General features: G+C 36.6%; 2 protein-coding genes across 4 annotated transcripts; one reads left to right on the top strand and one right to left on the bottom strand.

Annotated features, from left to right (window-relative positions):
* Positions 1 to 8,059: 8,059 nt before the first annotated feature.
* On the top strand, positions 8,060 to 23,972 carry nmur3 (neuromedin U receptor 3). The gene is made up of 3 exons (XM_006642017.3): positions 8,060 to 8,149; positions 19,688 to 20,779; positions 21,429 to 23,972. Exons 2-3 carry the CDS (start codon positions 19,900 to 19,902, stop codon positions 21,818 to 21,820), a joined length of 1,272 nt encoding a protein of 423 aa, XP_006642080.2. The 5' UTR covers positions 8,060 to 8,149; positions 19,688 to 19,899; the 3' UTR covers positions 21,821 to 23,972.
* Positions 23,972 to 56,545, bottom strand: lactbl1b (lactamase, beta-like 1b). Of its 3 annotated transcripts, none has more exons than XM_069183880.1 (8): positions 56,476 to 56,545; positions 48,466 to 48,545; positions 41,546 to 41,693; positions 40,143 to 40,249; positions 37,810 to 37,967; positions 33,346 to 33,593; positions 30,754 to 30,859; positions 23,972 to 29,375 (listed from the first exon to the last, which is right to left on the bottom strand). In XM_069183880.1, exons 2-8 carry the CDS (start codon positions 48,523 to 48,525, stop codon positions 28,397 to 28,399), a joined length of 1,806 nt encoding a protein of 601 aa, XP_069039981.1. In that variant the 5' UTR covers positions 48,526 to 48,545; positions 56,476 to 56,545; the 3' UTR covers positions 23,972 to 28,396. The 3 variants fall into 3 exon arrangements, with proteins under 3 accessions (XP_069039981.1, XP_069039980.1, XP_069039982.1); XM_069183879.1 differs by lacking the exons at positions 48,466 to 48,545; positions 56,476 to 56,545 and adding exons at positions 42,536 to 42,785; positions 44,819 to 45,364; XM_069183881.1 differs by lacking the exons at positions 48,466 to 48,545; positions 56,476 to 56,545 and adding an exon at positions 44,819 to 45,363.
* Positions 56,546 to 72,089: the final 15,544 nt, after the last annotated feature.

Genomic DNA, 72,089 nt, shown 5'->3' on the forward strand with positions numbered 1-72,089 from the left:
CAGCTTCCAGGAAATTAAGGTTTATATTGAGCTGAAAGCTTTTATATGATGTCTTACTTTTACGAAAAAAAAGAAAATACTGTAGATCTTTGGTTCAGTGCCAGTATGATGTGTGAAGCATTTTAGTAGCGCTGATTTATGTCAGACCTAATATTAGATTGTCTCATGAGGGATGCCCTGTTTATCTTTTACAGTATGTCAACTGTTATTCAGTATGTTTTAGTTATTTTAAATTGTAATATTCTGTCAGGCGATTCTGTTTTGCTTCATTGTATTCTGTAAATGTAGCTCAAAAATTTTCAAATTATCACCACACTTTTTAATTTAAAGTTTTTGTGGAATGTATGGGATGAATAAAGATTCATTATAATATCTCAAATTATATCTCAAATAGGTTATTATAGAACCTATAACCTATAGAACATATGACCATGAATGAGATTGACCAATTTTAAGGGTCTCTCTTGATTTTCCATTATTCTCAGTGCATTCACTTTACAAAAGCTTCATATTTAGCTTCATGTGTTCTCACAACTTATTGTACCTGAGATGTGCAAATACTGCCCCTTTGGCTAAAGGAAGAACACCAGACATCAACTTGTGGCATACTGTACATGGTTATGCCAATCTAACTATGGAGTTATTACCATAAACGTTTTTTTAGCTAACACAAAAAACATTTTCTACTGTTAAAGCTTTTATTCAATTTAAATTTTTTAGAACTGTTGCATGTGTATTTAAGTTTGTGCAGTGCTCTAAATTGCTTGACTATGGAGGGCATTATACAAAAATAAACTCAAATCATTTCGTAGAATAATCTGTTCTTGAAGAAGTTATTTGGGCTGATTGGTAATTGAAGAGTACAGTACAATCACATTTCTAATTAGTTGTGCTTGTAACCTGACTTGGTAACTGTCCATAATGTTGTGACAGGAGCATTCTAATTTTAATGTACTGTTTCTATGGTTACTCCACATAGTTAATAATCTCTTCATGTCCACTGAGTTTTATAAAAAAAAAACGAGGTCTAAAGAACCTCAATTCTCATGGCATATACAGTACAGTATATACTGCAAGTTCACAAATATTTCATTCTTTTTGTCAACATTAAAAAATCACAAACCTTTTCTCATGAAATCCAGTATTGAAATGCAAATTGCACTTAAATTCAAAGAGCATGTTAAGATTTTGCAGCATATCTAGCTGACTTTGCACATTGCTGTCCTTATTGAGCTCAATTAAACTAAATCTGCACAAGACTGTGTCCTGCTTCTCTGATGAAGAATTTCCCACAACAATGATAAAAATAAAGTATAGCTATGTGTGAGAAATCCAAAATAAAAGGATTATATTTTTTTTCAATTTGATTGTTCCAAATAAACGTTTACATATGTTACTTCCCATATTTTGGAGTTGAATCCAAATGGTGTCAGAAATAGCCAGGAACTGTATCTTAAATCTAACCTGAATACCTGTTTAAATTTTGCCGTTCATATATAAATTGTGTTTACTGTAAAAAGCACTTGGCACCAAACTACGATGTGTGCTACATTAGAAAAAACTGCACTTAAAATGTATTTGTCCTTCTTCAGTTAATTCCGTTAAAGAAACTAGTCCTGCAATCCTATCCCTTCGATTATCACAAGTAATAGTGGCTGAGACAGCATAAAATACAATGTTTGTTTAACAGCTTTAGTAATAGCTATGTGTTTTCATTGGCATTACATAAAATACCTATTGTTTCAGTATATTTACTATGGATGTGTGCACACTTAATGGGTGATTATGCTTCATTAGATACATTAAAACTGTTGTCGTACCCTGAATCCTACAATAAATCTTTTGTTGCACACCGGATCCTGTTTTTAAAAGACTTTTCGGAAAAGTATCTGATAAACAAATCAGATGTGAAATTTAAGCAATATACAGTATGGTTATACTGCCAGCCTATGACAAGGGTACTCAGAACTAGATATAAAGTCTGTAATTATACTGTACATCAACTCATTTTCAATTACAGTACCTTGTGTAATTAGATACAGCTGAACAAGTCTGATGATAGTGCAGTGATTGATTTTCCCATTATTACAACAAAAAACCTGCCAAGTTTTCTCAATGCCATTATCTTATCGCTTTGTGTGTGATATTACTGTATATAAGAAACAGTCAAAAGTTTCAGAAAATTGGTGAGGACAGACTCACCCTCTGTGATTCTGGGGTAGGATCTGGGTTGCCAAGACCCATAAACAGGAATAAGTAGCTTTTTAATAATGGGCAGATGGAGGTTTGTAGTTAAGTTTTTATGACATATGTCTACACTAAAGAGAATAATATACAGTAGGTTTCAACAGATGAGATATTTATGTGGTATGTTAATGCCACATAAATGATTGTACCTTGGACAGTCTTTGGCTGATGACAGTCATCCAGGACAGGACATCATAAACAGACCTCAAAACTGGATATAGGTGAAGACTAAAATAGTTGGTAGCAAATAACTCAAAAAGGAGTGAGTCATTTAAAAATGAGGCCTTAATTTAGGGGTCTGTGGCTAATAATTCTAACATATTTAACAGCAGTATAATTAAAACTTGTCATGTTACTAATTTATGTAACAGGAGCATTAATGGCTTCTTACAACTAACAATTGAGATCAGTTCTTTGCTGCCATGCCCTTCAAAACATTAAAAGATGACATTTGCCGATATACAGTATCTTCTCATTTTGCAGTTAATATTTAATAGTAACAAGGTGGATTTTAATGGGTATCCTTTAAATATGTTTTTGGAACTAGAAGAAGGTTCAGCAGCCTTCTTCTGCTTTTCAGCATGAAATTAACTTCCACTTATTTCTTAAATAGACCTCCTTATAAATCTTAGTTAATAAATGAGTTTTAGACAAGGGCAGCAGTCTTTGTTTAATCTCACTTAGTCCCTGAAAATGTGTGGCAGAAAGTCAAACAGAATGCCTTTATTTTTATACCACAAACTCTATTTGGCCAATGTTTGAAAGAAATCCTAAAGTTTTTGGCCACGTCATTTTAGCCCCATAGGGGCCCATTCAACAAAGGCTTTTTCACACTTTATGTGTATTCAAAACTGGTTTACATTAACCCCAAAAGGAGATGAAAGTTGGTCAATGCCTTCTAGTTTAAAGCTTTTCAAGCAAGGCCACAATGCTATATAGTAGACAGTGTGGCTGTGTTTTGAAACTGGTAAAGCACATGACATTTATATACTGTAGTAGTTGTTGCAGTTAATAAATGGTCTTGTAAATTCTTAGAATAGATCTGTTTACAGTCACAGTGATAACACATATTATATATATCTGTATATATCTATGATGAACCCAAGGACAGACACTGGTACACTTTCTGTTTGGACAGGATATTTCTTAATAATGAAATGTTCCAGCTTTCGTGTCAAGTGGTGTTTGTACATACACACTCAATTCTATATGCACATAGGTCACTCCTACTCAATATCTTACTGCCAGATCCCTGCTCAATAAATTGATCTTTACTCATTCAATTGCAAGACTATATTGCTGAGCGGAGTTGATACAGATGAAGAATGAAATGTTCATTAATGAGTCTTTATAGACAGTGTAGGGATAAGAATTGGCTGTTTGGGCATTTCTAATTATTATCCAGGGCCATGGTGCTGTCAAAAATATAAGGAATTACTCTTTGGTCATGTCTGATGTTCAGTGCAATCAAGCTAAACAAAGTAAAGAAAGGATTCTTTTAGAATGTCTTATTAGGATGCAGGTAGCAGTGGTGAACACATACACCTCAATAAAAAGACTTTATTGAACCTTGACTCCTATTGTTGCTTGCATTGACATCCCATCCTTTTTCCCCTTATTGTAGTGAATAGAGTCTTACAGGTGCTTGTTCTTACATTTCATGATGTGGAACGTCTCCTATGTATGTATTTACTGTTTATATTATTCTACAGTATATTTCCTAGATACAGTATAGACCAGTACATCCTTTTACAGACTAAATTCCTTCCTAGAAACCGTTTTGTATAACAAAAAATAGTAAAAAGAAAAACCTATTTCCATTATTTCTTATGGGGAAAAATTATAATCCATTCTAGACTTCAAAAATGTAACCCCTACTTTTACCCTTTTCATGAATAAAAGACAAAAGAAACAATAATAACTAGCATTCATACAGAAACACTGCTTACCTATGATTAATCACACCAAAGCACCTTACTGTACAGTAACCACTTCATTTATTTTTTTGTGTAAGCACTCACACATTCACCGTTTTCATTTTCTTAACACCTTTGGGGTACATTATAAAGTCTAAACCACAAATATTCTTACGAAAATTATGAGTGCACATATAGCGAACAGTCAGGACAAGCTGTAACATTTACTGTAGATGCTATACATTTTATGGGACTCTAGAATGATTTAACTAGGTTGATTTCCATAGTACAGATGTGCCTAGATTGATCCTGGACTTAATATTAATCAGCTCATCTGCAGCCAGAAATCCCCAAGTGGCAGTGTACAATTGTCTGAGCTCTACCAATTTCTCTTTGGATTGATCAGGATTATCCTGGCTTGTTGGTGCTCTTGAGATCTGCCAGGTGTCTGTAAGATTTCAGTGAGACACAAGTGAGAGATCACTAGATAATGCTTACTCTCCTATAAGATCAATATGTAAGTGTGTCAAAGGACAAATATCTAGTGGATGTGGGTATGTCAGAGGACTGCAGACCTCCAAATGATCTGTGTGCACTACAAAAGGTTTGTAGCAGCAACCCAGTGATTAGCAATGGCCAATTCCTGATGTTTAAATGTGAGGAAAATCTGCCAAGCTTTGTTGTCATTCTAAGCAAAAATATCAAGAAAGAACCTACTGTAACAATTGAAACAAAAACAAAATGCAACTGAACTACATGTAACTTACTGAAGGATGGGTTCTGCCTGATGGTTTTACCATACGTCCAAATTCTAATTTTACTAAAGCACCTGAAACACAAGAGAGCTAATAAGAGTGGCTAGTGAAATGCTGTAGTTATTAACATAACTACATAACAGTATAATGATGTGACTGAGGACATTGTAAAATACCTATTGCCAATGAATAACATTTGGCTGCTTGGATTCCTTCTTTTTAATTGAGAGTAGCAGCATTAAAGAAGATAAAATAGGTAAACTGTAAATTGTTGAAGTTGATCAAGTATGGTTGCTTCTTGAAGTGGATGTAATATGTAGTACTGTATCAGATCCCCCTGGATGGTAGCCAAGCATGGAGGAAATCTGACAGATTCTCCTCCATTTTAACCTAATTTAGGTAGCATCCGGACTGTATTTGTTGTTTTTAAACCATGTTTTGACCTTACCTCAGTCTTCAACTGCATGCCTACTTAACTATACTTTCATATAGAGTAGCAGTGGAAATAACCTCAACCTGGTCAATTCCGTTTGCTTGGACTTGTACCTTACCCATTTTTGTACTAACTGGCAAGCAGACATGACAGCGACCAAGACTGCAATTACTGTGTGAGCCTCCCCCTCTCCCAGTAACCTTAAACGTCTATATCTAGGAGCCCCCTCCTCCCAGCTGTTTTCTATCTTGGGAGCAGTTAACCTTCCACTACTATGAGTGTCTTACCAGGAGACTGAGCTTCCCCTCAAGCTCCTGACATGTCTTGCTCAACTGGAGTGGACATCACCTCACCTCAAGCCGCCTTTCTTTCACTCAGACATCCCTGTTACATTGATCAATCCATCCAGGACTTTGCTCTATCCTCCCCCTTCTGGTGTTACGATGTTTCTCATGCCTCATCTCCTTCTCACTGTCCCTCTGGCTGTGAGGATCTAATCTGGTCAGCCCTCACTGACATACCTGCTAGTGAGGACCCACTCATTGTGCATCTCACTGCTAGACTCAGTCTCTCATTGTCCCCACGACAGTGCAGGTCTAGCTTCCCACAGAGTCTTCCCGTGTCTTCCCTGAGTCATCCAGCTTCTGACCATGAGACTCGGTCTCTGATTGTCCCCGTGACAGTGAGGTCTAGCTCCCTGTAAGCCGACTTCAAGAGCCTCCCCCTGAGATTCTATTACTTGCTGCCACATTTAACCTTATATAGGGAGTCTGGCTTCACATTAGTGAAGCTAGTTCTCTATGAACCTCTAAACAACTTATGTAAATTAAACAACTTGCCGCCCCCCCCCCCCAGGGATAATAAAGACTCTCTCTCGTATGCAATCTTAACTTATTCCTGCGTGTATCTGGGGTGTCTCACCAACACGGTCTGGTGGCTTAACCCCTTAACTGATACTTCAGATCTACTTGCCCTCTTATACTGTACAGCAGGTACCAAGGATTAGTTCACTTCTGTTTATTTGTCATATGCATAAATGCAAAGAAATGCTTAATTGCATATACTGTATGCACCGAAAAAATACATTAAGGGTAAACCAAAAGATAACCATCTTTTTTTAATGTGTGTGTAATGCTCTTAGACTTGGGACCTAATCTTTGTGTGCATTGTGGGATTATTCTTGCACATATTGTGAACCTGAATGCTCTTGAAGGCAAATTTAATTTCAATGAAGGGCAATTTTAATAATTTCAATTATTTGCTTTATAGTGCCCTCTGGACCATGTTTCTAAAACCACACCAATCCTAGGTAAATACCTGAAACAGGTGGTAGGCCTTCTCACTTCATTCTCAATGGCATAATATCTATAATCTTCATTAGTCTGTTATTTAATTTTACATCTGATACATATCACACTATATGGGCTTTTATTTTGTTGATATTTCTGCTTTATCCGTATCTAACTCTGTTTGTCTTTGAGTGTAAAAAGAGCATCTGACTTTCTTTTGCTTTCATTCTGACAGCTTTAGCCTCTTTCAGAACCAATTAAGTACTTAAAGATTTTGGCAAAGCTACTATATGAACAGAACTACTACATATTAAAAACAAATAAAATACTCAAACTGTTGTGTAGCATGGTGTGCTCTTTCATTACAAAGTTAAGTTTCATTAGAAACACCTATTGTAAATGACAATTTTGTTCTATTTTAATTTGTTTTCGTAATCTCACATCTGCATATTCCCATCTGTTTGCAGATTCTCACATCTAGGATAACTAACTGTACAATACATATGAAATTCATGTTAGAGAAGTACTGCATAGTACCTATTGTGTACATAAATAGTTAATAAAATGACAATGTGTCTAGCACAAGTTGGAAGTGCTATCCAAGTGCTAAATTAGGCAAAATAAAATAGTAAGATTTAGAACAGTACAGTGAAGATACTAAGCAGTAAGAAAGGCATCCTGATGGGAAGTATCAATTGTTTACCAGTGAATAAGAGCAATAATTCAATCTCATTCTCAGTCAAAACATTCTTTAGTATGTTCATCTTTATTTTGAACTGAAATTAAGAATATATTGTGTCGCCATGGTTAACTTGCATAAGGGATGTTGTTCTATCGCTGAATAAGAACTGTGTTTGCACAAAATACCCTGGAGTAATAAAAAACTAAAAATGAAACAGCACTTGCCATGCCTGAGTGGCATGTTTTGAAAGCATTTTCATATTTATCTATGGAATAATTCCAGAGTTCGTACTTTGCTTTTCTCATTTGCTTTCTCACCCTGTTTTGTGAAGGCTGGAACTAAGGAAGAGCAATCTCCCGCAATCACAGATGTCGTGAAGTGACACACTTTACACATCCCTTTGTGAGCAGAACCCCGTTCAGAGTTCAGAGCAAGAGAGGGAAAGAGTGTCCTCTTCTGACACTGCTGGGGATGTATTCAAAGGAGTGAAACTGAGCTCAAACAAAGGTATTGTTTGGCGTTTTAGCATCTTGCCTGCCCTCTCTAACTTCACTTGAGTTGGAGCTTTCTGAGGGAAATTACTAGAGTAACAGTGCGCTCTGTATGCTTGTAAGTGTTTTTTTTTTTCCTACTCTTCTCTGCCTTCACAAAGAAAGCTGCCTGCTCTGTCAGTCATGCTGTTTGCTGTGAATGTGGAAGCTGTTTGCTGGCTGGATGGGATGAGCTAATGTTGCGATGGCATTTCCACAAGAATGGGACTCGAAGGTCCCACAGACCTGTTTTTGGAGAATACCTGACCCGAAATCCATCTAGTGTGGGGGACACAAGTAAGAGCAGAAATGTTTTCTTTGTTTTTTTCTTTATTTTATACATTTTTACTAAATTGTAGAAATGCAGACAACTGCAGTAAGACCTATACAACTAAATATAGATAAATGGATAATGTGGACAGTAGATACTGTATTGTATGTGGTCAAAGAGGTACTATAATGAGTGATGGTGGACTTTAGTGAATTCTAAAGTTCTTTTGAATAATTTTGTTTTATCCATAATTTAGAAATCTTTAATCTTAATCTCTCTTGCTTTGCTTGTATAATTATGGAAAATATACTCTAAGTACATTTTATTAATTTTTATATGCTGTATGATACTTGGTATTTGCAGAGTAGATGGAGAAAAAAAGGGATATTATACTATAAAAACACTAAATATGCTTTTGGATGCTTTGTTCTCTCATTTTAAAAGTCAATCTGGAAAATCAAAAAGAAAACTCAAGGATTTTTCTGTAACTCTTAACTCTCAAAAGTTGCCACTGAGTGACATTTATTTTATTAGTGAATTGCTCTTTCACTTCAGTGCATGGGTACCTGTAGTATTTCACTCAAGAGGGTATGAGTACGTTTTCACATGAAAAGACTATGTGGTAGATCCGAGAGTTGAACAGCAACAAACTAAAAGTATTTTAATTGCATTTAATGTAAAAAATGATCCCTGTGCTTTACAGTTTGAATCACTATAAGATAAATCAAAAAGATTGTATCATTGTACTGTTTGAAACACTCTCAAATTTAGATTTGTGGAAAGTTATGAGAGTTAACTATGGCTAAAATGATTAAGATAAAAGGTTTGTATGAAATCTAGTAATCTTAAGAGCACATCAACAGAATCTTACATTTTTCTTGTCAATCACATTGTGAAGAAGAAAAGCATTAAACATTTTCTCCATTTAATGAAGTATGGCTGTTACTCTGTACAGTACATTAAACAACATTTGTCAATATACTGTATGACAAATTTAGTTTGCCTCACGAAAACAAATGCTTTGTTTTCAGCTAATGTATTTCAAATAGAAATAAAATAAAACTGTTGTAGACTTTTTTTAGCTTTCTAGAAAAATCCCTGTAAATTTAATCCTGTAAATTAGTGGAGTTCACACACAGATTACAGTTTATCCACTGATCTGTCGTCAGGCACTAACCTTCAAAAACAAACCTCAATAAAGGCATTTTAAAAATACTATTTAAAAATGGTGTAACAGCATTGATAATAGACTAAAATGATGCAGTCTCTGAATGTTAATTTTTTTTGTGCAGGTCATTTAAAAATAACATTTCATTTTCACCAGAGACAGCTCTAATTAAAATAACATGTTAATTTACAAATGCTCACTGCTCCAATTAGCATAGCTGTGTGCTATTGGACATGCTGTGAATTGAGTGCCTAAATTAATCACACTTTTCAACACTTCACAGTGAATCGCCTTCCTGTCTCCATCTCAAGCTTAAGAATACATGTGTTTTGGGCTTTTCTGCAGTTTTCTTTCCATGGTTATTTGCATTATGCACAGCAACAGAAACCCTACTGCTCTAATTAGATAGGACAAGAAACTACAGCTATACACCTCTTGAGCCTCAGCAAGACTTTGCTGGAGATTATTACCAGCTTGCCACACACAGTGTCACAAAGCTTGGCTTTTCTGTATCAACTTCACTAGGTGTCTTTTTGCAGGAGGCAGAGACCTACTAGACTGGGTGCTTCCAAAATCACCACATTTCCTTTGCCACGCTACATTAATGATCACCTTAAGCTGGGTATTCACAAGCTGTTAGCACTACTGCTAGCAATATTTGCCAATTGAAAAACGCAACTGAAATTCTTAAGCACAGTAAAATTACTTGAAATGCAAAGTTGCAGAGAGAATGTTTAAAGACTGCAACATTGAGTTATTGAATACAGTCTGTATTACAAACCTTATTAAATATCTATCCCAGTTTGAGTTAGATCAATGAAGACTAAATGGAAAATTCTTCAGATTGGCTTCTTTTCTCAGTTAAGAAGTATCTTGAATTTGCAATTAATCCTGACAGACAATTCATTTACTTTAATTGCAGATGCTGACTATTAGCACAGATCGCCACTTTCTATGACCCTAAATATAAAAAGCAGATTGTATGTCTTATCCACCCACACGATCTTTAGTATATTAAGCACGCAATGTGGAATCTAAGATATACGGCATAGTTGGGAGCACATTAGATGAACTATTCCTTTAAGACAATTGGATTTCCTTGATGAGGAACAGCAAAAAAGGTGCCAAATTGTAGTCAAAGTTTTCCCAGTCTCAGAGGGGCACTGTTGCTTGCCAGAGGGAATAATGACTGCATGATAATTTCAATGCAATTATCATCAAGGCTGTGCAAAACAATAATTAATGGGCAGAGCTTTCAGCTTGCATTCAAGAGCAGATGTCACAGTTTTTATTTGATTGCCTTGTGTAAGTGTATTACGCGTAATAATGTAAGGTGATTATTTGCATTTGATTTCAATATCACATTCTGTTCTTAAGTTCCTTTATGCTACTTCCAGGTGACTCAGATGCTTTAACACAGTTACACCTTTCAAGCCATCCATGTCCTCCAGTTAGATCTGTGAGAGAGCTGCAATTCATGTCTGTCAATTCACAAACTGTCATCACCACTGCTACGACCCTAAGTGTCTAGGGGTAAAGGGGTGTAACATTTACGATGGTTTTGGATGCAGGTGGGTTTCTGGTGAGGGACTAAGGAAGCATGACAACAAGTTGTGGTGCAAAAGGGATTTATTTTAAAGTGAATTAGTGACTGGTACAGTACGTACATACTGTAGGACACAATAACAAACAGTGGGGAAGTAGGGGGGTAGTACGAGAAGGTAGCAGACCTGTGGGTGTCAAAGACACAAAGTTGTTTTAAATGAGCCAGACGAAGAGAGAGGTGGGAAAGAAGAGTTGAGAAGGGACAATGCAGAGATGAGGAGGATTGTGGGTAAGAAGAAGATTGGATGATAGATTGAAATGAGGAATTTCTGGAAGAGCAAAGTTGTTTTATGCAGCTCTGTCTAATGTCAGCTGAAGAGAAGCTGTCTTTTAGTTATTACACTTTGTATTCAGTAGAAGTACAGAGTGAGTGATCTGATGCATAATCTGTTTCAAAACTAATGTGTCACAGCTAAAAGGGGCAGAAGCAAGTTAAACAAAGACCACCAGCTGGGAACGTTCCTCAGTTTCTTTGAACCCAAGAGAGCAGTTTAATGGGACTGAATCATTATTTAAAGGTTTTAAGGAGGACTTGTTGCTTACAATTACAGACACCTGGCAGATCTGCATAGACAGACCTAATTTCTCTAAACAACCCTACATAAAGGATGACCTTTAGAGACTGTGGAAACTGCATTTCAGTTTTGATTAAAACAAAATCTGTAACACTGCTTACTGTTTGTGTAATTTATATAAGACAGGAGCCCAAATATTTTTAGAGATTTCCATCCTTTTCCATGTGATTCCTATATGAAATGACATTTACAGTAATTTACAGAAGGATATTTTAACTGTTTTACCTTGGGATTCCCATAAATAAATTATAATTCAAATTTTCAATGAAATTCTAAGGAGCTCAAGTTTTATTAGTTAATAATTTCTTAGAGAATAACAAAACAATGTCCCCTCCACCTCCAAAATCGTCTTAGCAAAGTCATTTTTGAATTGAAGAAAAATGATTTAATAAAATAATACAATAAAAGAAGTACTTAACTAGTGCCTACTAACAGAAAACTTAAACTGTTTACTGTTGGATTGTACTGTACTGTTTGTCACTTACTGTACAAGGTACACGGTTAAAACATGCAATCTTAATTGTAAAAGTGAGTGAAAAGGAAACAATTTCTCTGGTAGATGTTTTTGTATAGGTTGTTCAAACAACAAGGTCCATAAAGATCAAATTTTGGAAAATGATTTACAGGAAAGGTAATATTGGAAAATTAATGTTTTTGGTCTGTTTTCATCAGTAGATGACAAACTGAGAAACTGTCACAGAGATTTCATTAAAAGTTCAAAGTCGCATATTTGAGAACAAAATGTCTTATGAAAATATTTATATTATGTGAATGAACTGAACACACTTGAAGTAAACAAAGAAATGTGGTATTCTGTATCATATTTTCCTCATTTCCACATTTTAAGTCTATTGCATGCTACTTTTTTCACCTGCACATTTACCATAAACACAACTAAGAGTGCTCCTGTGGTTTTAATAAGGTCACATTATTAGCCACTGACCACCACTGAGCTGAAGATTGTTGAATCTTAAGAAAATACAATATTCCTGGTGTTCAGCAGTTTGGTGATAGAGCTGGGAGAGGTTTAGGGCACTCATTGATGCTATCTTTGCAGGAAAACAGATCTGTTTATTCAAAAGGGTGAGGCAAAGGATAGGGAGAGGACAATTTGACAGGTTTATCATAAAATTCCAAATTGAGACTGAGGAAATGAAAGGATAAAAAGAATGTAATATCCACTATTAACATGGAATTAAAGCATTCAGGAGTAACATATTGTTCCTTTCAGCTCTTTTATTGACAGGAAGAGTTTACTTTTGAATTATAGTGAATTTAGACCATTCATACATCAAGGAACCAGAATTGTTACACATAAATTATTTTATGTGTGTCCAGCCCAAAAATCTACAATCTTATTTCAAATATAGTTCTGTATGTTAAACAATAAATTGATCATGTGCAAGGAAACCTAAAAATGAAGAGTATTTGGAAAACTGGATTGGTCTTACAAGTGTTAAGCTGTGCTGTTTGCATATATGTCTGTTCGCTTAATGATAGTGATGAAAGCCTTTATGAAACTTTTCAACAAAAATATCTCCGAGCTGTATTCTTTATGATGTCTGTCAATGCACCTTTGTTGAAAGGAGGTACATTTGACCTTTGAGAGTGTCTAGGAGGCAAAAAGGTTAAAAAAGAAAGTGTGTGTACACAGAGTTGAAGGTATTGTTTTTTTAGCTTGTATTTCTTTACAAGGACATACTGTAATTCTTTATTTATTTCAATCGTAAATTACAATCTTAAGGAGTTTCATTTACATTTCCCCTCCATGTAAAGACTTTACAATTTAAAATAAATATGATTAAATTTATATAATATAAAATTTCATATTTCTTTCAAAGTCAGACTTCCAAAACATAAATATAATCTTATAACAACAATCAGAAATGTAAATGGTTGATAAGTGAGGGTAATGTTGTTCCAATTTTATAAATTTCTAGAACACTTTATTTTCTTATCTTACACAGCATATCTCAACAGAAAAGTTTAAAAATATAAATACAATTATATAGCAGGTGCTGAATGGCTGCATCTGTATTTTAAAACATGGATTATACACTTGAATAACAGGATCTATGAAAGTAAGTGTTAAACAGATACTTACAGTACAACTGCCCACCTGAACTACAACTGTATATACAGTATACAGTATATTATTCTATACTAATGTAACATTTTAAACATGAACTGAAAGATTGGAATTAGAGTTTTCAATACATACAGGTGTACATTATGGTTCCAGAGGATTACATTAAGATACTCTGTACAGGTAATTGAATTACCTGCATTCCCTCAAGAGATTTGGGAATTATTGAAGAAGTCATATGAAAATGTTGTAATCATTTTGAAGTTTAAATTACTAGATCAGAATATGAAATTGAAGCACCATCAGAATTTAATTCTTTAATCTAACTTGATTACAAAATGTATACATTAATACATGTAGAGAGACTGCTACTGTATATACAGTTTAGAAGGTGCCCTGTATTCATGACTAAAGATGGCATTATCATCATATTTATTGTATATGGTATCCTACACCTCAAAAGCACCCCACAAGAATAAAACTGATAATTTAACACACATTAAATAATTAAATAATCATATCTTATATTATAATGTTACTGTGGATTGTCAACAATACATAACCTCTATGCAATAAGAAACAGTAAAAAGAAATCGAACAGTAAAAGACAAAGTACAAAAGTGAGCTTTCAATGGATATTTAACATGACTAGCCTTTAACATTCCCTAGCCTGGCTGCAAAACTGGAGACTGCACCCAGGTCACCAAAATACCACATTTTGGTTTTCACTGGACATAACAGGCTAGTCTCTGGGGATCGAAAACTGTTTCATTAAATGTGTGGTGAAAGGAGAGCACAATGTCATTAGGCGACAGGGCCTTACACCAGAATTTAAACCAGGTGTTAAAACTGGTGTAATAAGGTCACAGGATTTGATCATTTTCAGTAATTATGAACATACTGTACTGGACAGTATATCAATATATTACAACTTGTTTATTGTTGAAATATTTATTGATTACGTGTTTATAGCAGAGAATATAATACAAAAGCTGATATGGAGAACCAATCAGCATTACTTTAGTCTTATCATCACAGTGCAGTATATGATGCAGGACATGAACAAAATCATCTCATAATACATCTTATAAAAAGTGACCTTTCTGTGTAAAGAAGTTCAACATGTACTGTATGTCTGAACAGCGAAGGACAGGGGCTCTAGGACATGATCAATAGGAGTAGCTGAATCCATGTTGAAAAAGTTTCCATGTTTTAATAAAATAATAAAATCTGTTGAGTGGGTCCTTTAAACAAGTGCCCTGAAAGATGTTTAACAAGAACATTGCATAGTGAAGTGCTCCTGGCACACTAACTCCAAATAGAAATCTATTAATATTAAACTAGAAGCACCTTTATTACAGCTTCTTTGTTTTGCATTTTCTGAGTAGAACATGAAAGTTGAATGGAAGAGCTGTATATTCAGAAGTGGTTTATATCAAATAAATGGAAATGCAATAAATGTTTTTGCAATGGAAAAATATATCACTCAGAAAATCAACATAAGAAATGAGGTTTTGTTTTCACGTCTGAATTCAGGAGCCTCTTTTCTATTCAGGTTTATGTTCAAATATGAATGGATCGTATGTGAGCATGTTAGTTTGAGCCTTTGATCCTCAAGAAAATTAACGTTCCTCACAAAAGTATTTGAATTGTCTTGCTAGACAGACCCATACCTATTAATTATAGGTAATTTTCAGTGAGAATATCTAGATAAAAATATTCAATGAGCTTTGTCTCACTATATACAGGATTACCATCTTTTATGGAAATCTACAGAATCATAAAATTGGAAGATACCTATTCTCAGGTCTGTGAATTGAAAACATATAGTACACCCTGAACACATAATTAATGGATGTTAGGTTTACTCTACAGTGCTTTTTAAATCAGAGGTTTGGGACATTTCAACAGTGATCTTTTTTCAGACTCTCTCAAGTGTATCAGACTATCCGCAACCATTCAGTTGAGGCAAAAACCAGACTTCTACTGTGAGCTCCTTCGAGGATCATCGCTTGGGCCGTTAGTTTTTTGGGGATTCCACCTGGAACTTGTACTCATTCATTCAGTTGTCGCAAATGGACCACATGGGACAGGATGTTTACATTCAGACTTTTATGGATTTAAAGCCACATTATGGGAATAATCCTACAAGACTTTTATTTGTATTGCTTACTTCGCTTTTCTCCATCAGCCACTCAACCATCTGTAATGATTACTCTCTACCAGGTGATGTACCATGTCCTCGTCACATTACCAGGCTGACCTCAGCGTTCCAACTCCTTCCTGGTCTGTGCAGTCTATTCATACTATTAAAGTCTTTTCCATCAGACCCTAGATCTGTGTTCCTTTGAGGACTTGCACACTGTATATTCAAACCTTGTGCTTCACAAGCTCCGTCATTGAAGAATTCTGTCTCTGTTTTAGGGGGTTCCTTTAACCTCTTTTGGGGTCCTGTTAGCCTTATCCTCATGGGCTTGCTGCCATTCTTTTAGTCAGGTTGCATCATATGCAACTCTCAGTGGCTTGTCTGGAGCATTATGTGTGAGCAATTTATTATTTGAGAGCCACTGTTTGCATGTAGTTCAGCAGGGGAGAAATCGGCTTGGTTGTTATCTTTCCTGAATTTAAGAACTTCCAGTAGGTAACTTTAGTCACACACGCCGAAATGTGTGCGAATGTCAGACACAGACCCCACATTGATGTGCAAGATCCCACACACATTTGAGGCCTTGTCCTTGGTGTAGAACAATGTCACCTCCTCTTCTTTCTGTTCATGGACACATCTGAACAATGCAGCAGAAAGACGGCGGACTAGGAAGTGTTCAGTATATGCACTTAACAGCTCAGTTGTGTGCCCTGTCTGTAATTGGGAATACATGTGAAAAAACTATTAATTCAAAGTGCTATAACAGGCTTTATCTAGATTTATTCCAGCCTCACTGAGCAACAGCAGCCCTTGTGATTTGACTGCTAAGATTTGTTTTAATTTGTTCCTTATAATTTGCTCTTCATTTCTGAGGAAAGCATAATTGTCATCCATGTTCGCAAAAAGTATTCATCCATGCTGGTTAAAGACTTATACCGCTATACTGCACAACAGTGAAATAAAAGCCAGTAGTAAGAATTGGTGTTTCCAGATTGGTAGGGTTGGGGACATGAAAAAGGATAATTATAGATGATTCCAATTTTCAGGAAAAGCTGGCAATTGAAAAAAATTAATGTGCTTCACCAATATCGGTATCCAAAACTTGCTCTAAAACATAAAATTGTTAAGATAATTGTTTGGACACATGATGTAAATGAATTTAAAAAAAATTAAAATGAGCTTGGTTTTTGATAACTAATCGCTGGATTCAAGATGCCTTTTTCTTTACATCTTTGTGGATCGATTTTAATATTTAGTAAATTTTGTAATTCTGTCCAAATAAACTTTGTAGATAGTGTACATTTCAGGACACCTTATAATTTAACAAGCATTCCTCCTAAACTGCAATTGTAATTCCCTCCTTGTAAAATCAGCATGTGAACCAAAGGACAACTTAGCAACATTTCTGGTTCAGAAGGGCTGTTGGTGCCACGCGTAGATAAGGGCAGTTTTCTTTTGTAGTTGTATTTGAAGTGCGTATTTTTCATTCCGGGTTGTCATACTGTGACCTTTAGTCCCCTGTCATTTTTGCCAAGTGCAAAGATAAGTTCATTTTGACGATAAGCTCTTCGGGCCTTGGTGTGTAATCATCATCATTTGTGTTTTTTTTAATGCTCTGGTATTTCGTTTACTTTCATCATCGTCTCCAGGAAAACGTGTTCTGAATCAATAAGTATTTTTCTGCCCAGGCTTAAGTTCATTCTGTGCCTCACAAAAAAGGGAACTTTGTGATTTGCATTCCTCTGAAGAATAACAGCTGATTAGAACAAAACTACATCTTCAAGTTCATGCTATAAACATGGTATTCACAAACACAAAAGTAGGGCTTCATCTGTCTGTTATTTTTAGATTGCGGAGAGAATATAATGAACCGTAAAGTGCTGTCATCATCTTATTTTAATTAATTTGGGACACCCAGAACACTTCTGTTACTTGATTACCAAATGGAAAATCCAACTGTAGTTTTGTGGGACATGTTTGTTTCATTCCTTTTTTTCCATGGCCATATACCAGTACCATCAGTGACTCAAACTAACTTGAAAAAGGGTTATACGTAGAGTTATAGGTTTCCTATTGTGATGATATTTGTATATTTAAGAACTGAAAGAACAGCCTTGATAAAATTATTTATTGAAGATGTTCACAGTGCTATCGAGATGTAATCAATTCCAAGGGGGGGGGGGGGGGGCAGGGTATTTTCAAAGGGTCAAGAATGTTAGAAGACCAAGGGAACAGAAGTGCCACGCCCATGCTGGGAAAATGCAGTGTGACATGGACACCAGTGGATCAGAAGTGTGCGCACAAATGACAGGCAGCCACCTCACTGAACCCAAAAAGGATTACGAGCAAGGCAAGAGCCAGGGAAAATCCAGGCAGACAGGGGAGCAGAATCAGACGGGCTACAGGAAGGACTCAGGCAGACAGGAAACAGGAAGAAAGCAGGGAGGACTCCACTGCGAATGGTTGACTGGTGGATCATTAGTGACACAATTCTGGAATACCCAGAAGAAGCTAATCAGGACTTAAATAACACAGACCACCTGATGCAATGTGACTTCTCCTTGCGTTTAGGTGCTGCTCATATCCTGCTGTCTCCTTGGCATTTGGTGCAAAGCTGGTAGGAAGATGGAGGCATGGCTCATGGCCACTACAAGTGCAACACGCCCCACCACGTTTCTGCAAGACAGATAACAAAACTGCTCATGTGCAATACAGCATCTTGCAGCACTTGTTTCCATTAAGAGTCATCTCGATGGTGACTGCTACTGTAGCTGTAAAGTAAGAGTTTTGTGGAAACGTAAGCATAAAAAGTTAGCATACAAAACTGTACTGACATTTAATTTGACAGATGAAAATCATTTGAGGAAGATCAAGTAATTAATATCCTTAAACTTAACTTCCTATTGGCAGCTAATCCATGTATTTTCTATGAGGGGGATTGAGTCTCCATCACAGATTGCTCTAAATATCTGCCACAAATTGTTGATGTTTCTGTCAAAAAGTATGTCATTTGCCACCTTGTAAAAGTCAACCTACAACTACCATCTTTCTTAAGTGTCTAATTTTATCAAAACATCTGTTTTTGGAGTTTGGGTATGACATACTGTACACGATGTGAGCATATCATCATAAGCTGACAGAAACTGTAGAACTGACCTACTTTTTACATCAGGAACCACATCTGGCTAATTCTCTGTTTTTATATGAAATGATTTTCTAGGGCATCTGAAAAGTAATTACAGCTATTGAAGAGTTCGTCCATTCAACAATTCATTTGCAAATTTTGAAAATGTCTGTCTGGTAAATGTGCAAAAATGGAAACTCTTTTCAATTAAAAGTGTTTAGCATAATAAAGGTTTTTTTCCCTGCAGAAACAGGAGAAGAATATTATGAAATGATCAGGTCTTCATTTATTCAGAAGCACCGTTGGCAGTGCTACCCACTGTATGTTGAAACAGTGATTTACAGCAAAGGTCTGAAGAATTTTTTATATGAAAATATTACAATAAGAAATCTGATTAGAATATTTCCAATTTGAAGGAAGAAACCAATCAAGATGTCATATAGACTGAATCTTTGTAGTATTTAATGGTCAACAAATTTAGAGTATGAGATTCTTCTTCTCTAAGGAGAATAAATGTATGGAATATGTTGGTGCTACTGTAGCTCTTTGTTTTTGGAATCTTTCCAGGTTCTTAGCAAATGGATGTTAACAGCAAAGTGTGTGGTCACAGTGTTTACTGTTTTTGTGCTTGTCGTCTTTCAGGTTATACATTGTAATTCTTGGATTTGTAATTGTTTGCATTATTGTGGAGAGCCAAGCTTTAAAAAGCAAGACTGTTCCTGAATTGCCACAGTGTAAAATATTGGGAATCATTGTCAGAAAGAATAATTTCCAAATGGGGGTTCGAAATGTAGAAGGCAAAATTTGAGAGTTGGTTATTTCTTATTCAAAAATAATAATTGTATTTCTCCTTTTTACAGATTACGTTGAAGGTGATTATTTTTGAAGGCTGCAAATTTTTACAAGAATGATATTGTTGAAGCTCACTTTGGATCAGATGCTACTGATGCATCAATATAGCTTTGAAAACATAACATAATAAATTGCATCAACTGGTGAAAAAAGAAAGCCGCCCCTTCCTGAAATAAAAGAAACTTCTGTTCTCCAATAACAGCACCTTGCACTTGTCACAATGTCACACTATAGATTAGAGGACTTGTTCCAGAACTACTCAGAACTCAGAAGTGGTATTTCCGGTAACACCACCATTCTCAATTCAACTCTGAATGACACTGGGCCTCACCAGCACTTTGCAATTGAAGAAATTCTCCTGAATGTTCTTGGTCCTAAAAGATCTTCCTTCTTCCTCCCTGTTTCCCTCACCTACCTCCTAATCTTCATAACAGGAGTGGCAGGCAACCTTCTTACCTGCACAGTGATAGCCAAGCACCAGAAAATGAGAACTCCCACCAATCTCTATCTGTTCAGCTTGGCTATATCTGATCTCCTGGTTCTGCTCTTTGGAATGCCTCTGGAGATATACGACATGTGGCAGAATTATCCTTTCCCTTTAGGTGAAGGAGGGTGTTACTTCAAAACTTTCCTTTTTGAGACGGTCTGCTTTGCCTCAGTGCTCAATGTGACCGCTCTCAGTGTGGAGAGATATATTGCAGTCGTTCACCCACTCAAGACCAAGTACGTCATGACAAACACCCATGCCAGGAGAGTCATCACTACTGTTTGGGTGGTTTCCTTAATCTGTGCTATCCCCAATACCTCTCTCCATGGGATTTACTACCTCTACCTCCCTAACAAGGAGAAGATACCAGAGTCAGCCATGTGCAGCCTGCTGAAACCCACATGGATCTACAATCTTGTGATTCAGATCACCACTGTTTTCTTCTACTTCATCCCCATGACCATAATTAGTGTTCTCTACTTGATCATAGGCTGCCATCTTAACCGTGAGAAAAAGTTCCCAATTGGCAAGTTGGGGAAGAATTGTAGCACTAAAACCAGCTGGAAGATTCACTTAGAGAGTGGGAGACGAAGGCAGATCACCAAAATGTTGGGTAAGTAGGTTCTGCGCTACTATGTCTTGCCACTGAATGCATCAAATGCTTTTTGCTGAAATGTATTCTTGACAGTATTAACCTGTTCAGTTGTTCTGATCCTTTAAAAAAACAGCTTTCACATACACGTGTTCATTACAAAACATGCTCCATAATCTCTTTCCTTAAGTGTAATTATAGTATATCTTTGGCACATATTATCTAGTGTTGTGTCATGGTGTCTGAAACCAAGTTATGAAAACCTGTTGTAATCAATTAAAGAGACCAGTAGTATACCTTGCAAATAAAGGTGATCTTCATTACTGCATAATCAAATTATTATAAGATTCAATTTTATTTCACAATGACACATGATCCATGCACAATATTGTATTTATTGTCCATGATTTCTGTTTACAGTATGTCGGAAAATCTCACTTTAGGTTCTACTTTAATGGCTAGAAATTAATATCATGTTTGACTTTTTGGCTGATCAAATACATTCAAATCAGCTCATCAAATGAGCTCCTTCAGGTAGGCTTATTCTATTCTAGATATTTTGAGCAACTATCTTTCATATCTAGAATAACCATTTAAGATATGCCAGGGATTTACGAGGTAATGGTTGACCTCCTGGTAATTTATTATTGTGTGTGTCTTTCTTGCACAGCTGTAGTGGTAGTGGTGTTTGCTATCTGCTGGGCTCCCTTTCACACGGACCGTCTGCTCTGGAGTTTCATCACGCAGTGGACAGATGTCATGCACACTGTCTTCCAGTATGTGCATGTCATTTCAGGGGTCTTCTTCTACTTGAGTGCCGCTGTCAACCCTATTATCTACAACCTGCTCTCCACCCGCTTCAGGGAACGCTTCAGGGAACTAGTGTGCAGCAACCAAGGCAGCACAGCCTCTCACAACAACTCCCCAGCCTTTTCCAAGATCCTCAAGAGCACGTCTCTTATTTACCATGTCCCAGTGAAGCAAGAGGTGCCCAAGTACCTGCAGCCTTCCATGATTTCCCACCTGAGCTGGGAACATGAGGATGAAACCACATATATGTAAAGCTGCAGAAAAATGCTCTCGGTGTTTTTTTTTTATGTTTCAAGCCCACCGCTGGGTAAAGAAAAATAAAACTGCTTACTGTTTCTTTACAGAGGATCCAAAAATGGACCTGAAGACTCTAGTGGAATCTCACAAAAAGTGTAGATCTCTGGGCCAAAAGAGAAATTTCAGGGACCCTCCCCACTAAGATTATATAATAATATTTGTCATGCTATGTCATGCTTGTGATTCTTCAAAAGAAGACTTGCATGGTGCACGTGGAACATTCAGTAAGGTAAAAAAATATATTTTTGCTCTCCAAAACCACAGCAAAGGTTTTTCCTGTGTTCCAGTATTGGAACAAGTTAGGTCAACATAAGAAATTTTCATGCGCCAAAAAAGTCTTTCCCTAGTCCTTGTAACTATGGCATGTGAACCTTTAGCTCAAGGTACTTTTGAAAATTAATTCCACTGGAATATTCCCCATGGGAAATGCCTGTCAAAATATATGTTTTTGATTATTAGTGACACTGCTATGTCAATTATCTTCTGAGCACTAGTTACAATCTGTTCTAGACTGCTGCATTCAGAAGAAAACAACACGAGTGTTATAAAAGCGAAGAAAAAACTAGAAGAAAAGGATATACATACGAAATATAAAAAAATCCTTGCACATTATTTAGACTACTTAACCATTCTTTAAATAGTTTCATCTCACAAGACTCAAAAGCGGCACTGGACTCTTTCTATAATGCCTACTGCCTGCTAGATCCACCCAATTTATATTTGTTTCTGTATGATGCTTATCAGTCATCTCAGAGATGGAATCAATCACTACTCTTTTGCAAAACCTGATTATTAAAGCATTTGTGGCACATGGCTTTTCACTCTTAAAGACTGTCCTGTCACTGTCCCTCTGGAGTCGCCACTACTGTATGTCATTGGCGAAAGTACTAAAAGCGTTCTACTGTAGTTTGTTTTTAAATGTTCTGAGGTCTGACCCTTTATTTTTTCGTTTCTGTTAGTTTCAATACTATTGCAATTTTTCTGATGGGCTGCTAGTTCCAACAAAGGATACAAATACAAGCTCTTAGGAAAATTTGCTTTGTTGACAGTGAATGTTACATGTTACTGTATATTTGGGTACATGTTTTTTATTTGTGTGTTTAGAAATGTTTTATTTGAAAATCTAATGATTTTTGCTGAATCAATGTATGCCACTGTGATGATGAGTTTCTGAGATAGCTTTTTAGCTTTCACTTGCCAGGAGTTTATATTTTATTCTTTATCTGGAGTATTTGTAATTTGCTTTCTTTTTACAAAACACCTTGGGAATGCTAATCTTATGTCCACTGATATGAACAAACAAAAAACACACAGTGCATATCTGCTTATTGCTGTTATAATGTTGAGAATGTATGCATTTTAGGATAACTTCTTGTAAAATATTCTGCATAACCAGACCTCCTACATGGAGAACAGACACAATTGCTGCTTTATTTATCGAGTTGAAATCTGTATGTTGAAAACACTCTCACTGCCTTCTTCTGGTTCCCTAGAACTGGAAAGGTTCACCTAAACTGAGGCCCATATTAAACTACAACTTCAGCCCACCAGACAGTGATAAATATTAAATCTAATGCCTGATGGAAGCCTTTAATACAAACAAAAGTTGCTGCTTTTACAATTTTATGAATTGTGGGTGAGTCCAGATGTTGATTTCAAACTCAGCCTTATTTGTTTACAGATAAACATTACTGTGACTTTAGTTTTGCAGTATTACAGTGTAGATGTTTATTACATGGTGGCTGAGTGCCATTGTGATATACAGTAGTTCTATATTTTTCAAACCTGTTTCTGGAATATACTGTATGTCTGCTAAATAGTCCCTTAGAAACATAGCTACTGTATGTGGGGCTATTACTTTTGTGATCATTGTAACTCAGTCCAATGGTCTGGTTAGAACTGAATGCACAATGAACTTTTAAACGAGTCCAAAGTTATTTAGAAGGAGTGCAGTTAATATATATCTGACCATAGTTCTCAGAATCTGAATGTACCCTTTATTGATGACAGCTCATTTATTGGTGTTATCAAGTGTTGTGATTGTACTATATGTACACATCTGTAAGAAGTTATAAATAAATTACATTCTTTACAAAGTCTGATGATTGAACAGGAAAATGCAAATGCAGTACACATTCTTGATTTGGATATCTTTGCACAGTGCAAACTATGTAATGCAAGCCACTCAGCAAAGCCTTACAGGTTACAGGTTTTAGTGGAATTTATCATACAACTGTTACTAGAAGCATAACAATAACAAATATACTTGAAATTAGAAGACAGCCTTACTATATTTTAGAAATCTTTTTAATATATACAGTAGTTGTTATTCTCATTAACTTATTACATTATTTTTGTTTTCTGAAAATTGTAAAAAAAAACAAGTGTTTTATACTTTCATGAATTAAAGAAATGAATACATTTAGAAGAAATATATTTATCGCTTATTCATACAGCTTTAGTTTTCTGGAATATTGTACAGGTTTTCAAATAAATCACTATGTATCCTTGGATTTTCATCATATCTGTAAATGACTTTTATTTTTCATATTGAACTTTGAAAAACTATAGTTTCTTTAGATGGATACCATGCAACGGACATCAGACAACACATATTGTATATATTGCATTGATTTTTGTAATAATATTATACTATAACAATTGAACTGCAAAGGTAACACTTAAACCAAAAAAATAAAGTATTTCTATGGATCTGAAGTAATTTTAGACCACATATGTTTATCCAGTAGGTTGTGTAATATCTTTTAATCAGGTTAGAAAACTTTTTTTAGATTTTTATTTTAGAACTTTGATTCACATTTGCCCTAGACAATAAAAAACAGAAATATTACTTGAGAAAAAAATGGAATAAACATTTACATTATTTTTCATGTTTTTTTTTCATCTGGGATCAAGGTTAAAATAATAATAGTTTATAAAAACAGAATGTAAGATTACTATCTTCCTAAATCCACAAGTCACCAGTAAAAATTATCTGTTTATGCATTTACAATTCACTGCAATTTGTATTTTTAATAAGAAACAAAATAGTCTGTGTTACAACCATGACTCTCCTATAATCTTGCCACAACCCACTGAGGCAGTTCCAGTAAAAACCCCCATGGCTGACAGAAATAATTTACAGAAACAGCATGGTGCATGATTAGTATGATTTTCCAGGGAGTTTTAAGGTCTGAGCTTTAAAAAGACATTTCCTTCAGGCTGGAGGTTTCCCCTAATGGAACTGTGGTCCTGAAACAATTCTTCATTTGTGTGCAGTTCCATAGCCTCCTTCATGCTGTGCATGTTCAATTCCTGGCTTCCGAATCCACCAGTGCTTTGCTTCTGAATCTGAATGACTCCTAACTTCTCCAGTTCTTTCAGCACCTTCCATATATTTCCAAATCGGAATTTCAGGGCAAATGTAAACAGGTCATTTGCAACATCAACAGGAAAGCATTAACCAGTTATCAAAATGGTACATATGGATAGTACGGTATCTTTAACGTTAAGCAGGATTAAAATAAAAAATGGTCCAAATTCAATGTTCCTCCCCAAATAGTGTCGATCGTACTTAGGACTGAGGTCTCTGTTCCAGACAGACCTGTACCTACAATTGAATCTCATTTTACTTATGGCCAGAAAACCTTCCTATAGCATATTTCAACAATGAAGGGAAATGTACAGGAAACAGAACAGAAGTGCCCCATTAAAATTTATTTCACAACTCAATTGTCAAATGTGGTATAAAAGCATTAATGGAAATTTGCAGAATGGAAAATGATGTGCTGATCACTCCACTTTCAAATAAATGGAAATGCTTGCCATAAAAGGTCGAATGTTTCCAAGGGTAATGCTAACACAGAGGAAGTATTTACATGCACACTGATTTTTTTATTTACTTCCCAGGGATGTGATAGCATAAAGCTTGCTGACCTTCCTTAGTTTTGTGCATATACTACTAGATCACCATGGCTAAAGGGTTACTTCAACAGCTAATGCTAATCATGCTGTTTGATATAAAATGTGGACAGTTTGTTAAATGAATGAATAATTCCAGTGCCATCTTATCTAAATTACCAGGCAGATAGGAGGACAGATGTTGGCACTCAGACAAGAAGCTTATTTACATAGGCGTGTAGGTGATTTGAATGCAAATCCTTTCTTGCATCAGAAATGGAGAGTGTCCCTTGTAGACTACAGACAGGTGCTTTTAGGTTAAGCCTTTGTCACACTACAGGATTCGACACGACTTCTAGTCAGAGAGCTTATCAAATTTAACAACTGCAATTGCTGAATCTTCCTGCCTTTTCTGTTCTAGAGGGTGTCAAATTATACAACTAGGAATCGCAGGGGGTGACTAATTACACAATTCCTTCACGACTTTTCATCACGGTTCCAAATCTCGTGTTATGACACGAAAGTACCGTGAGGTCACCTCATTTTGGCAGCCAGTCAATGTGGAGCTCACCGGAATAAGAGGAGGAGCACTGCACGAAAGTACAACAAATATGAAATGACAAACACGAAACATCGAACAGACATCTGTGCTGGCTCCAAAGTTCGATGAGCCTCTCCTCCATTTGCACAGACCAAAACACTCACTTTCTTTCTTTCTTTGCAGCTGCATTGTATGCATTGTACTTCTGGTTGAGCACTCGTTGGATGTTTACTGTCGCAGACACAAGAGCCCACCCCTACGACCAGTTTGATTTTCTCATAGCGAGTCCCAGAGAGTGGTAGGGGCTGTAAAGAGCGCTATGACTGAGTCACACTACACAACTGACAGTAACGGGTGTGCACTGCAAATCTCTACAACTCGCTGTGATTTTCTTACAATTATGTAAAGGAAGACTACTACTGAAAATCCTAGGAAAAGTCGTGTTATGTGTCACTGGCATTAGGAAGAGCCCTGTGTAGGGATCAAGGCCAAAAGGAAAAGCTTAGCCGCATATTAAATTGTGGAGGACTTAAAAAACTGTAGTAATTGCCTAAATATTTAATGTCCACTCTCAGCTCCCTTTCCCCCAAGAGATTTAATTTCCTTCTCATTTTTTGTTAATGTCAGGTTAATATTTTGATAACTTTCTACCTAATCGCCATGTGTAAAAATAGCACTGCATTTCTTTTATCTCAGCTGATGCGAGGTGGAAACAGAAGCCTACTTTGCAGCCCCTTATTCACAAGACTGAATCTTAAAGAGTGTTCATGACGCACGACTCACTTTTAATGAGGGTTGGGATATGTACTGTGTGAAACAGTCAGAAGAGAAAAAAGTTTGCTTTCACAGCACTATAAATAACGCTTCTTATCAAGTCTAGGCACTCAACAAGAATGCTAAAAACTTATGCTATTGCTGAAAGCCCATATACAGTATTTTGTCTGTATGTTGTTTGCATGCAAGTACAGTACTGTATGTGTGGGATGCGGGTAAGTTATATCCCTATGGACACTACCTTTGAATTTTACAAAACCTCAGAACTCAGAAGATGTTTTTTAACATCTTTGGCAACGGTGTTCCAACTAATTTTCTCAATATGGTATTACATACATTTCACATCAATCTAGATGAGAATGAGATCATGCTCTGGTTATTGCCCACAAAAGACTGTGCCTTTCGTGTTAGTTTTTAATTCTGAAAACAGAAATTTTGAGGCTCTCAGCCCTGCGTCTTTCAATGTACATTGAGCCACCTTGAAAAAAAATAATATTTATAACAAATGGAGCTCTGTATAAACAGTGGTATTTATTTTGAATTCATTCTGCTCTTTGAAGGTGAAGAGAACATCTATAAATAAAATCTGAAGGACTTGCTTGTATAAATGCAATAAAACTAAGTGGCCTGTAAGGTTTATAGTTTTGGTTGGATGTAAAATGAGTTGGTTGTCTTGACGCAGTCACACATTGGCATTAAACATACAGTACCTCACAATTCTCTCAATTCAATATTAATGTACTCTCAGAGGTAAGAAAGTGGCACATTAGCTAGAAGGTGTTAGGAAGCAAATATTCCTACATTTTGGTACTGTTGGAGATTCGTGTCCAGTAACTGCTGCCCAGATGAAAGACACAAAACCTACATGCAAGGTAAGCTGTTTTTCCACCTTCATGAGCAGTAACACAATACTTTCAAAAACTGTAGGTGAGCCAGTAGAAAACAATATAGCTCATGATGTCTAACTATACTGCCATAGCCAGGTGTTTATATGTAAAAAAGTATTTGTATCCCCTGAAGATCATGCCTTTGTTCAAACTCCTTATTCCCTGTCTTTAGCACTGTATTAAACAAAGATGTCTTGTTAGGTGAGCAACTGGAATCAAATGTCAAAATATGAAACTGAGAATTTTAAACATTGCACTTTTGTGGTCTTCCACAAGTTTATTATTTTGTCACTGTAAATATAGTTTTCCTTTCAAGACGGCATAATCTTTTAGAGCCAATGGAAATATATACCACTTCTTGTTATTCATATCTCATGACAATCCTTGGCTACTAAGTCGGTACTTTTTCAAAATTTTATTCAGAAGAATTTAGGATGTGAATGTAGGTCTTCGAGGAATCCGGACCACATTGTATGTGTTGAGTCCTGGTGCATCGAAGCCCGGAGACTGACCCTTCTTGTCGAAAGGATAAAAGTTAAAGAGCTGCCCATCTTGAGCTTCCAGTGAAACAGAGGCAGTGCTGACTCGTAAGACACAGGGGTATTCTTTCTCAAAGATGACCTGGAAGACCCTGTCCTCCAGGTAGTTGAGCTTAATTGTCCTATACCGTTCAGGGATCAGATCCTCTATATGTGGACCAAACTGCTGCATGATTAGGACCCCATCTGATCCAGTTTTAATCTCATAGAAGGTGATGTTGCTGTAGGTATAGAAACCAACATAAGGGGCAGGATTGGGTGGAGGTGCCAGAATGCGTCTGGCTTCTCGGAAAGCTGTCTCCATGGCTGGGATTATATAGCTGTATGTCTTAGCTACCAAGTCTTCCTCTTGTGGCCTGCTTCCAGCCATGAGCAAAACCAAGCCCATCTTTAGCCGCGGCACCAAGGAGAAGGTAGCTGAGTAACCATCCAGATCTCCATCCTTCCGTAATACCTCGTAGCCAAGCTGCTCATTCACCTCCCAGGGAGTACCTGTCCAGTTGGCGAAGTAGTCTTTGTCACAGCGAAAGAGGGGCGTCATCATAACCTTCAGAGTGTCAGGCTCCAGGATCTTGCGGTGATAGGCCCCCAGAAACACCATGGCCAACTTGGCTAGGTCAGCTGCCGTGGAATACATCTGCCCAGAGGGACGGTACCAGCCCAGGTCATAGAGAGGTGCTGGCTGTCCATTACTGTAGAAGCCCACAGCCATCTGGTTTTGAATGGCGGGAGTGATATCAAACCCTGTGTCCTCCATCCCCAGCCGGTCCAGGATGCTGTCAGAGATCCAGCGTTGGTAGTCTGTGCCCACCACCTTATCCGCCAAGACATGAGCCAGAAGGGAGAAGGCGAGGTTACTGTAATGGCATCTTGGGGAGAAGAGAGAAGAAAGAGAGAAGAAAGATCAATTAGGAAATGTTATATGACTTGGGATTCTGTCAAATCAGCAGAGTTTTTTGCGTGAGTATGAAGTCCTTCTATATCTATCAAAGGATGAAAATTTTATTGGAATTGGATTCAAGATAAATCAATTAAAATTAATGAATATGTTGAGCACCAAAAGAAACATATCACTCTATTCAAACATATGTGGTTGTAGAAAAATGAAGTATATGGATATTGGTTACATGTTTTACATGTTCATTGTGATTAAATGATCATGATTGACTTTGACACACTTGAGTGTGTCATATATAAGCACTTAATCAGCTCTGTAGTGAAAGATTTGATTGCGCACAGGTAGCGAAGTGATTTAACCTGTTGAATGTCAAGCTCGTCAAAAAATAAAAAAAGAATAAGTATGCCCTATTTGTCAAGAGAACAGCACTTTTGTGCATTCAGCATTTTGGAGGCTAGATAACATAACTGCACTTCCAGCTATATTAGGGCTGGTCCTGGCAAAACCTAGCAAAACTTTAATGCCAAACACAGTTCTTCCCAATCTGGTCAGACATGAGACCTCAGTGGGAAGTTTTACAAATACAAATCTCAGTTTTTTGTATCAAAGCCAGATAAAATATATGAATTATACAGTAGTTAGTTATCATGTTAAAAAGAAAGTTATATAAGTAAATAAACAAAAAGTATATACGGGTGTAGAACTGGAATTTGCACTTACAGTTAAGTAGTAAATTCCTCAAGAGGGAATATGTTTAAATCTATGTGAAAAAGGTGATAAATCCAGAGGTGGACCATGACCATATGTACTAAAATTGCATGAATTTTGTATTTATAGTCCAAATATTACAGAAAAATGTTATGCTATTGAGTTGTGAAGTCAACAGATTCAGAATCAGGTGACAGTTACCAACAAAACAGGTGGTTTCTTGTGCTGCAAAAAATACACTGAATTTCAATTTATTGAAAAGAGCTTTTAGCTTTTATTGAAAGCTATTTTTTTATGTCCCTTCACATAATGGGTAAATGTAAAATGTATATAGAAGGTCTTTATGAGACAGGCCTATATGGTTAGTCTATTCTGAAATCAGCCTGTTTATAGGAGAATGTCGTGAATATTATTTTACAGTTAATGCATGATTAACAAATCTCCTTTTAAACCTCTGGGTTTAAAAGGTTGAAATGGTTGATATGCAGCAATCAAGACACATGCCATGTCAATGGGATCTCACAGGATCCGAGGGTCAGCTGCATTTTCTTGGATCCAGAATCTAGATTTCTGGATACAGCACGCTTGGAAGCTTTATTGGAAATTAACTGATTCCGTAGGCTTTTCCCTTTTAGCCTTACCTGGTACCTGGGTCAGCGACTAACACGTCATCTTGCAAGAGATTGATAGCAGCCTGTGTCTTTCCTTTCCACAGCAGGTTTGTCGCCCTCAACCGTCTGGGCAACCCTGTGGGTTAAAGTACACACACCCAAGGACACTTAATCCCGGTTACACCCTCTTTACGCAACTACACTGTGTGACTATTCTTCATACCCACAGATATAACAAAAAATGCAGAGGAAAAGGAAGACCTTGAGGCTGTCTCAGATTTCCTTTTTTCCAAATGTCAGCTGTTATTTGTTCTCTGTGCTTAATGGGACCTCACTGATCTTTCCTGTATGTTATCGTTGACAAGGCATCAGTTCAGTGCTTGCTTGTGTCACCACCTCATATTTGCCAAGCAATTAATCCTGTGCTGAGCCTGGGCCCATGGATCAACCAAAACCTTCAGTAACAACCACTGCCTGTCTCTCTCAAGCTCTGAATGCACATATCTTACCGTAAATGCTGCAGATTGCAGTCTTCCCACTAACTCGCTTTAATCCTTGTGCTGGATCTGACCTCAGGACGGATACAGATAATGGACTAAGTGCTAGCTGCTGTCAAGACTCCCCATTTGTCACGGTAAAGAGTTTGCATTTAGATTTGTCACTGGGATATGGTATGTCTCTCCTTTCCCTACAGGTCTGTGATTATGCACTGTCATTAATTGCTGGGGATTCAGTTGGATCCCAAAAAAGGACTCAAACATTGATTTAAACAAATGTAAAAAATAAAAGAATGCTGTTAATTCAGAAGAAGTGAGCTGAAGATGGAAAACAAACATCCAATTTATGACATATGGTACGGTATATAACCCATTAAATTGTGACTTAATAGTACCTGTCCTTCTCTGTTTTATTAGGCTGCTTTACCAGATATGGGACTTTCTTCAAGGAAATATATATATACATAAATAAGGAAAATATACAACATATACATAAAATATACAAATGTAGAAATTAATGTGCTTAAATACAGAAAGAAAGCCTTAAGTTAGTACTGTAGATACTTGAACCTTTGTTAGCAAAATATTCACATTTTTTTCCAATCGATTACATTGAAGCCAAACAAAAAAGATATATGTACTGTACTTATAAAGCATATACAGTAATTATATATTGAAATAAACTTTAGAATTTTGGTTTTAAGAGCAATATTTATGTCAATATTTGTGTCATACAGTGAAGTGAAAACATTTTAGAAACTATTTTATTTACGATTTGTTTTTTGTATACTGTATTTAGAGAGACTTTTAGGATGTTTCTTTATAGTTCCCATCTGCAGAGATAAATTCTATTCCTGTATTACGTGTTACCTTGTTAACTGTGTAAATATTGTGTCAAAGTAATGCTGTGATTAATTAAGAAACAGATGTGATTAATGGAAAAGTCCAGAAATAAGGAAATTACCTCAATATGCTTTTTTTTTTAAAAGACTTCCTTTTTATAAACTGTTATATTTTAACAGAGCTAGAATTTAACTGGAGTTACTCAAATTTGTTACAATTAATGATTTTATTTCTTGAAGTCTAGATGCTGTTTAAAATACCTTAGGAAATGAATTCAACAAAAATAATGTTCAGAACTACAGGACTTAAAATTATATTAAGTTTTTTGTAATTGTGCACATATTGCAACAGAACACATAGTAAAGTAGAACGACAAAGGCCAGCATTCAAACTGTATAATTTATTCATAGTTGTGATTGAGTATGAGGATGTAGTTTTTATGAAACCTTCTTCATCATGCACTGTCATGCCTAAAGTCAGATTTTTCAATGTCCTCTTTCTTACCTTTTGAGTTTTGAAATAACTAATATGAGTTAGAATCAAAAACTAAGTCACTGCTTGAATCTGTCCATTTTAACCTACTGTACCAGTACTGTATGTCTTTTGACTGTGGGAGAAAACCCATGTGTCACCATCGCAAACCCCTCCTCTTAAGGGCGCTCCAGCCCTTCCTTGTTTGTTGTTCATCTCCCGCACCTGCTCCCTGTTCCAGCCCCTTTTCTGTTCCCCCTTAAAAGCCAGATGCTGACGCCAATCCGGGCTCTGCATTGGTTCCCGCATCATGCGAGCCCGGGACCTGGATGTGCCTGGCTCCGTTATGGTTTTAGTTTCTGTTTCTTGTTCCCGTTCCCATGCCCTCTGCCAGTCCCGACTCGGTTCTGGTTTTTAATCATCTGTCTCGGATGGATTGTCTGGCCTTGGACTTATGCCCTGTTTATGGAATTCTCTTTGGATTTGGACTCATCCCTGGATTGTTTGCCTCGGTCACATCTCCCCCGACCACCAGCACTCCTTGGACACGCCCCTCTGTTTTTATTCCCGTATCCTGCATGCTTTTTTTCCCAGTGTTTCCTCACTCAACCCCAGATCGTGTCGTCTGCATAGGGTCAGAAAGAACGCTTCGTGACACCATGCGAAGGTGAAGGAGAACATATACTTTAAACTTCACGCAGATAGCACCCCAGGTCCGAAATCGAACCCATGGCCCCAACAGTATGAGGCAGCAATGCTAACCACAGCACCACTGTACTGCCCACTTGAGGGAACATTCCCTGGTAATTACCGGAGAGCTGGCTTGCCATCCTGCGTAGTGTAACTGAGGAGGTTCTGATCTGCACTTCACCACTGTCCAGAAAAATCAGCCCATCAGTGATATACTTAAGCTCCGAGTCTCGGGATTTCCCCAGGGGGTTCTTAATAGTAAAATTCTCCACGTATTTTTCCAGAGGGTCATCCAGGGAGCCCACTTTGCCTTCCTCCCAGAGACGGTAGAGCATCAGCGTAGGGAAAATCTTTGAGAGACTGGCGACCCTGTAGCACACACAACACAGATATTTGAGTCACAGAGACAAATTCATTAACATGAAAGAGACCTCCACTCATCTGCAGAATTCCTTTGTGAAGAAGTCTCTTTACCCACAAAACAATTCCAAAACTTTCAATATGCTTAATTCCTGTGTGTTGCTATTCCTAATGAACTGTACTTCCCCTGAAGGGAACATTTACCACTTAAATAGTCTGTCAACAAGGACTTCACACTTTTGCCTTTTTGACAAGGACAAGTCTCAGTTATGTGATATTTCATACATACAGCTCACTCCCAGTGCCATAAAATGAACACAATAATAGGCTTAAAAATAAATCATGACTGGCTTATTCATAAGTTCCCCCACATTTAATTAGAAAAATAGCGTGCCTGAAGGCAAAAGAGCAGATGTTTCAGCAAATCAGTGAATTTCCAGGTCTTCCATTAAAGGTTATTAAGTGTTGTGTATGAGTCAGAGGTTGACTAATCAGTGGCTTACATGTAAGGTGGCTGACACACAACATGCTTATGTGTTAAGCTAATGGCGCCTGATCTGCTCCATTTCTTCAAACTCCTTTACCTCGTGGTGTCCCTGGAAAAAGGCTACTACGCCTTCATTAAAAATTATATCTGGCAATGAGTGATGCTGTTTACTCTAATTGTGAGAAAGTGAAATGGCATGTTGAAAATTCAGCTGCCAAAAATAACAGCTGTGTAAATATTGACATTCAATGACATGTCCCTGTCTGGTATACCTGAAAAATATAGTAACAGAAAAAATACATCCATAGATACTTTGCAGCCTGCAAGTAAAGATTAGTAGCCCCAGTTATAGCAATATCTGCAAAGCTTCAGTTTTATCTATAATAACAATATCCTGACAAACATTTTTGAACAAGAAACTTTGACTACAGATAGCAAAATCCTATTTCTCATAATCAAAAGTACTTGAGCTGAGGGGGAATATCATTCCCATTGTTAATCGAATCATTTCCCATGGTACAACAGTATTCCCCTTTACAAAGAGAAGTGGTCCCTTGTTAAGAATGTTCTTAAGAGATTGTTCCCCTTAAAATGATTCCCAAATGGATATCATGTATGAAATCCATTACTTGTCTATTAGATCCCATTCCCTCTGCTTGATTTCAATTATTTTTCTCTACTTTCTGCCTTGTCCTTAACATAATAAACGAGACCTTGAGCACTGGTGTGGTACCAACGGCTTTTAGTTTGTTATAATCAGATGACATCACTCATGTTGTACTCAGTCAAGAGGGAAACTCCTTGTCCTCCAGACTGATGAAGCTTCCCCCCATACACCTTCTTATACATTGAACAATTATCAAAAGCATGAATGTGAAAAGTACAAGTTCTTAGTTATTTCAGATCCTAATAAATGTGATTGTGGGATGAATGTGTTCGAGTTTATATGGCATAACTCGCCTAGCTGAGGCAGCCTGACCATAATAATGAGACAGAAGGAACCTTCCCTCACTTTCTCGAGGAATGAGCCAGGGAGCTGCGGCAAGGGTGACAATTGTGTGACGGGAGGCATGCAAAAGAAATCCACAAAGGAAAGTCCAGAAGGCGAGTTGTTTACATATGTTGGAGAGCGCAAGTAGGCAAGATAAGAACCTAACCTTCTTCCTGAGTATCAGTATGAGCTCGAGGACTGAGTATGAAAACTGAAGCAAGTTTACAAAGGAGGTTCGCATCTTGGCAACTTCCAATAATTTACAACATTTGGTTTGCTAATTTGAAGATCCTCAGTCATTGTCTAACAAAAAACAGTAAATCTGCTTTGGCATTATGAAGGAATTGATAATTAAAAAACCTCCATGCACAGTTGCAAATATGCCTGCACATTAATCTGCATCTTTATGTGGTCATTGGAAATTTTTAAATGTATTCAGATTGCCCATCTCATTAAAAGACTTAAAGCATAGTTCCTGGTCTATAACTGGAACAAATCCAATTATATAAACTCAGTGATACATGACTGTGATTTATATTACAGTTTATGTAAAAGGACACCAAAATGTATTCCTACTTGTTTTGGCAACAGCCACAGTGCATCTACATTAGCATGGGAAGGACTTAAATAAATTAAATTTAAAATGCTAAATGGAAACATCTAATGTTATGCATAACATAGCTTGAACAGACTTATATGGAACTTCAGAATAGAAATAAATTCATAAATGAATTATTGTTTAATTTATTAGGCAGTTGTAATCTCTTCCAAGTTAAACCAGCTACTGAGAACTCATTAAGGTTAAAGAAGGTTAAAATTACACTGAAGGTTGGAGTTTATTACCATTTAAAGCAACATTCTTTTAAGAATAATCAACAGGGAGATTCATTTTCCAGAGACAAAAGTCCTGTTTAAAGAACATAAAAATTTGGGATTTTAAAATATTAAAATTTCTGAATAATAAAAAAATCAGATATGCCCCACCGGCACAATAATAATAAAATTCAGAAAGGAACAGTTGTTGTTTTTTCTGCAGCTCAGAATCTCATTATCAGATTCAGCATTAAAGATTAAAGATTAAAGAAGTCTAATTGTAACCTGGATATAACTTTTCACAAAAGGTTTCCAGTCTGAGACTGTGGCTAGCATGCCATTTTACTAAAATTAAATATATATACAGTATAGCTCTACATCTAAGGAAAGCACTTTTCTTAGCTCTCTTAAAATAATGAAACCAGTGCTCCTACTGTATGTGCTATGGTCATCCTCTTTCAATAAAATTAAAATACATTATGTGTACCAGAAATGTAAAGTGTATTTCATGTATATATCTTTTTTGGTTCCAAAGCATACATCCTTTTAACACAATTTGAACTGTTATCATTATTATGCTATTAAATTGGATGCTGTAAATGTGATTTTACTGTGTGATGTTCAGTTTTTCTATGTTCAAAAGGAAAAAAATATAGAGAAAAGCTGAAAATTTAGATCACATCAATACAAGTGAAGCTGTGGGTTATAAAGTGGAATTGTTATTTCAAAAGCTTCAGATAATTCTTTTTTCTCAAGAAGAAACAGAACTCAATTGCCAATTGAACACAATTTAAATCGCCAAATCACACATCCTTAATCAGTTCTGCAATGTCACACTTATCCTGTGTTGGGAAAATAGTTACAAATTATTATGTAAGGGAATATTTAAGTTAAGATGTTGAGGAAAGATTCTTTTAAGGAAGCAATGTATTACATTATGCAAGACTTATACATACACTAAACAGAACACGGTAACTGATTGTTTTTTTTTACAATTTTCACTCAAGTACTTTTTCTCATACAAGTAGCTTGTGATTTTACCTCAGCGTTACTTTTTAAAAATTGCTGTCCCCTACAGAGATCTTAACTGTTAGTTCCTTTTACTAACTTCATTCATACTGGTTCAAACTACAATAAAGTCAAGCAAAATCACATCTACAGTAATTGTCTGAGATTGCCTAAGCTAGTATCTAATCAACAGGAAAAAGTCTTAGTGTGTGTTATTGAGAAGTGTTAAGATCACCTGCTGCATTTCATTACTATTGTCTTAAAATTGTCTCATTCTCTTCTAGCTGCTCAGGATAATTAAAATGAATTCAGTACATCAATTCCTCCTTTAACACTTTGAATAAAATAAGATAATTTGCGATTGTTTCTTGAATGAATATGCATCACTAATTGGATTTATAAATATCAGATACATATGCAGACTACAGAATTAATCCTTCTCTCCCTGTACTAATTATACTGACATGCAAGTGAGTGAACCTAGCTCATCATGCATATCATATACCATGTCACTTGGTTTGACAGATACTTGAATATCGTCTATTTTGTCAGATGTCAAAAGATGTCTGCCTAAGAGTCCCGTCTGCTTTGTAACTTTTCCTTTGTTCTGACAATAAAAGGCATTGCAGAAATGTGAGCAACAAAACGTGGGGTCGACTCTTTAAACACATGTTGTTTTACATAATTTTGGTAAAATCATCAGTTTGCATTTGCTGAAAAATACTTTAATAGAATAAATGGACCTGAAATCCATCATTGATTCTGTTTTTAGGTAGGAAATTGATTTATCCTTTCCTTACCCACTGTGCTATCTATGATGAAGTCTAAATAAGTCTGTCTTGTAAGGGAACAGTGCACAGTGAAAAGTGAAGTGATCATAGTGAGGACAGAAAATCTTTGCATTTGTCAGTAAGACGACTTCATACCTGTAGATGGTATATTCATTTGGTGGGGGAGAGAAGGGGTCAGAGCCGTTCTTCTTGCCAAAGTTTCCAGTCCACAGTACAGTGTCATTGAAAATGACTATGGCAGATAGAGACGGAAGACTGGTGGAGTGAATACTGTGCCGAAGAAGCATGTCCACCTGTTAGGAGAAAGCTTGCTGTGAATATCGTGAGGCAGGTTTTCACAGTATTGGACTGCAAACACAGCATTTCCCTTTGATTTATCCAGCTTTTGACATGTAATGTACAAGAAAAATAAATGCATCTCCATCAATGTCTCATGGGCTGAAAATCTCTATCAGGGGAGGTCACAGCCTGGAAGTGGCTGGCCATGCGTAACAACCCATGTATCTCACTCTGTCCCTTTAACAAGGCGTAGGCCCCCCGCCGAAGCACCTAACCAACCAGCTTACCTGTTCTATCACCACAACCCCCAGCACTTCCCTGCTTTAGGACACCCTGTCAGAACACAAAATGCTCAGTATTGGACATTTTCTCCTGTTGAGCAGCTTTCTCCCTGCACTTCATCACTATTACTCTTTCTGGCTTTTTTGGACTCTCTTCCCTTCGACCTCAGCTTACTGATTTCATCTCTGGTTTTGTTACTCTTGGCTTTTTGATACCTGGCTTCTTGAGCTCTTTTTGACTATGGTTTGTGGATTTCGTCTCGGACTCCATACACTTGGCTCTCTTTTCCGGATACCTGGTTCCTTGGACTCTGTCTGGCCTTTTGACGACGGTTTGTGGATATACTGGTTCCAACCACAATAAAGTCGAGCAAATTCACATTTAATTGAATTAAATTGGATTGGATACCTGGTCTCTCGAACTCTGCCTGGCTTTTGACTTCGGTTTATGGATATTGTCTTTGACTTATACCGTACACTTGGCTCTTTTTGGATACCTTGCTTATTGGAATTCGGCTCTCTACACAACTGTGACCTCTGGATTACACTCCTGGCCTTATTGTTTTGCCCTCTGTATTTTTAGGATCCAATATCTCTGTTTATATTCCACGATTGTAACACCATGTTTCTCAATTGCCTGGACAGAGAATACCTTTTACAGTAGGCACCAGCTTTTAGTGGTATAAAACTCAACATTGCTGGGATTCTGTGGAGCTGAATCAATCTTGGAATACTCACTTTTTGGTTAAGCAGCTTCTGTGGAGCTAAATGATCCAGTTTAATACCTTTGAAATAATGCCCGTGCTTAGCAATATTGTTTTGATATTGATGTGGAGAAAGAGGTTTCTCAGTCAGGTTTTTTAAATAATTTTGAAAGTGGCCATCATTTAGTATTATTATCATACCTAATTTGGAATCGCTAATTGTGCCTTTGTCTCTGCTCACAGCACCAATCCCTGCAGCCACAAAGGAAATGCAGACTTCAGCCTACTGTACCTACTCATTGAAGCATTAAACCAATTCAACCACCGAACCCATTGAACCATTCATTTTTTGGTTTCTTAAAGGTCTGCCATCATGTAGAGGAGGCTTAGCTCCCATTGGAGGAGAAGTCATAGGGTTTCACTGTTTCATTGGCTATGGCTGACTTATTCCAGCAGCACTTAACCAGTTGTGTGCCACTGTTGGAGCTTCCAGTCACAGTCAGCTAGTGACATGACCCAGCCTCTGAATCACAGAGCTCAGCCTGCACTTGTAGCATGATTTTTTATTGGTTTCACAAACAGTATTAGACACAACTACCAGTGAATTCCCTGTAGGATTTCACTTTTACTCACTCTTACTCACTAGAAGCAGATGGCATAGATTTTATATAGGCATTGGTTTGAGAAACAGAATCCCAAACATTTCCACAGATGGCTGGGCATTTGACCATAATGACCAGTAGTGTACAGTATCTCTTACTCTTAGGAGGAACAATATATTTATGAAGATGAAGAGCTCTGGAATCCACTTCACAAAATGTTTCAAACAACTTTTTTAATCATCCTTATAGTTATACCCAAACCACTTTATTACTTCTATCAGAAAGTTTTTTTTTTTCTTGGCAAGGGTCATGGCAAGATTGTATTGATTGTATGGATTGATTAAGAGAAGAAGGAAAGTCGAGCTCTTGTGGTACTATTTGGCTTATTTGTGCAACTCCAGGATAGGTTCTGCCACAGCCACAATGGAGCTCATAAACAAAATGTCATCCAAAAAAGGGCTCTTGTTAGCAAGCCGATGAAGACAACCTAGGTGATAGAATTTCGTGAATATGGTGCAATCATCTTAAAACCTTGTGGTTACATTGGAAAGTCCAAAAACCTTTGCTTAGTGGACTCTCATCTCCCAATTCCTGGAGCTTACCTTCTCTAATGCCTCCTTCAGAGAGGGGATGGGGTGCTCGAGAGGAATAGGTTCTGGAAACCGGGGACACATATGTTCCGATTTTTCATTGCCATCCATTACAGCATCTACACAAGGCAGGGGAAGAAGACAGAAGTTCCTTGATGACGCAGTGCATCAAACAGAATTCACAAGATGTGGTCTGTGCCAAGGTAAACAGTCCGATAGATGCAGGGACTTAACAAGTTTCCTGTTGGGCATGAATGAAGCTTTGATTTAACTATGAAAATCGTTAAAGACAATGCGGCAAATCCACTGGCACAGTATGTACTTTTACAGGTTTTTCTATTTAAAGGCCTCTTCTCTCAATCCGACCAGCAAAACAAATTCACTTAATTTGTACCCAATCATTACACTGCCTCAGCTCTGATTGTTTCCCCTTGAGCAAAAGGCTTTTTTTTTTTGTTGCTATATGTGGTGAATAAATAGACCAACAGCAGTGAGCCACTAAGAATCTACACACTACAATTTAACAAAAATAGTATCTAAGTCAATATGCACGGAAAGAAGGTGAATAAGGAATAAGTCTTGCATTCCAGGTAATAATTCCTATTCAATAAGAACAGTTTTTATTAAATTCCCATGTCCCATTACTATTAGTGTGATTCAGTGCTCAGTGCAACTGTATACTATTTTTACAGACCCTATAATTAAATATAGTGTTTGTACTTTCAAACACCTCTCCGTGCCTGATTGCTATAACAATGTTCTGGCACAAAGATGCAAATTTTTATCTTTTTCACTCTTTGCTTCCATGACTCAAGAGTTCCCCCCCAACTCCATCATCTGTTCAGACTTAAAAACCTTCTCCCACTACTTCAAGCTTCACGTAATCTCCAGAGATCACATGTAAATGAGTAATTAAGAACAGATAAGAAGCTCACAGTGCTAAATGTGGAAGGTAGCTCCTGGTTTTAATGGCATGAAAAGACCTCTGCAGAGCCGATAATAGAAATAAATCACTTTAAGCTAATGTCGGCTCCCCAAAAATGTCAACTGCTGCCGATAGAGAAATCTAGAGCAAGCATGCCCAATTTGTTTGTTGCACTAGATGAAAATGTATTTTATTGCTTCATAACTGTACACCTGTTTAGATAGAAGCCCAAAGTATTTTAAAACTCCTAGGTACAAAAAGAAAAATGAGCTAAACTGTCTGCCATCAAGACCATCACAAGGAGGAATAAGAAAATAGTCTCCTTTTAGTACTGGTTCATCCTCACTGATTTCAGTCCTGAGCTTTTGACAACTGAGGACTTCAAAGAAGCCCGAAATTGTTAAATCCATTAAAAAATATCAACTAGAAATGGCCCTAGGAAGAGTGTAAATGCAGGTTCAAAATGCAGCTCACAGAAGGACTAACTTACCTGGTTCTACCTTCGGCAGCTGGTATTGCCACAAGAAGCAACCTGTCATGACTATAGATAGCAGCAGAAAAAAGACCATTCCCAGCTGAGTCCATTTCACTTCCATCCTGATGCCTTTGGTGTATCCTTGAACCCCCTCACCAGCATGCTAGGAAACCAACAAAAAATGTTGTCCATGAGCAGGAGAGTCTGAACAACTTCAGAATGTTCTGTACTCACATGGGGAATCATTTCATTGGCCTTAATGCATACCATTTTTTTGCATAAATTGCTTGCAATTCAAAACTTAGTGATGAATTGAAATTATAAGCTAATCCTTCCCAAAAGAGCTCTTTGTGTGACTTACTGAATGACAGGGTGATTTTGTATCACTACGCAAAATACACTTGTTTATTTTTCTTATTATTTAGGTCTGTCCAGCAGAGAATCAAGCACGGGTTTGTTCAGGAAACTTCAACATTTGCATGTTTTGCAGACAGGAAAAATTGAAATTTTAGGTATCAAAATAGCTACCAGGAACACACTTTGGGGCAAAAGAAAGAAATAGAACAAAAGAGTAAATAACAGAAACTCCAATAACCAAATCAGCATATAAACTGATTCAAAGTTTCTGTTTCTGGGCCTTTGTAACTTGTTTTGTCAGAACTATGTTGTAACAATGGTCACAATTTTCAGCTTTCTCATTTCTTCAGAATCTCATTTGTGGTTTGTTCTTTCTGGAATCACCTGCCCTCAAACCTGCCTGCATTATTTAAGCCGGGCATTCTCGCTACTCCCGGCTCTGCATTGGAAGATGGATGCCTGGAGGCCCGCCTACCACCAAGTCGCCCTACTCCCGCGGCTTGAGGTCATAGGCCTCCTATTGGCATCCTGACCCTGCTGAGTCTGGGGCTCAGAGCACCTGGCCTCGTCATCCTGTTTTTATTTCCCTGTCCCTGTACCGGATCCGTTTTTTTAACTGTGTCTAGTTTATGTTGCGGATGTATCTACCGGATTTGGACCTTGGACTTCGCCCCGGATTTCCCCTTGGACTCCCTTGGACTTGTTTGCCATGGCCACGCCCTCCAAGCACCAGTTCACTGTCGTCACGCCCCCCTGTTCGTCAACCTGCCCTGATCCTCGTCATCTCCTCCCCGTTGTCCTTTTCCACTTCCGGATAATACCGTCTGCATAGGGTCCTGAACTATGCATCGTAACACTTTTCTTCTCTTTTCAGCATGGAATAAACCTTTACTTGTTCCTTTGCAACAAAATGCAAGACATAGATATATGAAAACAAAAAATGTAATATATATACAGAGTATATGTCAAGTGTAGTTGTCAGATGCACACTACATGTCGAAGAATAACTGTTCTTTGAAATGCTGAAAAATTATTTTGAAGTTACTTGATTAAGTGTCAGGTTGTGTGCCAGACCTTTAGCCTCTGTCACAGTCAGTTAGTAATATGACCCAGGTTGAACCCAGGATGATAAAGCTTGACCTTTGTTTGGCCAAAGAATCTTCACCACTTCAGCCAGTGGACAATCTCAAATGGTTGAGATTTTGAGTAGCACAAGTTTAGTAACACAGGTAAAAAGTCAAGTGACCGGGAACCAGGTGATTATAGTGAGTTCCACCTTTTTGTTTGTTTTTATAAAGATGAACTGGAATAATGATTTTTTTGTGCTCTTGCAATACCCAATATCCTGCAATTGTTAATTTTGAAGATTAATAGGGCCATCAAAGTGACGTGCAGTATAGTTAGTGTGTAGTACGCTGCACATTATATCTCATTAAATCATATTACAATGCACTGTATGAGAGGCTTTTTTAAATGTTTTAAGATGTTGGATTGTCTGCATTAATAGTCAGTGTATCTAAGGTGTTGTTGCATAACATTAAACTTCCTTCTGGTAGGAACATACAATTTAAATATAATTACACAGGAAAAACACAGCAAAAAATGCACAGATATACAGTAGCATTGTATATACCAACAGTATATAGTTATACCAACAATATTCTGGATATCTTCCTGGTGTTTTTGGATACAGTCTTAAAGAACTGTGTCAACTTTTTAAGGTTATGTTAGACTTTGTTAGACTTTCAATCTGATATATCGCTCTAGCAAACATTCAGAAATAAAAACCGATACTGTATGAGTATGTTCTTCCTACCTATCTTATTTTCTTTTGCCTTTCTCTGAACAATCAACACAGTTCTTTTAGAAGTCGAAATATGGACAAAATGTATCCGCAAAGCACATTTTACTCCTTGTAAGCTGTCAGGCAGACAATTCTAAGTTCAGACGCTGGTAGAAATATTTCCCTTTTCAGAGATAGCAGCTGTGATATCAGCTATTGGAGAAGTAATCTACAGTGGAATAATGGGAAAGAAAAGAGTTGAAGCCTTATCCTTATAGCATTGAATACTGAAATGCATTATACAATGTAAATATATTATTCAAAACAATTAGTCAGAAGTGACTAGCTTATTTCTTTTAAGGATTGTGTGACTTTTTTAACCTTTTTGACATTCATAATAGAAGTTTACATTTAAGTTATATTTATATGTCTAGTTTTATATGTGGAGAGATTATTGTAAAATATTTAGTTTAGTGCATGTCAGAATAATATTAAACATTTCTGTTAACTGCTCCAAAGAATTCTACTGTAAAGAATATTACATTAACACACTAATTTCTACTAATGTAGACTTTACAAGCAATTATAGCGTGATAGTGTATTATCAGTCTAAAATATCTCAAAAATAATTTAAAACAGATATTATGAACCAGCAACCTCAGAATTCTACTGACTATGAAAAATAATCTTGCTTAATTATTTAAGAAATGGAAATCATCATAGACTTTGTTGGCTACACAGTGAAGGAGGAACATATTGTAATGATGATAAATACCATTGATTGTCCATTTTATATTAAGGAAATATAATCTAGATGGTAGAAAGCATCATTGAATGAAATGATTCCAAAGACACAGTGAAATTCCATACTTTGAATGAGTAATTTTCAGCTAAAATAGAAAAAGGTGAACTGAAAAGTTTTTTAAGTGCAGATAATGAGCTGTACAAAATATTAAAATGTTTAGACACATACTCTATTTCTGTTTAAAAATTGCCACTTCAATTGTCAAACTGGAGACTGGAGGAAGAGTCATTACCCCATTTTTTTCAAGTGGAGGAAAAAAATGCCTCTCTGCTGGTTCAGTTCAGTCCAAGCTTCATAATTCAAAGAGAACTAGAAAATTCTACTTTTAATAAAGGTCACTTACCAAATACTAGTTTTCTGGAAAAAAAAAACTTCCAAATGAACTCAAGTTAGGTCCAATGTAATGCATCAAAATTAAAATCCCAAAATCCAAAAAACTGAGTTTTTGCTGTAAGGGAGGGGGTCTGACAGCACTAGGTGCTGGTGTATGCTCAGCACAGCTTGGACATAGTTTACGGTCTCCATTCCTTCACTGATTGTGGTATAATCCTACCGATAACCCCTCTACCAACAGTTCAATTTCCTCGCTCTCCTCACTGTTGCCCCCGACGTCATAATCTAAGGATTTACTTCACTAAAGCCCGACAGAGCAGGGAAAACTAATCTCTAATCCTTCTAAATGAATTCATTTTAGACCATTTCTTCCACCAGGACCTACTCTACCAAAATGAAAACATGGCAGTTCTGTGAGACATTTGAAAATCTCACCTCAGTTATTCCAGCATAGTAACAGGCAGCTGGAGTTACAGTACCTTACCTTACAAGAAACATTAAACAGATGCTGACTATTTGATCATTAAAGGAGTTAACCCAGATGTCCTGGTTAAATTCACCCCGCCTAATTGAATTGGTAAAGCAATTTCACACATTTAATTCTACAATTATTGTAATTTTCAATAAACAAATACCTGTAAATCATTTAACCATTTACTTTTACAGGAGCACACTCAAGGCAGTTATAATCAAGTGTGAATGATCAGTCCTTTTGCACAGTCCTGCATTTTTACTGTACAAGGACTACAAAAACAGTTTCTGCACACATACCACAATAAAGGTCTCTCTCAGTACTGTCATAAAGACAGTACGTGGCTAAATGGGTGCAGTATCATAGTCCAAAATAACATTAGTTGAATAGTTTAACACCATAGTAAATAGCTTAGCACGTACCATGGCATATCGTCATCCCACAGTACAACAGAGATTATCAGACTTTTTGCCTGCTGATAAATAGCACCAGCTTTAGACCTCTTTGAAAATATCACACATAACACCTGTTGCAAGAAAGCAGTGATCAAGGATTTGCTCTAACAAGCCATCATTTTTATATAGTAGAAAGATCGAATTTTTGTAAATGGAATATATACTGTAAGTACAGTACCCACATGGTCACATTAACGACATTTTTTAATGTAACTATTTTGTGCATTATCTCCAGAGTAAATTGTTCCCCTAATTTGTTATGTGCACTAAAAACTTATCAAGTTATTTAAAACCTATCAGGTAATCAGACAAACTGCAATAAAATTACCTCTCCCCCCCACACACACTACCCCACAAGCAAAACAAACTGTGTTGCATATTTAAAGTTTTAATGCTAATATTGTTGTATGTAGCCAAGGTCTGTAGCCAAGCCTACTGAGGATTAAATCATTTAAAATTTATTTTTAAAAACGCATAAGGTTTATAAAAAGGAGGCCAATCAGGTAATCTATCTCATCAGGTAGCTAGCAGCTAATGGATTTGAGGATACCATCCAGTCATTTCCTATAAGAAGTTAAGAGTATTGCCTTTCCTGCGCACTACCTCATTCACACCACGGTCTAGGTCTGTCTTCTACAGACTGTCAGAACAGCAGTCAGATTGTGCTGAGCTTGATCACAAGGACAACGCACAGCACATAAAAGCAGTTTAGAAAACAGAACACCATTTTAATTAAGATTTGACCGTGCAACTTTGATCACATTGACAGATTTAGTTATAGGTGTGTGAGCCTGGTGTCATTTTATGCATGTTCCTACAGTATGGTTGTTGACACAGAAAGACAACTCGTGCTAGTTCCCTGCCTTTTCTTTATCAGTGTGTGTCTCATGCTGGACACCGCAAAGACCAGTGCCGCAGAGCTGGGGCTTAGACTGGGATTATAATTGAGAGTTAAAGGCAATACAAACGGGCCGAGGGTGGTGGTATTACCTCTATAAATAACCTGTGATACGATTACTCTGGAGGCCAACAACAATTTGCTTGAAAGCATTAAGTCAAAAAGAAAAAAAATGTACAGTAACAACTGCACACCTTTTATGTCTTTAAACAGGAAAGTCTTTCCCGGGTTTCCCTTATTCACACTTATTTCACATATTCTGTTTGATTTTCTTCTAAATCTGATTGTCTGTCCTTGTACTATGAATCAATTTTATCCACGGCAAATGTGCCTGTGCTACAGTATTTCATTTACGTAGATGTACAGTAGCTCTTTGACTGCATCATGATTCCTTAAAGCACTTAAACCTGAACCATCACAGATCAAGGGGCTCCAGCCTCTGTTCCACCTGAGCTCTCAGTGACTTCAATAAAATACGTATTAGATAAAAGGAATACATATTGAAAGCACCATCTTTCTAAAAGGTCAATGTTGTGACTGATATTATCATCAACTTAACTTCCGCTTTCTGTAAACACAGCATACGTAGGGTCAACATTTGGTATATTAAAAAAAAATGACAAAAAGTCAGGGCAACAAAATCATAACCTTAAAGGTTACACTTAAAGGACATGATATTAAACAGGAGCCCATTTTAAAGCTCCTGGTTACTGTCATAAAGCAACTTAAAAGCAAAACTGAGCAGAGTCTTAATTTTCATTATGTAACAGCTGGACACATGCTTTTTACTTCTGATTTTGTGGTCAATTTAATAAAAAAATCTAAAAGATAAACAGGAATTCTGCAACATAATCAACACTATGACATACTGTAGCACTGTAATAGGACATGTGAATGAGGCAATGACCCATTGAACTTTTAATTTATAAATGTTTAATTCATTGTGTAGTTATTTAGAAAAGTGTTTGATTTAAAAAAGCATCAATTCACATTTTTATTTAAAATATCCTTTGAAAGTAACTTTATGGAATGTAACTTTTATTCCATGTCCTTTTATTCTGTCTCTGGTTTTTTTTTCCTACCATTTTCTATGGAAGCACATTACTGGCATGAGGAAAAAACATATTTGCTTGGTAATCTCTTAATTCCTAGAAAATTGTCTTTATTATGAGAGTTATTAAGCAATGGTAAATAATTGTGAAATTACAACATACAAATGATCACCTGAGTGTATGAACAGTCTATCACATTGTGCAGTGATAGCACCTCCCTGTACAAGGCACCAGGAGCTCAGCTGGAATGTTCTAAGTGTTCGTGAAGATGTCTAGTACTGCAGAAAGACCCATTGTATGTACAGTATATTGTATGAGAAGTATTGTAAGACAAATGTGTATCATGTGATTATCACATACAGTATGCAAGTATGTACCTATTAATTAGTTAATTACTTAATAGTAAGTAATTATGAGAAACACGTTATTTTTTTTACCCTTGATGGCAGCAATGCACTTCCAGAATTTTGCAATCTTCTGATGGTTGCTATTACAAAACCTTTTTAGGGACAAAAACCCCATAAACTCTGAGGTAAAAACACCTAACTGGAAACTGTTGAAGACATTATCCTTTATTTTCTAAATGGCTTTATTGGTTTTCAGTTAAATACTCTGTAAATATTGTGTCTGCATGTAACAGATATGACTATCTCTTTCTGGTGTATTTTTATCGTTCTGTAAGGAAAGAGCAACGGTTTGCTGTTCAGTACACAAGCCATCAAACACATTTTCCAATAAAAAAGAAATTGTCAGTGATTAGATGGAACATTGCATTTTTACCTGATGTTGTACACCATCGAGTGATGTCTGTTTGACCACTTTGCTTCCAAACGCCCCCATGAAAACAGTAGGTAGGCCCCCTAACAATAAGACAAAACGTTTGTTTTTAGTGACACTTGACATTTGTTGTCATCAATCCAATCCAAGCCAACAGTTGTTGTCAAAGATTAGGAAATATTGGGCTTGGTGAATTTAACATTTCAAAAAGGCTTATTTGCAGTTCGGTCTGGCTGACTGGGGTCTTGGAAGGAACAAGAGCAGAGAGGGATCAAACGGACCTGAAGGTTTTTAAGATCAGTGTTCAAATTAGTGTGCAACAGCCTGAGACGAACCCAGCTAGTGGGTGGGCCTCTCCCTGCCCCCTGCCCAAGTTCCCACTACCCAGCATCCGCAGCTCAGCATGGTCTCATTTTTGTATTGTAACGAACGTTCCCGGTTCTGTGTTGGTGGTTTGGTACTTAATTACATTAGTAATTAAATTATTGTATAAGGGGGGCTATTTATTTTCTATTCACCATGCATACTATATACTGTACCTCATTGCACATTATACATCTGTATAGGGGTGGACTTAGTCATACTGTATGTTATTCTGGCTATTTGCAACGGTTCTCTGCCAACAAACACGGACAGATGTCGAGAGTCAAGACCCTACTGTATTTTGTATGGTACTGTGAGTTTTGTGGTAGTTTATATCAACAGAAGAGGTTGCTTTTCCCACAGCTGTCTTTTTTAACTATTGTTTGTCTTTTGTATCTAAAATAAATGTCAAGAGCCAACCAGGAACAAGGCTTTACTGTCCAAGCTTTGCCTAAGCAGAGTTTAGTTACACTTAACAGACGGTGTAATTAAGCAATAAAAGAATGACGACTATCGGTTTTATTTATGGTCTATCAGTCGTTACCTGTTTGTCATATAGTAATCTGTTATTTTCATTGTAAAGCCTCTTTTTGTCCATATATGGCAATATTGCCTAGATGCAGAAGGAGATGGTTCCAAAAGGCCCACTCAGAACGTAACAGTAATCAGTCAGTAAGCAGAATGTAAAAAAGCTGAAATTGGAGACAAAGGTATTGGGCTCTCTCTAAGGGATTATTCTCAGTGTTGGGTTGAATAAATCAGTGTTATCTGAACTCTTAAAACATATGATTGATAGCTATACATAGATTTTGAAGGTACAGTACATTCATTATGTAACTTAAATTTCTTTAGTGATAAAAGCTGCTTTTCAGTAATCAAGTCACATTCATACTAAGGGTTATATAGACCACAGTGGTGGCTTAGGATTTGTTTTCCCACTCTCCTTTATCTAATTCAATATTGTGACATTTATAAGTCTATGCCAACTTGATGCCGTTATAAACCTTTAATGCAGTCTGTCCTTTCATTCCTATTATCTCGAGCTATGGAGTCACTTGGTAATCACCTTGGTGGGTGAAACAAATAAACAAATTGAAAACCAAATACAGAGTGCTTAGTCAGTTAAGCCCTTGTATCTTTTTTCTAAAATACATATTTCTAGTTGCAAGGACACATTCAATTAAACTTTTATCTTGCCTTAACCAATAGCCCTAAAACACAAGTTATTAAAATCTAAAAATAACCCATCATCTCTATGAACATTTTCCAAATACTGTAGGTTTTTACTTAATAAAAATGCCGCAAGGCTATTTCTTTCGTCACTTAGAATGGTAGGAATAGGGGAATGGAAAACAGAATCAGTGCCAAAGAATTTTCAAAAATCATGGATTAGACAGACATCAGGCACGTGAAATTGATATTTTCTGCATAAAATGTTATCCACAGCGTAAACAATATACTTATTGCATTAAGTAATTTTGAGTTCCCTGAATCTATGCACAAGAGGGATTTGGATCTTTACTGTATGTTCTACTGTGTGATAATGCAAGGGAAGCAATAAATAAATTATTAACAATTTTAAACAAAAAAATGATACAAAATAATTAAATATAACAAATTATAAACTAGGGTAAATCCAAAGGGAAATCTTACTCAAGAGATGTAAAGTTTAAACCTTGCAATGCACTATTAGAATATGTTCATTTTGGGTCGATAATTTTTGGATATACTGTATAATGTATAAATTGATATACTGTAAATAAGGTAATAGAAAAATATGATATACTTCTTCACAGATACAAGAACAGCACGTACAGTATTACCATTTTCTATGACAGGAGATATTAAGTAACACAAAACCTGTGGAATATTATCTTAAAGATCATGCATTGTATTTTGTAGCAGTGGCAAATTGTGACATTATGCAATATTTTCATAAAGGTTTTATATCGAATTGTGCTTTTTGTCTTTGCCATTTTCTCTTTGTTTATACAGGTTGTGTCAATGGACTGATGTAAAATGTTCTGAGACTAATAAATAATACAAGAGACTTGTGCCAATTACTTGGATGTGAACAGTTTCAAAGGAGTATCTTCTGCTTGACATTTGGGACTGTCAGCCTTTAGAACTGTTTACCAGTGAAAGACTGGTCTAAACAATCTGAAATATTTGACTTGATTACTCGATCGACAGGCTCTGTTGTTTACTTTCTAAAGTGTATTCAACTCAGTATCTTCGGTGCCACAATCAGATAGACGACTTACTTTTGATTGAGTGTTGGGTTTTCCTTGCTAAGAAAAAAATAAATTTGTGAAAAGCCTGTCCATTGTCTTCAAGGTTATACTACTAGAATTTTATCTTTTCTGGTGACTTTCTTGGCTGGAAACGCTCAATAAACAGAATGGATTGCTGGGATAGGGGCCTGATTACCCAGTTCAATCTACTTTTAAAGAGTTCCTGTTGAGCTGAGTGCACTCACTGCTCAATAAATAAAAGGGTAATCATAAGAGCAGTGGAGATGAACAAAACCTGAAAATGAAAAAAAAAAAGAAGACGAGTGATCAGTCAACCCAAGGCCAGATGTGTTCAGAGAAATCCATTCTGATTTGAATCAGCAATTATTTTGTGCTCTATAAGGACAGGAGAAATGTACAGTCAAGCAAGACAATTATTTAAATATTAAAGGAAAACATCAGGGGGCTCCTTTCGCATTACATATTTTTATTCATGTATTGCCTGCTTGGCTGGAAGAATTAGGAAACAAAGAACAAGTTGCAGAAAAGATTGTTTCCCGAATTACCATAAACAAGCCTTATTTTAAAGGCTGCATATTTACTGTACAAGATTATAATTCCTTTTATGACAGTGTTTTTGTAACCCTAAAAAGCCCTCTTCAATTATGAAACGTATTTATGTATTATCTATGTATTAAGATTGTTGATACTATACACTGTAGCGTCTGCATAATAGTACCAGAGCAGATAGAATCAGGATTCCACCACATTGTGTTTTCCCATTTTATACTTCAATACGTCAATATGCATATTTTGCTGCATTAATTTTGTGAGCCTTTTTGTTTCTGTTTGACATTTGGACATTTCCATATTCTATCGGAAACAAGGAATTAATTAAAACTGCATTACTGTGGGGGATATTAATTACTCATTCAAAGGCCAGTGGGCCAAGTGTTTTTTTATTACAGTTGAATTTTTTTTGTTTCAGGTAAATGAAATGGAGGCTGTGTGCTTGACTCTTGGCAGAAATATTCTTCACCTCAGAGCTACAGTACATACCAAAGACCTAAAAAAAAAAACTGTTGGCATTTCTTGTATTTGTTTTCTTCATTGTGTGTTCCTTACACAAGCAAGGCTAATACAACTGAAATTACAGGAAAAGGTCACAATAGCATAATCATTAGAGCTGACTGTTTACGTGATTCTGAATGATGCCTACCACTTTGTATTGAGGCTATGCAAGAATGGAGAGTGTTAAGATTTTATAAACAAGAGTAAAAAGCCAATGAAAATGACATGTAGTGATTACATTTGTCTTCTTACATATAGATCAATGTGATGTTGGCTACATAGTACCCTTGCAAAAGTATTCAGACCATTCTTATGGTTTCCCATTAATGTATACTCATTATTTTAAACATAATACTTCATTCAAAACCTGAATGCACAGTTTGAAGACATATATGAGTAACATATATTACAGTTAATGTCAGATAAAAACCAAAGAGAACAACTGAAAAACAGTATGTTGTATTAAGACCAGTAAAAACAATAGCTAATAGAAGTACCTTTGGTAATTGCAGACAAGTCTTTTTGGCTATGTTCAAGTTGTCACAAGTTGCTTGGTGATTACTTATGGACTTAATTAATGTCAGCACTTTACTGGGTCAGTCAAGGACTTTCACATTCTTATTCTCAAGCCACTCCTGTCTAACATTGGCCTTGGGCTTTTGGTCATTTGAAAAGAGATGAAAGGTGATTTTTTTTGTCTTTAGCAGACTGGAGCAGCTTTTTCTCTAAGATGTGACTGTACTTGTCTCCCCCCATTTTCCCTCAGCTGTGAGGGTCATGCCACATGTTTGCAGTATCACGTTGTTGCAAACCCCATGTAGAGTCGGGGATGGGTTTTTCATTTCTAAATAGGCCCTTAGTGCAGAGAGTCTGGACTATTTATTGATAACCCATAGACATTTTCTCCCATCACAGGCATTGAACTCTTTCGAAGTCGCCATTGGCCTCACAGGGGCCAGTAATAAATGTGAATTGCTCCCTCAGAGTGTCATGATTGTAATTTTTAAGGCAACAACATGTGAAAGCTGTGCAAAGGTCTGAATGCTCTTGCAAGACACAGTAGGTGAATCCATCCAGGACCCTGTCCTCTGTCTGCTCATGGCCTGAGAAGAATTAACAAAGGAGGGTGATCTACAGCCCTGTGTTCAGTGGGGGAATCTCATTAAAAACAAATAGTTCATGAACTAATGTTCGTGAAGTTAATGACATGTTATGCCTTCAATTTACATTTGTAAGCACTTTACCTGCATGAGTTATTTCTGATTACTGTAATTATTTAGAGAGCAAATCAGCTAGGGCCTATTATTTAAGAAGCAATTGAATTATATTTTCTTATTTTAATTTAAAGCAATATTATGAAATCTGTATGTAAGTCCATAATTAGTGGTAATTATGTCTGATACTGTTAAGTTGTATTTGCCTCATTTGATGTGGTTAATGCTGAATATACTGTGGCTTTGTTCTTTTTTTGACTCGAGGATCTGCAGCATTCTCTGTGTACTCTCTGAAGTAATGGCACATCAGAAGAAACTGGAGAAATGGCTCGCTAAATTTGTTGTTTTGAATTGTCAATGGGTGGCGTGTGGGTTAGCTTAAAGATCTTTCTTTCAATAATCTTATAGATAAAAAAATACCTGTATTCACTATAATCAACAAAGCTAGACTTACAGCATGGACATCGGAGAAAGTGTCTTAAAGAATTCTAGTATGCAGAAAGATACAGTACTGGCGCATCATGTATTTCAGACTCTTCAAAAAATTCATTGCACGCTCACACCAGAATCCCTACACTGATAATAGTTAACAATGCATACTGTCATTCATAATATATGGCTCTTGAATAAAAGTTCAGTAGTTCAGCCCAATGTTTTTTAAGGATACTAGATGTACAGTAAGTAAGAAACATTAAACACTCCAGCAGGATTGGGTAGAGGACGTGGGTCCAGGATTTCCTTTCCTCCCAAACATTATTTGGTCCATGGGGTGCTGAGATGCAGACTTTTCATGATACCATTTTTCATCAGCTTTTTGCTTTCATGAAAAATAGATTCATGAGCGTAACAGTTGGTGCCCTGCCCCTCCACAGAAGGGTGTGGTCATGCCTACTCCCATTGTTCTCCAGCAGGGCGTGTCGCAGTTTCGGTGGCATGTGGCATCACCTTCGCTCTGCCTTGATCACCGTGGAGACAGTTGATGCAGGGCGTTTAAACCCTATTCAGCCTCTCCTTGGCAATCCGGCGACTTCATCTCACTGTTGCAGTTCAGGTGGGTAGCTGCGTCAGAATGCGTAGGCTGCAAAGGAACGAGTAATAGGTTTATTTCATGCTGAAAAGAGAAGAAAGAAAACACAAAGTCACAGCCAAAATGTTGTGTTTTCTTTCTTCTTTTTTCAGCATGGAATAAACCTATTACTTGTTCATCTCACTGTGTCACTTTTCCAGCTTCCTCCAAAAGACCAAGCAAGGTCTACACTGTTGGTGAGGCCTCCTGGCAGGTAGTCCTCCAGAGAAGTGGTTGAGAGGACAGAGCCAATTTCCCAGGCAGCCCTGGACCATCTGCTTGGGTTGGATCCACGTTTTAGTCCCCTCTCAGCAATTGGAGTGCCTGGCTTTAGTGAAATCTTTCACTTAAGCCAGGTGCCGTGCTTCACAATCTCCATGGCGATCAAGGCTGAGCGAATACATAACCTTTACAAACATTGAAAGTGAGACACACCCCACTGGAGAACAGCGAGGATGGGCATGACCACACCCCTCTGTGGAAGGGTGGGGCAGACGTATAGTAATATCAGTTTTGCATACTAAACATAATAAAAATCATCTTGTATAGCAACACCTCCACCAGCACCAACAACAATATGTAAAACATGTACAACCAAAGAGGAAATTTCTACTCTACATTACATAAAGATGTAAAATTGTAGTGCATAAATTGTTTAAATAACACTGGTAATGCCCTGCATGTCCATTAGAATGTCCTTATTTATTGCAGCTCAGATTTTAGACAATAATCTTTCATTTAGTCTTCTCAGTGAAATCAGAGACTTAGATTGTGTAATGATTATGCAATGGTTGTAGGGCATGGAATGATTGCGGTGTTGTAATTTGATTGGATTTGGATCTCATCTGATCCACTGTTAAATTGATAATACATTAAATAAATAAGCAACATGGAAAGTATAATTCAGTACATGGTATAATATTTTAGGTTTCAGAATACATATTATTTTAATATAATATTGAATGTTTTCTCATCTCTCATCCACATCAGCAAATCCTGTAAACAGGTAATAGTGCAATTTCAGCATGTATTATCTGTATTACCTGAATATGCACTATTGAGGAAATCAAAATGAGGAACATTTGTCTGGAGTTAGATGTAAAATACTAGTTTTACTATTCGCTTTAGTAATTTACATTTCTCGAAAACGTATCAAACAGTACACTATACCATCATGTGTCTCATCAGTTTTACTGTATATAACAATATTTTCTTCAAATTGTTCTATTAATATAGAAACAATAATGCACCTATGTCTTAATATGCAGTTGTTCTAAAATATAGAGTATAATGAGCCTTTGCAATATGAATTACATGCTATATTTAAGCTATAAACAGTACTGTAGATAGCGGTAATGATTTCAGGTAAGGTCATCTAATAATGCATTTGATTTCCTGTGGTTATAAGATTCATCTTCATGTTAAAAGGATTTATGAGAATTTGCAAATCATTAAAATAATTAAAATGTTCAAGCAATATTGTTGTATAATGCATAAAATACCCACAATGTTATTGCCTACAGTAGACTGGAGTACTGTTTGTCCCTCTTGTGCAAATACTGTAGCTCTGCATAATGCAGTCCCTAATTTCACATTAATTAAAAGTCTGTGATGTACAGTGAATCATTGATTGATGCTATACACTTAATACAGGTATTATCAAAGCATGAAAACATTTTGAATTCTTCTCACTTATACATGCAGTATTTTACATTTACCACATTAGCTTTGAGAAAAATGTTTTGATATTTAAAACACTCTTGAGGTATAAAATCAGGTGAGTATTGTGATTTTTCCTCCCTATTTTAACACCATTTGCAATGCAAAACACTCAATCAAAAAATCTACAAAATTCAAGGAAGAATCTCTATGGCTCTGTTAATGGAGCAAACCTGAATCTAAACTCCTGATATCTACCAGCTGATGCCACAGAACATACACTTCTCAAAATCAAAGACATTTTTCAAAACCCCAGGTGACACCACTTCAAATCAGAACACCCAGTACCACTATCCACAATGCTAAGTACAAAGACTCAAGTTTTCTTTGACTCATCATTACTTACCAACTGTTCTTTCTGAGCTATGGAGTATCCTCTGCTTTGTCTTTCCCTGTACAGTTTTGACTGTGGTTGCCTGACAGATGTTAATATTGTACAAGCAGTTCAATCCCACTTGTACCAAGCCCAAAATACAGGATTATCTTCTGGAACCATCGGTGACATCTGTCTAGGCAGAAAAATAATGACAAATGCAGGCGAATCTGCTAGATCTACCTCTCGGGGCTTAGTTTTAAATGCAGAAAACCATAAAGAAAGCTGTGAGGTGCTGAAATTTGACTCAGGTGATTTTGATAAACAATGGTGAAATACCATAAGCTCACTAAAAGCTTTGCTTTTGTGAGTAATATTACTTTTGTTATACTGTACCTACTGGATTTGGGATCGGTAATTGTGTCTTTGTGTCACAGTTACAACCCTTGTACCCATACAGGGAGAATGAGAATGTGTAGCTCTTCTCCACCATTCTTTCTTCCAATTGGTCTATTAATCTTGTAAATTTTGACATTCAAGAAGCTTTGTACCATAGTGCAGGGGGTTCAGTACAAATTAGAGGAGAGGTACAGTACAGTATGTGCTTCATCATGTCACTATAAGCCTGCAGTTTCTCAGGAGGTTGCAGTGGTTGCTGTTTCATTGGATGCCGAAAGATTCAAGCCTGAATAATCCTAAACAATTGTGCATTTCTGCTTAAAGAATCGTTCACACAGATAACTAATGGTACAGGATCATAGAGCTCATCTTGCACTCACTGAAGCACATTTACTGGTTAAGCCTTCTGGGGCTCAAAGGGTAACTTCCCAAATTTCATATTATTTACTACTCTTTTACGAGAGAAAAGATTCCACCTTTACGCCATTTAATATCTATGAGAGGTGTACATGACAAAACTACTCCCAACTCTTGGTGGTATCCACGCATGTGCTCAGTTTGTGCTCTTCTGTGCCACTGAAAGTAAAATTTGTGATGCTTTCGTTCCCGACATATAGCGTCTTATTTTTCGGCATGTGATGTCACTCAGCTGCTCTGCAATGATGGAGAAGAACTGAACCGGTCAAATTCATTAGTGCTCTGTTAGTGCCAGGTCAAAGTAACGCCCAAGCTGTTTTTTTCCCCCTGAGATATAGGATCTTATTCTTTGGGTAATCAGGATTCGTTCTACAAGGAAGTTTACAGTCAGTAACACGTACTTGCAACTTGCTTTCTCAATCTGTCCGTGGAGCGTGGATATTTTGTATTCGAATGCCAGTATTTTATGCATGCTTGTGTGAACAGTAAAATTAAATCTGTAGACTTAAATACACTAAATGCAAGAAGAGTGATAGTGCTAAAGGAAGCAGTACAGCAAAAAATGAAATTAGGCAAATCCATATGCCACTTAAAAATGTGGGATACTGAGAACACTCTGGTAGAAATGTGACAGTGTGATCCACTTCTATCGGCACATACAGTATATTATGTAATGGGACTGTAGATCAGAGCCTGACAACTTGGCAGGATCTTTGCATTGATTCTGACATGGGATATTGACTGAGTCACGAAAGTAGCACTAACAGGACACAAAATGTATTTGATGGTCGACTTTCATATTTTCCACACATCCTGGAATTAAATGAAGAACTTCAAACTGAGAGGTGTCACTGCTTTCTATCCGCCTTCCAACATGTTCTTGGTCACCACATCACAAATTGCAAAAGACCCAATTTCACTGGGGAGAAATATGATGACAAAGGCATTCATATCTGTGATTCTGCATTCTACACATTCTACAATGGAAAAAAAATAAAGGACTGTGACCTAAACATGTTATGTGAAAAACACACATTTTGTGACAACAATTAATTAAGAGTTTAAAGAAAGAAACCAAAAGAAACAAGCATGTTGTAATATGAAACTTTCTGAGAAAAATACAAGTAAAATATGACATGGGATAAAAAAAATGTACAGTATATTCTGCATTGTATTACACGATAGAATAGTTATTGCCTTTATTTCTCAAATATTATCCTTAAATATCTTTAAGCCACATACAGCAATTTAGATATTCTTGAAGCAAAGAATATACACTTTGCCTTTACAGCGTAATCATTATTTTTATACCTTCTGTTTTTAATTAAATAATTTTTTGTAGCAAAATATTTTTCTTGTTTTTGTCCTCGAGCTTGTAAAGTAGCCGAATGTACAGGATATTTCTGACAGTAAAGTCTTTTTTCATTTTCACGGCAAAGCACAGAGTGGATAACCCTTGAAAACAAGATGGCAACTGTATGTGTGCATTTGGTGTTTCTTTATTGTATTTATTTCTAGAAACTGGAAGAGACCAATTACAATCCATGCAGTGCATCATGCTTGTGGGGGATTAAAAAGGGCAAAACTATGCTCTGCGCGTTGTCTGGGTATTATCCCTTTTGTTTCCTGAACTCGAATTAGTTCAAACCTACTGTACCGTGCTTTGTAAAAGTATCCAGCCCCTTTAAACAGCATTGTGGCAGGCCATCAGCAGTGAGGATAATGGTTTTAGCTGATTTATCACTAGGTCGTCAAGGCCTCTTATATTTTTATATACTACAAGTTCACATGTCTTATATTGATTAATTAATTGGTGAATTAATTAGAGAGCCACATTTTTCACTTGGAGTAGATTTAGATTAGTTTGGTATATAAAGGGATCAGAGGTAGAGAGTGTTGGCTTAGTTTGGAGCAATTTGTTTTGGGCTATAGTGAATAGTTTTGTTAATAAATCTCTCATTCTATGTTAACTTTTTCATCGTAGTTTGTCAGGCCTGATGGGAGTCCTGCTGAGAGGTAGATCACATTTTATTGAATTACAAATTAATTATACACTTCTTTAGGTGAATACACATTTGTTCCAGTCTTAATTTTTCTGGATATCTTGGGTTCATGTGGTGTAATAAAGTGTCATGGGTCATGACGGAAAGTTCAAGGTACTTTTGTACTTTTTCTTCGCTAAACTGCAAAACTCCATGTGACAAACAATAGCAATAGTTTTCAAACCAGTCAGGAGAAACTATAAAACATTTAGCAGAATAAGTACTAAATAAACCTGAAATAATCTAATGTAGGTCCCCCCAGCAACATTGGACTGTGAGGCTGCAATAAACTCCAGAATCTTCCTCACTCAATCCTCACTTCAACTGTAAAACTTACTTACTTGCCTGTCATGGGTTTTCCTCATACTCTCTGGGAAATGGGCTGTCAGAGTATAATGGCTTTGCTACCCAAATAAAGGAAGGATTAGGATTTAAAATGCTTTCAGCAAAAACCATCAAATATAAGTTTTATTTTGTGTACTGATAAGATGGTATTCATAGTTTAAAGATTGTATTGGTTTTGGACTTTTCATTTCTTGGTGATTTGAGTGAGTTTTTTTTCCCCCATGTACTGTACTACTGAGTTAAGGTATAGCCTTCCCCAGGTACAGTATAATCAAGCTCTCATTCTTTGTAGGAGTGACCTTATGTTGCTTAAGAAGGATTCTTCTCTTGTACTAATAGGATTATCAAAAATAGGTTTTGTTTGTCATTGGTCTAAACAAAAACTATGAATAACCTGTTATCTATCTTTACACCCCATTCATGAGGTGAGTGTAGCTGCATCTCTCACTAGGACAGGTGATTATGACTGGATGGAGGTGACAGAGGTGGGAATCAGACTCAGGTTCAAGTTTTGAAATGTAGAGCTAAGAGGAATTTATTTTTATGCAGTATGTGTGTTTCGTTGATTCTTTTGGCTGGCTCTTTTAGTCAAGCCTGTTTACAGAAGTTTCAGCTGCTACTTACCTTTAACACCAAATGTTTGTACAGATTTACCAAGCTGGGATTGTTGGGCAGTCTGTGTAAGGTACCTTACTCAAGCGTATGGCAGTAGCATTCCACCTGGTATTTAAAACCACAGCCTTGTGTTTCAAGAGTCCAGAGGTCCAATCACTGCCTTACTCTGCAAATAGTACAGTACATTAGCAAAAATAAAAACGGATAGTCTGGATTTTATTCAATAGCTTTTAAAGGTGATAAAGCTTAATGATTGAACCGGATTCCCTTCTTTCTTTAAAGATCAATACAAATTTTAATTCCTTTTACTGTCAAGTGACTTCAATTCAGTATAGGGATATTTATAAGCAGGACCTGGAACAACCTGCTGTTGGGCATAATGCAAAATTCGGAAGATATTCCTAAAACGGAAATGAGTGACCCATGTTTAAAAGGTTAAGCAACATGTGAAATCACAAAAGATTCATATAAAAGTGACCATTAAATTCGGTACACCAAACAACATGTGAAGTATGGTAGTTACAGTAACCTATGTCGTAGTTTAGAGGTGAATTACTCTACAGCACATTTCAGAAATAATAGAGTATAGTATGATAATTCTACTGGCAAATGCTGATTCCAGATATAAGAGCTGGTGTTTTACCTGCAGCGCTGTTCGGAGAGCAGGGAAAGATGGACCAGAATGCTGGGACTGGGTCCTGTAATGTCTCATAATAAAGCTGGAAACGCTGAGTGGTAACAGAGGAAGAAGTGGTCTGAAAAAATAAAGGGGAAGGGTGTCTGTGCAAATAGGACACAAAGGAACTTTAATGGTTCTACAAAAAATAAAGAAAAAAACCTGGACCAGACCCTGTTTTATAATGTGCTTAGAGATCAGTAAGGAATTAAAGAGGACAGACTGGATACAATCGGAAACTAAAGCCAGCGTGTCAGTTAAGGATACTATATGGTCGGAGCTTTGTGAGGAAGCAATCTTAATTAAAGCAGCTGTGGTCTTGGAGGTTTGCAGGGAAGGGATTGCACACAGGGACTCCTTTGTGTGGAGCCAGGATGAAAGCCAAGATTTGGGGGATTTAGAGATTTCTCAAGTTCACTGTTAATTTGTTTCTAATTAGCCATCCAGGTTAAATGCCTTAAGACTTTCTCTGGAAAAAAAATCTGCCCAGACACCTACAGTATATGAGCTACAATGAAAGAGGTTATTTTGTGAGAGGCTTAAGAGTATTTCAGATTCCTGGGGAGAGACCTGAGAGTGCAGAGCCAATGTGTTGATAACTAGCCTGCTCTAAATTAAACAGCATTGTGGATATTATTTGTAAATGGAAGAAAAGAAACAATTTTTGGATGTGGAGCCTTCTTCAGGTGTAAAGATTCCAAAGAAGGCTCCACAGCGGAAACATCTCTTCTCTTTTCAGCATGGAATAAATCTTTACTTTTTGCAGCCTACGCATGCTGATGCAGCTACCTACTGTACTTGAATTATTTGTAAATGTTTAATTTTGCCAACTTTAGTTTTTTACGTAAAATATTTTTCTTGCCTGAGCATGAGATGAAATTATTTAGATTTTGATTTTACCTGACATATCTAATATTGCCGATTCTATACAACATAGAATATGGTGATATGTCAGTTTATACCTTACAAACGTTCTCCACAAAGGATGAGAAATGGAAATCTGTTCATGACTTCTTAATGACCACCACATAGAGTATGCATTTTAAAGAATAAGACCACAATTATTAAATGGCATCACAGTAAATGGTTTGTCCTAAAACAAGATAGTGCCAGTGTATGACTGAAGTCCGTGGTTTTTCGAGCCTCTAGAATTCTTAGAACCAATTGCTTTCATATCCATACATCTTAAAATGTAGAAATGTCATAATAGTTAAATATATCATTCTTCAGAACTCTATGGCCTATAGTAATTCCAAAATCTATTTTATTGAAGAGAAGATATGAGTCCACACAGTGGTAGAGCTGTCACCATGTTAGCCAAGCTTCATGACACAATTTAAGCACAAAACATTATCTGGTGGCATTCTCAATTACATCACCACTGGAAAGATCAGGAGGATTCCCTGCTGGGATTAAAACCACCTGAATGAAAAGTCAGCAACAGATCTAGTCAACAACTATGAAGGGAAGGGGCGGACCTGAAGGGCAGCCTTAAAAGCAACAGATAAACGGACATTAAGAATGGGATGTACATAATCTTTAATTTAGGATATCCAAAATCTGAATTCACAGTTATATAAGTAGTTTGTTGGATGTGTGCTTTTTGCTTGATGCCTGTCTGATCCATGGCCAACTTGATCTGTGATCTCTGCATTTATGAAAAATTAAACATTAAAAGTTTGTTTGGGAACAAATCTACTGGAATTAGCTTAGATACATAGTTTGGCTGCTCCATGCTGGAGTATTTAGTTGGGTTTATTTGACTTGGAATTGCACATTCTATTTAACACTGACGGCTCAATTAAATTATAGCCCTCTGACACCATTCATCATAAAAGATGCTGTACCCTTAGAGGCTGCAAAACCCCCAAGATTTAATTTTGTTGTCCGGTGGGGCCGCTGGAATTTAGTGGGTGCAAATGGATCCATAGTTTCAGTAGGAGATGAGTGAGGTCCCCTCTTATAAAGGTACTGTAAAAGTGAATTTATTTATCACTATCTAACAATAATATTGCGAGTTACTGACACTACTCTGCAAATAGTACAGCTTTATCGTAATGCCCTAAAAACATGAAAGGAGGTGGATGTTCTGGTGCAACAATGTTGACAGTGTGGCCACGCCAACATCTGGACTTGGATGTTAGAATAGATGGGGAGTGAGCAAGGGAGAGAGTTGCAAGAGAAAATGAGGGAACTGACAAGGTTGTGGATACTATGAAGAGGGTACTGTAGGTTGTTGAAAGGTATGAAAGGATATTTGCAGATGTTAATCTTCAAGCCTGTGGTACTGTAATTGGGCTGGGTATTATATAACTTAATGAATGCATGTGGCTGCTATAGAAGCATATTTAATAAGAATATGAACATTGCAGATGAGATAAGGCCAGCTGGTTCATATGCTGTAGCTTGTTTGCTATATACTGTAGGTAATTAATCAGAAGATCAAATAGGTAATTGCTAGCAGTTAATTAATCCATTTTTGTTCTTGAAAAAAGACTGGCTATAGGTTTTTTGTTAGTTTTGATATGTATTTGATTGCATTTATTCTTACATTTGATAATTGCATAATTGAGAACTTGTATTGTTTGATGTATTTGAAATGGATATTAAACCTGAACAAAACTCCATGTTCCATTTAGTGAACTGATCCCTTCCTCTAACTCTCTATGATTCTCATACTGTATGTTGCTCCTGCAATGTAATTCAATTGTATTGTTTAGGTTTCATAAACTAGGCAAAGCCAATTCTTCAACAAAGAATGCTGCAGAAAGCACATGTGTATTTTACATCTGAAATCTAGTAAGACTTTGTTCACTAAAAAGTGCTTCATTTTTCCCTACAGCAAATATTTAAACTGATTTAATAAAATGTAGGACCTAGTTTTTCTTTTCTTTACAACACAGCATGCCAGAATAATTGTTGGGGCATATTTTGGAAAAGTTGGAAACAATGAGATACAGCGAAAATATTTTTGTTGGAAATAGATTCTCAGAGGAAATATTTTTGATGTCTTGAAATTTGTTTTCACTAAATTCCTAAGTGTATGAAAATGAAACTAGAAGCAGTAAAGATTTTGTTGATATTAAATCGTCAAATCGCATGGAAGCCCTGTCCTTATATAAATAGTGCATAGATTTTCTTTCTTCCAAGCTGGCATTAAAAACAGATTGTCAAGATAAAGGTAATACTATCACTTTCATCAAATGTTTTTTATTTCTTTCTGGTAGACTTTAAACTTTTGTGCTGTGTTGATTGATGACAAAAGAACATTTTTGCCATGATATTGATAGATTTAGCTCCTTGCAATCAGATTTGAAATTCACCTCCAGTGCTTGACCGTAAGGATATTTTTGACAGGGAGATGATCAGTGCTGGATAAAACTTGGAATTTAGAGCATGAATTTTGTCTTACAAAATTGTTTTCTGAAACCCCTATGTTGGATGTGGTGTTTTTCACTCTATCATGATACACATTTCACATTTTTTTCATAGTTGTAATTGGCTTCACAGTGGATTCCCTCACCACTGTTTCCTCTTTGTCCAGTTGCACAACCTGGAGGGAAGACCCAATTTATGCAGTGTTTTATGTGATATAATGATTTATTAGACTGTGCTTACAAGACAATCCAGGTAATTGGAATTTTTATACCCTTCTCCTGATCTGTGCAAGATATTGATCTGTGATCAATAACTTAATCCCTGCCTTGCTTTGAAAAGATCCTCCCTTCATGATTTGAGATGTTGAGAAATTGAATTCCTGACCACAGAACCTCCCAGAGACAGGAGACTATTCTGAATTCATGAGAACTGCTATTACTGCAAACAAAGGCCACTCTGCTAACTCTGTGGTTTATTAAAGTGATTTCAGGACTGCAAGCTTAAAAGTGACAATGTGAAGATTTTGTTAGGGTATGAATACTTTTGCATGCTGCTGTATATTCAAGAATCTTTTCTGCAACTCAAACACTGAGTTCCCATAGTAAACATTGCTGTGCTAAGATCTTAAACAATATACTGTATATATGTTATGAACATCAACAATTTACTCGGAGCCTTCACTAGTTTTCTCTGCTCTTATGACAACTTTGACAACTAATCTAGCTTTCCTTTGGGACAGAAGAAATCAAGATTGTCCTTTATCTATAATGTTGCTTGGAACTCTCAAAACAGATGACTAATCAATGTGAAATAAACATGGGCAGCTGATGAGCTGGTGAAAACACTACTACATTCACCAACAAAATATACCTAACTCATTGTCAAGTGTTTCTCATAAACATTTGTTCTTCTCTACACTTCTGTGAAGACAACAGGCTACTTTTTTCATGTTTTGCAAAATAGGGTCTTTTCAAAATCAAATGTTAGTACAACACTGGAGTAAAGTTCAACAGATCACAGACTTGTTTATGCATAAAGAAGGGAATACATTGAGTAAAAATATTTGAGCAAAAGAAAAAAAACTTTCACAGCAGTTTCTTATATGCTAGATGGGCTCAAATATGAATTTATACATCGAAGCCCATTTTCATGGAGTTGGCCTTTCATGATTTGTGGACCACCGCGATTCTGACTTGTTTTGCAGTAGTACTTGGATGCAGCTCTTTTGTACTGTATGTGTATGAAATAAAATACCGGGCAACAGTCAATAACCGAATTAACCTTTACATTAGCTTTCACTTTCATCCTTTTAATGAGGTGTTTAATTGAAATTACATTGACAAGCTGACCCCTTGAAATAAACATTATGGGGAAAAAAAACAAATTTCCAAATGGTGACATTTAAGAAAATTGTAATGTTACACTTCCATTCCAGTTATTACTGTTAAAGGTCCTCCATGGCGTGTTCAGTAAAGAGAGTCAATTGAAAATTCATGCCTGTACTTTTAGTTTTTAACTTTTAAAAACTATTATCATACAAAGACATTTTGGATTTAGAAATCTGGTATAGATTATATGTAGTAGTTGTATAGTTTTCGGCATTGCAACAGTGAGCAGCAAACTGCAGCATAATTGTTACAGGCAAGGGTTAAATATTTATTCAAAGGTCTTTGAATTACGTGAATGAAATAAATAATTGGACAGTTTGTACCAAGGTAGTTTTTAAATTTGTGTTTTGCAATATTTACTGTATAATGGAGTTATTATATCAACTTAATCCAAGTTAATATTTGATTTCCAATTGCAAAACTTGTGGGTTGTATGATCTGTAATACACGGTAAGAAAAAATGCAAAGGAATAGTCTCAGCTTATTCTTATCTCAGACTTAACTTCAGCAAAGCACTTGAACTGATATTTGTGGATTTTTATTCTTGATTTCAACAGCATTATTAGAAAAATGGCACCCTCTACTGGAAGAATTTACAAATTCCCCTTATTTTATCATGATCTCTTTCACTTTTTGCCTTTTATGATTATCATTTTATTGGAAATATTCTGCATCTTCACATGCTATGTTTGACTTGGCGGGGGGGGGGAGTCATCTGTATTAAATTCCATAATTTGTGAAACTACCATGTTATTGAATGTTATCTTGTTCAGTACTAAGAAAAATATGTATGCTATTCTAGGTATCGCCACTAGATGATGACTTATGCCTTCATTTAGCAGAAAACTTTAACAAAAACTTTCACTCATGCAATATGACAACAGTTCTGAAGGACATCATACCGTAAATGTGGGCATTTAGATACCCTCAGACTCTCAGGTATAGTATACCAACAGTTATACACCACAAATTGTGTCAGGTTCTGAACCCCACTCACAAGAACAATGTCCAAAGCAGAAATGCACAATGTGCATCTTACTGTATCTGAACCACAGGGACTGGGACAAAACGGGACACAATTTTTCAGCCTGAACTAAGACCAGATGTATATTTGAAATGAATGACTTTAAATACATATAGGCTGATCTATATGACGGGGAAGACACCTTTTAAAATAAGGTAAAAAAAACACAAATATGGAACGATAAGATCATTCCAAATAAGTTGTACTCTCTCAGTCTTGAAAAAATAAAATCCTCCAGAAATAAATGTTTTGTTTTTTCCCTTTTCCAAGGACATACTGTAGTTATGTAAAGTCAAAATATTCTAAGATCACTGCTGCAACAATCTGCTCATAGCAATAGAAAGTAATAGTAAAAGAAATGTTTGTTTTTTCTTCCCATCATTCTTACTTCAGTGCCACTTCTAGCTTCAAGCAGTATCTATCAGAGCTGTGCATGCTGTAAGTGTAGACTTGCGTGGCACAGCACCATTGGTGTGGAACAGTGCTGTAAGCTACTGCATAAACAGGAGATGTACATGCATTGTAAACAGTAGCATTTTCCAAAATTGACTCCACAAAGAGCCAAGGATGAACGAGCCATGCTTTGCTAAATGGTGTGTCTGATTCCTCAGAGCTAGAGTTGCAATAATAATAATAATAATTGCTTACACTTATATAGCGCTTTTCTGGACACTACACTCAAAGCGCTTTACAGGTATTGGGGACTCCCCTCCACCACCACTAATGTGCAGCATCCACCTGGATGTTGCAATAGAAATATGTTGCATTGGCAGATCATTGATGGCTAAAACTTGGCAACTACACTAACATTTGTTCTTCACAATGTGATATTACAATGCATCGGCTTGCACTTGGGCATTCTCTTAAACTCATACAGTATATCTGGCCATATCATCGCTTCCTTTATACAACTGGAAAGTACTATGTTATCCATGTATAAATCTCTCTGGTTTATTTTCTCATACCATGTTTCCAAGTTTTCTATTATAAATTAGAAAGTTTGTTCCCCTTTATATTATATTATGAAGGCAGTTTTTAGCCAGTACAGTTATAAACTGATCTAGACAGAACTAGAGACGACATTAGACCAAACAAGGCACATTTTGAATGCTCCAGCTGCATTTGCAAATTTGTTTCGGTGATTAATAGCCACGGCAGCCTGTGTCCATTACTAAATTGATTCCTTTTTGCGACTCTACTCGACAAAACTCAGATTGCTGCTTTGAGTTTAACTTAAACGTGGTTACAGCCAAGGGAGCTGCAGTGTATGTGCTTTCAATAACAATGGAAGAAATGTCATGTCTTGCAATATAGAGAATAAACCCTGGGGCCTTCGCAGACAGCAAAGCAATTTAACACTGGGCAGGACTTATTTTAATAAAGTTATTCTAACACAGTAATACAGTAGGTACAAATAGATTGTCCAAGCACTATGTGGTTTGTGTCTTATTAGGATTTCTGCAGTCACAGGACTGCTAATCACCACTTATTGACAACTGTGGTGGTCCCAGATTATTCAAACCCTTCACAAGAGGGCAGTGAATTTGTACTTTTCCAATCAAACTGCAAACCCTGATTTTTACTGTGAAAATTACACGACCAAGTCAGTGTTTAGAGTCTTGGCATTTTGATGATAGAATTGCATGAAATTTTATGTTACTCTCAAAAGTGAATGGAACAGAAAATAGAAAATACAATTTAAAGTGGGACAAATTCCAGACAAATACAATCAATACAGGGAATTGGAGAAATAAGGCTCTAATCACAGTGATTGAGCCAACTCCAATCCTGTTTGGAGAGCTTTTTAGAATGAAATAGTTTTTTAAAAAGTTATTTTGTCTAGATGGTTTTAGCTCTGCTCATGGAAACGTAAATATCTCTGGACTACAAACCAAAAGTGAATTACTTTTGCTAACTTATTTTAATTTTTTTTAATGGATGGTTTTGTCAAAAAACAACTTAAGTCTAATGTAACTAAAAAAGCAATGTACAGGAGAAGCTAACAGGTTTAGGTCTATTGCTTTGCTCCCTGTGCCAAAAATAAAACAAAAGTACAATTCCTCATGCTCACATCTAAGGCTCTACACGGCTTGACACCTAGTCTCCAAACTCTCCTTCATTTGTCTGAAGGCTCCTGTCTGTCCCCCAAGCTTGTCACCCATATGTAGACGGGACCTTCCCTTGCTGTGCCCCAAAGCTCTGGAATTCTATACCCAAGGATATCAGAGTGCCCCTTTAGCTTCTTTAGAAAGTCTTATTAAATCGATGTCTGTCCACCCCTTTGCATCTGCTATTACCTTACAAACCCTTCTGTTTCTTTGTGCTAAGCTTATCTCCTATCTTTGTTATGGTTTTCATTTTTTAACATTTACTTTTCTGTACAACGCCCTGAGAAGTTGCTTTTAAAGGCTCTGCATAAAATAGCAGCACAGTTAATAATAAACTATTTTTCAATAATTCTCTAAAGGATGTTTTTTTTTAATTCGGTGTCCACTGAGCTCTCACTGTTGGTCTGCCTCAGTCATTGCTGCTCATCTGAATGGCAGGTGATGACACAGGTTTATGTTCACAGTTGAATATCCAGGCATGTGATACAAAGGACTCATTAACTTCTCTGAGGCCTGGTTGCTGCTTGGCTTCATTTGTCAATTTCAGCTCTGAATTTGGTTGTTGACAAGCAGAGTAAACAAACTGTGACACCCGGGCAGGTGAGAAAGTTGACCCTGCCCAGTGTATGACCATGGGTTTGCAAAGTCAGCTCTCCACACTGATCAGATTCCATTTCTTATTCATGAGCCACTGTAACAAAAGTGACAGGAGTAGTGCTTGTATCACAGACAACCCAGCTGTTCACTGTCACGTTACCATCTTTACAGCACTGTAAACTTGTATATGTATGGGGAAAAAAACAGCACAATGCAGATTAGCAAGACCACTATTTATAATACTATTCCTACTATCACTAATGGTAACTATTCTCATAGTAAATATGCATGCAACATTCACTCCTCCACAATAGTTGTCTAGAGATACCTTTTTACATGGTGTTAGTCTTTTTTGCTCATGACATAATTTTGTATGTTCCATGTACTGTACATTTTTTTATTTGGAATGGTGAGTGCAAAGGAAATGCCAATTTATGTCACAGTATCTGGGATTTCCAGTATGGATTTGTTCATGTGTAAGCATGTGTCAAACTCAGCTCAACCAATCTTGTTTCTTGTTCAAAAACTACAAGATTGAAAATGAAAAATCGTATTTCAATACCTGAAAGAATCTGAAAATTGTTGATCTATAATTACGGTAAGATTTTTTTTTATGTAATTGAGAGTTGTAAACCGATTTTAAAATCACATTTTTTAAAGTCTGTACTGGTTGAAATCTGAGCAACAATTGAGAATTTAAAATATTTTCACTACCACTTCTATTAATTAAGAAGCTGTACCAGTTTGTAAGAAAAGAAGCATTAAAAACAGATTACAGTGTTGAATACACAGGTTATCTAAAGGTTTAAAAAGGCTGTCGAGTATTACGAAGTACAAAGCTTAAATATACTAGCTGAAAAGAAAATTAATTATAAAAATAGCACTGGGAAAAATGCTAACCTCTTAAAATGCTTGTTTGTTTATATTAAACAATTTTGGAAGACTGTATTAAACTTCACATTTAAAATAAACTCAAATTGTATGCATTTTAAAAATATCACAAATCCTAACAATGTTATTTAAAAATATTCCCTTTCAGGTCTGTTAATTTCCCTCTCATGTTTTCACTCTGCTATCTGAAATCTTGTAGCAGTTCAATTGCACGAGCCTGGCAAGTTCCCAAAGCACATTATCAAATTAATCTTCAAAGCGCTGCAGATGAGGTTTCTGTGTTTGTTTGTATTCAAGTGTTATTGCAGTGGGAGGCCTGCTGTAATTCTGTCCATTTGCTGTCAGATAACTATTGATAACTGCTCACTGTGTGCTGTAGACAAGCTGTGCGAAACCTAAAATTGCCCTGGCTTTTCTGCTCTGGGCTATGTTCCACAGCAGGAGCTGCCCTTTCCAAGTCCCATATTGGTGACGCAAATGTTTAATACAGAAATTCTAAAAGCAATCAAACACCTGTCATGTGGTGATGAGCCTAACAGCTCACGCATCCTACGTTTGATTCCGGATTGGGGCACCATCTGCATGGAGTTTGTATCCTCTCCCCACACTTGCATGGGTATTATTTACATGGCTCACACTTTCCAAAGACTGCTGTCCAGGATAATTGGTGTCTCTAAATTGTCCCTGCCCTTGTGATAGACTGTTGTCCCATCTTTTGTATTTGTTACATCTTGATGTAAATATACACTTTGTTGGATAGTCAGCCTACAAATTCAAATTTGTGACCTGTGGATTTTTCTAGTGCAAAATTGTATCTGGACTAAGGACATGTGCTAGAAACTGAAACAGCGACCCACACATGCACCTACTGAGGAAGGAAAAGAACGTGTATATGGTATTTTGAACAGCACTTTCCCCCTGTCAGTGTTTTTTTCTTAACAAAATGAATTTTACAGATGTTTAGTCTATGTATCTATTTAAAAAATGTACATGCCATTTCCTTCCCATTCCTGTTGATTAATTGGCCTGAGTATGCTGTTACAGGCTGTGGGACATGAACTTTCCCAGCCCTGTGGTCCAAGATGAAAACTTTAGGATCTAAATGATCTAAATGAGCCTGGTTTGTTCAGAGAAGAGTTGAAAATTTTATATATGCAGGAGAAATTGGGGATGGGGCACAGCTTTAGAGGGCAGAAAACATTAAGATTAAAAAGCATGATTATAAATTTTGAGGAGACACTACAATATGGAATTAATTTTTCCACCCATGCACGTAGTCTATAATCAGAATTAGGCAGCTAATGTCGCACAGTGGGTGGAATCTGGAACAACCTGGACAAACCCATGCAAACCTGGTGAGAATGTGCAAGCTCTACACAACAGGCATCCAAGACTGGAATGAAGCTCCATACTCTGGAGCTGTAATACAGAAGCTGTAACATTCACACCACTATCAGACCTGGATTATGACATTGAGACATTAATTGTACATTTAGAAATGATGGGTATTTAAACGTAGTTCCTCATCTTTTTCTCATCTTAATTCTGCTTAGTTACAGTATTTTTGTTAATCTCTATACGTGACATCCAATTATCCGTAAAGCTAATAGAGCTTTTCTGATCTCTTCTTTATGTACTTATTACATATGAATGAATGATTGCCTTGAAGCTATGCAGCTGCAGTGCAAATTTCAGAGGTAGAAAAACTCACTTGGACCTGTGTGCCCCTGGTCTTTCAAATTGATATGTGTGCCTCTGGGCTTTCAG

Source organism: Lepisosteus oculatus, chromosome 25, assembly GCF_040954835.1.
Source record: "Lepisosteus oculatus isolate fLepOcu1 chromosome 25, fLepOcu1.hap2, whole genome shotgun sequence".
NCBI classification, from domain to species: domain Eukaryota; kingdom Metazoa; phylum Chordata; class Actinopteri; order Semionotiformes; family Lepisosteidae; genus Lepisosteus; species Lepisosteus oculatus.

Coding starts and splice junctions, on each gene's coding strand:
- lactbl1b (XM_069183879.1), bottom strand. CDS start 42,598: ATGGCAAACAAGTCCAAGGGAGTCCAAGGGGAAATCCGGGGCGAAGTC. Junction 41,694..42,535: donor AAGTCCAAGGTCCAAATCCG/GTAGATACATCC, acceptor TTGGTTTCCTAG/CATGCTGGTGAGGGGGTTCA. Junction 33,594..37,809: donor AATGAATATACCATCTACAG/GTATGAAGTCGT, acceptor TGTGTGCTACAG/GGTCGCCAGTCTCTCAAAGA.
- nmur3 (XM_006642017.3), top strand. CDS start 19,900: ATGTCACACTATAGATTAGAGGACTTGTTCCAGAACTACTCAGAACTC. Junction 20,780..21,428: donor GCAGATCACCAAAATGTTGG/GTAAGTAGGTTC, acceptor TTTCTTGCACAG/CTGTAGTGGTAGTGGTGTTT.